Source organism: Bos mutus, chromosome 1, assembly GCF_027580195.1.
Source record: "Bos mutus isolate GX-2022 chromosome 1, NWIPB_WYAK_1.1, whole genome shotgun sequence".
NCBI classification, from domain to species: Eukaryota; Metazoa; Chordata; class Mammalia; order Artiodactyla; family Bovidae; genus Bos; species Bos mutus.
The window spans coordinates 6,076,376-6,148,464 of record NC_091617.1 but is presented as its reverse complement, the minus strand read 5'-3'; the positions used below and the strand labels follow the sequence as shown (position 1 = coordinate 6,148,464).

The following is a 72,089-nucleotide window of genomic DNA, read 5'->3' as shown; positions in this document are numbered from 1 at the left end:
GGGCTCATCTATTTTACGGGTATTTTAAATTTTTTTTCTTTTGGATTTGTTTATTCTTTTTTCTAATTTTTATTTGTTGTTCATTAATTTCAGATTTCATTTCTTATAACACATCTCTTGCTTTATTTTGGTTTTCTCTTTCTAATTACTTAAATGGTTTATTATTTCATCTATTTGGGTTTCTCCTTTAATAACGATGGCATTAAAAGCTAAAAATCTTCCCGAGTACAGATTTTGATAGCTTCCAAAAGTTTAGATATGAAGTGGTCTCCTTAACACTTTCTCAACATAGTTTGTAATTTCATTTCTAATATTTCACTTGAGCCAAAGATTATCTAGTATGCTTTTCAATTTCCAAAGAAGACATTTTAGGCCAATTTTTTCTTATGTTTCTCAATTTTGTTGAATTTGATGAGGAATTTTGAACTACCAAATTTCTACTTTAAAATTATTAAAGTTTAAGGACTTTCCTGGTGGTCCCGTGGGTAAGACTCTGTGCTGCCACTGCAGGAGGTGCTGGTTCAATCCCTGTTCAGGGAACTAAGATCCCAAATGCTTCGAGGTTTAGCCAAAAAAGAAATAAATAAAACTGTTGAAGTTTAAAAATTCTGACCACTCCCCACAGCAGATCCTACTGAAATAACAAAAGAAGTCACCCTGAGACCACTTAATGGGACACAGCAACATCTCCATGACCCCAACTAGGTAGGGTCTATAAGCTCCATGACAGCCTGAAACAGCTACAAAAAACAGACCTTCACCCTTCATCTTCCCAGTGAAGATTTCTTGGGGTCTCCACCTCTCAAAGGGGATTTGAGGCAGGAGATGGATGGACCCCAGGCTGAGCAGCTGGAGCCTGTCCCCTGTGGACAGATGCTCTGAGACAAAGACAATAGCAGGAGGGAGAAGACACTGAGCCCTGCCCAGATTAGAGATAACAAGACCACATAGTCCTCACTCTTGAGGGCAAAGAGACCATCCAGACTGCACAGACACAGAAAGGCTCCTCAGAGGTCAGAAGGGAGGGAGCACCACCCCACAGTAAGTGATGTCAACCTACCCATAATCCTCTTTGCTGGAATCCTTCTCGACCAGGAGATGCACACATGTGAGAGAGACTTGTGTGCTAGCTGCTCAGTCGTGTCCAACTCTAGGCAACCTTGAGATAAACCAAAGATGGACTCAGAACCAGGTAAAGCAAGGTGATTGGCCAGAGGAAACCTGGAAGAAATGCCCCACGAGTGCTCAGCTCTCTCTGGGTGTGTGACTCCGAGTTCACCAGCATGTGCTTATTCACATGTACTCTTTTTTCTCCTAATAAACACTTTACTTGTTTCACAACCAAAAATATATTTTTTTTTAATTAAAAGACTTTGAGTTAAAAAATAATAATAGTAATAAAATGATTGAAGTTTTCGGAGACCAAGTCCAGTATAGGAATAAGATCTATTTTGTAAATGTTCTATAAGCATGTGAAAAATATTTATTCTCCCTTAGAAGGATGTATGGTTTAATACACATCTATTAAATAAAGCTTACTGATTGCACCATTCTTTTTTGTATGTCCTTCTTTTGTTTTTAGCTAGAATTGTCCAATCATGGAGGAGAAATATTTTGTCTCCCACAAAAACGCTATTTTTACAAATTTTTCCTTTATTCATAAAATATTTTGCTTTGTATAGTTAGCTGTTTATTTGGTGCAAACAGATTTATAAATGTAATATACTCTTCATAGACTGTCCTTTTATTATTACATAATGTACTTCTTCAGTGCATTTAACATTAAATTTTACCTTATCTGTCATTAATATCGCCATTTGTTGCATAAAATAAATTGCACTTGTGTCAGAAAAATAGATGTTCTGGGTCTTGTAAAGAATCGCCAAAGAATGTACTCCTTTTGTCAAAAGGATTCTATGAGCCACCAACCAAGTAAGTCTTTATACTGTTTAACTAGCCAGCATTCATGTCAACAAGGGCTTCCCTGATAGTTCAGTTGGTAAAGAATCTGCCTGCAATGTAGGAGATCTTGGTTCAATCCCTGGTTTGGGAAGATCCCCTGGAGAAGAGAAAGGCTACCTACTCCAGTATTCTGGCCTGGAAAATTCCATGGACTGTATAGTCCATGGGGTCACACAGAGTCAGACACAACTGAGTGATTTTCACTTTGATTCATGTAACAAAGCTATAAAGGTTCTAGAACAGTGGTCTTGAGTGGTCAGATGCTCATCAAAAAGTGTCCAGATTGCGTCAGGTATTATAGTTTGTTTTGACTTTTAGATGGTAACAGACTCTTGTTTTGTGGGTCACCCTACCCAACTCAGCCTGTAATCACACTATTAAGAAGACCTTCTATCCTTGCTCTTATCTTGCTGTGACTAGACCACAAAACAGCTGCAAAGTTCCACCAGACACTCCTTTTTATTTGAATTTGTCTCGTATCTCTTTGTTCAGTCTTTAATTTCAGCCATTAACACTGCCTATTTTCTTGTAAATAGCTTGCAGCTACATGTTGCTTTGATCTCTGTCTACACTCCCTGTCAACTATGTTCCTTACTATTCTTTTCTTCCACCAAGATGTTCTATCTCATCTCTACTTCTTTCTCAACGTGGATAAGATGAAAGATGAGGCCCCTAGAATATCTTCATCACCGTCACTCCTCGCCTTCTCACCCTCTGCCTCCAGTGAGAACCTTGAGTGCTTCTACTTCCCACTACTCTCCACAATCACCAATTCTTAGGTCTTTCTGAGTTAGTGTAGTACATGGTAGAAATGTCAAATGAAAAACCTTCTACACAGTAAAGGAAATAATCCCCAAGGTGAAAAAGCAGTCTATGCTAAGTTGCTTCAGTCATGTCCGACTCTTTGCCACCCCATGGACTGTAGCCTGCCAGGCTCCTCTGTCCATGGGATTCTCCAGGCAAGAATACTGGAGTAGGTTGCCATGCCCTCCTCCAGGGGATCTTCCCAAACCATGGACTGAACTCTCCTCTCTTACATCTTCTGCACTGGCAGACAATTCTTTACCACTAGCGCCACCTGGGAAACCCTTAGGAAATAATCCACAAAGTGAAAAGGCAATCTATCAATAGAAGGAAATATTTGTAAACCATATAGATAAAGGTTAATATCCAAAATGTATAACATAAGGACCTCAAAGCACAAAATAGCAAAAAACAAAACCTTCAAAACATCCATTTTAAATATAAGCAAAGGACCTGAAAAGACATTTCCCCAAAGAAGATATACCAATGGTCATTGGGTATATTAAAATGTTCTCAACATCACTGATCATCAAAAAAATAAAAATCAAGCCACTATGAGATACCACCTTATACCTGTTGCTGCTGCTGCTACTAAGTCGCTTCAGTCGTATCTGACTCTGTGCGACCCCATAGACAGCAGGCCATCAGGCTCCCCCATCCCTGGGATTCTCCAGGCAAGAACAGTGGAGTGGGTGGCCATTTCCTTCTCCAATGCATGAAAGTGGAAAGTGAAAATGAAAGTGAAGTCGTTCAGTCGTCTCCGACTCTTAGTGACCCCATGGACTACAGCCTACCAGGCTCCTCCGTCCATGGGACTTTCCAGGCAAGAGTACTGGAGTGGGGTGCCATCGCTTTCTCTGTCATACCCGTTAGGATGGCTATTATAAATAAAGCAAATAATAACAATTATTGGTGAAGACATGGAGAAAGGGAAAATTTTATTATGCTGTTGGTGGAAATTTAAATCAATGTAGCCACTGTGGGAAAATATTATGGCAGTTCCTTGAAAAGTTAAAAATAGCACAGATTTACTCCAGCCATTGTATGTCTGGGCATATATCCAAAGGAACTGAAAGCAGGTATATCTGTAGTTCCATGTTCGCTGCAGCATTATGCACAAATGCCAAGACATGGAAACAACTTGCATGTCCAGCAACAGAGGAATAGATAAAGAAATGCATATACATCCACTGGAATGTTTTTTCACCTAGAAAAGGAAGGAAATCCTATTATATGCAACACTGTGATGAACCTGGAGGATGTTATGCGAGGTGAAATAAGCCAGACACGGAAGAACAAATATCACATGATCCCACTAATATGCGGAATTTCAAACAGTCTAACTCACAGGAGCTCAGTGCAGAGGGTAGTTACTGGGTGCTCGGTGAGGGGGCAGGGGAACAAAAGGGTATTGGTTAAAGAACACAAAGTTATGCAAGATGAATAAATCCTAAAAATCTTTTGTACACCGTTGCGTGCATAGTTAACAATACTAAATTCTCTACTTGAAACTTTACTCAGACGCTAACTGTCCTTTTCACAAAAAGACTGAACTTTATATATAACTTCACTTCAGAGCCACTGAACTGAACTTTAGGGGAAACAAGAAGGAAGAAAGGGAGGGAAGGAGAAAGAAAGACATTTATTTCTGCTCACCACTACTACCTTATTTTCTCCATCTTAAGATTTCTGTTGTGGTTCATTTGTTGTTCAGAGTATTTTCACAAGTACTGATGGTGAAGGACAGGGAAGGCTGGTGTGCTGCAGTCCATGACTGGGCAACTGAACAACAGCAACTTTTGATAAAGAGGTACATGGTTGATAAGCTCATGCTCACACATCTTTCACGCTGACAGGCCCTTGATCACTTACTTGAGAATACTTCGGGTTGCAGCTGTTTGATCATTGCTACTCCACTATCAGTGCTCAGTGAATTACTTTGAAAAATAAATACATGTCATTGTCCAAAGTTTCCTGGATATTTGCTTTGGTTGTCTGCCTCCTGCCTAGAGCTTTATAACATTCTCTTCATTATTAAAGTTTGAGGACTTGATGTGTCTCTCTATCAGTATTTGGGCCTTTTCTTATCAGTAAAACCTATAATCTGGGCAGCCCTTAAAACCTACAGTCTTAGGACTTTATTTACTTCAGATAAATGTTTTACTAGTATTTGTTTAATTATGCTTCTCTTCTGGTTTTTACTCTCCTTTAGAAATGCTGATTGTTTTCACAATCAGTTCAGTTCAGTTCAGTTCACTCATTCAGTCGTGTCTGACTCTTTGCGACCCCATGAACCACAGCACGCCAGGCCTCCCTGTCCATCACCAACTCCCGGGGTTTACCCAAACTCATATCCATCGAGTCGGTGATGCCATCCAGCCATCTCATCCTCTGTCATCCCCTTCTCCTCCTGCCCCCAATCCCTCCCAGCATCAGGGTCTTTTCCAATGAGTCAGCTCTTTGCATGAGGTGGTCAAAGTATTGGAGTTTCAGTTTCAGCATCAGTCCTTCCAATGAACACCCAGGATCAATCTCCTTTAGGATGGACTGGTTGGATCTCCTTGCAGTCCAAGGGACTCTCAAGAGTCTTCACCAACACCACAGTTCAAAAGCATCAGTTCTTCTACGCTCAGCTTTCTTCACAGTCCAACTCTCAGATCCATACATGACCACTGGAAAAACCGTAGCCTTGACTAGACGGACCTTTGTTGGCAAAGAAATGTCTCTGCTTTTTAATATGCTGTCTAGGTTGGTCATAACTTTCCTTCCAAGGAGTTTCCACAATAGTGGTCTTCAAATTATATATTCAAACTGCCTACATTTTCAATTAGGGTTTCCATTTGTGTTTTGAAATAGTCCTTTCAGCTGATCATCAGCTGACCAATTCAAACATCCACAACAACCATCCTTACCTTCAATTCATCTACTGAGCTGTTTATTTCAGAAATCATATTGTCAAAGAAGCATTTTATCTGCTGCTCTTAAGCACAGTTCTTTTCTTTTCTTTTCTTTTTAGCTCAATCATTCTTCTGCTCTTCTAACAATTCTTTACCACTGAATTAGTGCTGTAGGTTTTCTGCCTGATATTTTTTTTCCCTCTCACTCTTGAGGCCCTTATATTTGTTGTCCTTTATCTTTAGCAGCTCACTGGAACTCCAGTCACCATGTGGAGAATTCTGAACGGTTGGACTCTCATTAGTATTGGAATAAGAAGCATCCTCAGGTTCCCTAGACCTGAGCGTAGAAACCTCAGGCTCTCATCCTCCATAGGGTCTCTCTGTAGAAAGAAAAGGAACTAGATTCATATCGCCATGTCCCCCAAAGCCCTATTGCTATCTATCCTTCTGTTCAATGTTTGTTTTTAATGTATTAATAAATGAACTGTTTGAGCTTTATCTTTTGAAACAAGGCTTACTGACATTCCACTTTATTCTGTTGTGTTACCAGGTTCTAGGGAAATAATTGGTTCTTAACTTCTGGAGAATAACAGATACTGGTGAGAAACTTAACAAAGCTAGACACTCTATAGAAGAAAATGCCTCTGGCACATTCAGATGGCCACTGTATCTCAAGAAATCCATGAACTTCAGGTTAAATGATCTTTCATAAGGGACCTCATCTCCTCGTAAGAACTCTACCTTCATGAGTTAATTACCTTCCAAAGGCCCCACCTCCTGATACTTTCACCTTATGAGTCTGAATTTCAATATATAATTAAAACTTCAATTCTTATTCATAAGTCAGTTATTAATTGAACTTGTAATGCAGTTCGTGTGGTCAACTGACACCCCAGCATTCAGTACAAGGGAGAAAATTAAAAATGTTAAATGTGTGAACCTGTTATGTCACTTACAATTACAAGGAGCCAAATCATTTTAAGGTCTCACTACATTACTCTTTTAAACATGAAGACTAGGTAGGTGATCTCTAAGATGTCTTTCAGTTATAGAACTTGCTGTATTTGATTCAAGCTCTAAAGTTCTGTTATTTCTGTATCAAATAATGCTTTCAAATCAAATTGTGACATCTTTGGAAACAGTTCAGTTCAATTCAGTTGCTCAGTCTTGTCTGACTCTTTGTGACCCCATGGAATGCAGCATACCAGGCTTCCCTGTCCATCACCAACTCCTGGAGCTTGCTCAAACTCATGTCCATCAAGTTGGTGCTGCCATCCAACCATCTCATCCTCTGTCGTCCCCTTCTCTTCCTGCCTTCAATCTTTCCCAGCATCAGGGTCTTTTCCAATAAATCAGCTCTTCACAACAGGTGGCCAAACTATTGGAACTTCAGCGTTAGCATCAGTCCTTCCAATGAATATTCAGGACTGATTTCCTTTAGGATGGACCAATTGAATCTCTTTGCAGTCCAAGGGACTCTCAAGAATCTCCAACACCACAGTTCAAAAGCATCAATTCTTTAGTGCTCAGCTTTCTTTATAGTCCAACTCTCACATCCATATATAACTACTGGAAAAACCATAGCTTTGGCCAGATGCACCTTTGTCAGCAAAGTAATGTTTCCGCTTTTTAATATGCTGTCTATGTCAGTCACAGCTTTTCTTCCAAGGAGCAAAAGTCTTTTAATTTCATGGCTGCAATCACCATCTGCAATGATTTTGGAGCCCAAAAAGGTAAAGTCTCCTACTGTTTCCATTGTTTCCCCAACTATTTGCCAAGAAGTGATGGGACAGGATGTTTTGATTTTAGTTTTTTGAAAGTTGAGTTTTAAGCCAGCTTTTTCACTCTCCTCTTTCACTTTCATCAAGAGGCTTTTTAGTTCCTCTTCACTTTCTGCCATAAGGATGGTGTCATCTGCATATCTGAGGTTATTGATATTTCTCCCGGCAATCTTGATTCCAACTTGTTTTTATCTGCCACAGAATCTATGAAAATGTCACATAAAGAATAGACATTAAGACACTTATTGGTGATTCAATATTTTAATCTCTAGATTTTTCCATATTCCCTTAATTATTTCAATAATTGGCAATATCCTAAAACACCAAAGTGATTGTTTCCAGCAGATGAAAGTGTGAGTATACTATTTGTTATTCATTTATTCTTTTATGTATAAACCGTTCATTTATCCTGTTTATCTGTTGAACACTGGCAGCTCCATCTATTTCATATGACTTATTGGCATTACTATACTTATTCATGGGCTTCCCAGGTAGAGACAGTGGTAAAGAAGCTGCCTGCTAATGCAGGAGTCATAAGAGACACAGGATCCCCTGAAGAAGGGCATGGCAACCACTCCAGTGTTCTTGCCTTGAGGATCCCATGGACAGAGGAGCCTGGAGGGTTACAGTCCATAGGGTTGCACAGAATTGGACACACTGAAGTGACTTAGCACTGCACACACACATACCTATTCACAACTATTACTTTTTATTAAAGAATTACTTTGGCTAAGAATTGGCCTAGGGAAATCCTTGGGGAAGAATAGTTCAACTTCAAGGAATTGGTGACTTAAAATGAGTTGGTCTTTAACTCTGTTGAAATGTCAAAGCCTGTACCTGAAAATAGTGGGCAACATAAGCAAATAGGCAACTTTTAACAGGTAGTACACTTTTATGGCCGTTCACGTAGAGACTTTAACGAATTTTCACAATCCAGCTAAAATAGCTTATTAACATTCCATCCAATAAGGCAAAATAATTTTTCATAGTTTCTAAGCAGCTTTCATATCCAGAGACTATTTTAAAAGTTTATATTTAACTTAGGACTTATTAGTCTTTTTCATGTCATGTATTTCAATTGGTATAGTCATGGTATAGAATGGAAAGAGAGTTTGTAATAGATGATTCAGACTGTGCTCTTGGTCAAACTAGAGAGTAGCTATTGACCTTCAGGAAGCTACTTGTACTCTTGTAACCCCTTGTCCTCTTTGGCTAAATAGGAATAACAACTTCCCACTCCAGAATAATAGTATAAACTCTGATGGCGTGAAGAATTTTTACAGATTTTTCTTCCTTAGAAAACATCTCCTAAAGACATAATGTTGTTTCTAGAAAGCTGTGTTTCTAGTGACAGACAACATCTTGCATGTATTTTGTCAATTAAGTCTGTTAGAATAATTAAGTTTATCACAAATATGCCTGTAAAGACAAAGGTCACTGATATTCTAGTGAAGTCACAGATTCGAGTGAAAAATGGATAGCAAGCTAAGGGTTGGAGAAGGAAACGGCAACCCAGTCCAGTATTCTTGCCTGGAGAATCCCATGGACAGAGGAGCCTGGCAGGCTACAGTCCATAGGGTAGCAAGAGTTGGACACAACTTAGCAACTAAACCACCACCACCACCCATGCTAAAGTTTATCATGCTGGCATGTACATTACAAGTTTTGGTATTAATGTAATCCCTATAACAAACATATTCTAATGAATAAGATTTACTTTAACAAAACATATAATAAACCAATACAATTTCACATAAAAAACTATGATGATAAGGTTACATTTTACAGCCATATTTAAAGTCAGAAGTTCTCAAAGTTAGAAATCATTGGTCTTTAAAACAGTTAAAGGAAACTTCTTTCTATTACATTTCCCTAATCTTAGCAAACAGACTTGAAAAAGAAAATTCAATTTTATTATAAAAAGAAACTAGATACAGATAGATATAACTTAAATTTTACACAACTAGTTCCTCATTAAACTAATTGACACAAAGCTGCTAGTTTGAGTTATAATTTCTATTTAGGACTAAATAAAAAATATGAGGCTTCGAATTCTCTATTACCAACCTAAAAGATGCCAATAATAATCTTTATAATGATAATAATAATATTGAAAGTAGGTAACACTTACTGGGTACTTAAGACTTTCCAGAATTTTAGTATGAATGTTTTATTAATCCCCAGAACCACCATATTAGGTGGCTACTATTTGGGCTTCCCAGGTGGCGCTAGAGGTAAAGAATCCACCTGCCAATGCAGGAGATATGGGTTCTATCCCTGGGTTGGGAAGATCCCCTGGAGGAGGCCATGGCAATCTACTCCAGTGTTCTGTCTGGAGAATCCCATAAACAGAGGAGCCCACTGTGCTACAGTCCATAGGGTCACAAAGAGTTGGACACGACTGAAGTGACTTCATACATGCACTATTATGACATTCATTTCACAGATGAGGAAATGACAAAGAAGTATGAAATAAAATTCCTATCTATGTCAAGACAAGAAAAATTCAAATATAAAAATTCTTCTCTGCCCCTTGGCCTCCCCTCTGCCCCGCCACTGTGCCTTGTGTGTTTGCATTATCCATGGATCAAACCTTCCTCATCAGCAGGAATGGCTGCTCAACCATAAACAGCAACATTCTCCTAGCATCAACAAATGCATGCATGCATGCTAAGTCACTTCAGTCTTGTCCAACTCTTTGCAACTCTATAGACCATAGCCCACTAGGCTCCTCTGCCCATGGAATTCTCAAGGCAAGAATACTGGAGTGGGTTGCAGTGGGTTCCAGATGCCCTCCTCTGGGGCATCTTCCTGACCCAGGGATTGAACCTGTGTCTCTTACATCTCCCACATTGGCAGGCAGGTTCTTTACCAGTAGCACCAACTAGGAAGCCAAGCACCAACAAGACAATTTCTTAAACGCTAACATTTCTCTTGATCTTGTAAAGGGTCAGATGACCCACCATGATGGCACTTAAATCTGGATTATGTAAACTGTCAATAATAGGTCACTTAATGTACAGCCCTCTATATTAAAAAACAACCTATATAAACTGTGTCTTGACTTCTAACAGGTAGAATAGTTCTCAGAGCATTCTGAGATGATCTTCCATGTTATAATCTTCAAACTTGGTTCAAATAAAATATTCTGATTCTTTTTAGATTGACTAATTTTTCATTGACAGAAGTTAAGGTCACAGAGCTAGGAAGAGATGATTTCTTATCCAACCATATGCCCTTAAGAGTTAAAACCATTTGTACCTCTCATAATTCAACAGCCTGGAATGCCCTTTTTTTTCATAAAAGAGCTTAATATGACAATGCTATTTTTAGTGAAGTACTCTGCATCCTTGATATAGGGTCTTCACATGCTACTTTCTCGGCTTCCCTGGTAGCCCAGAGGAAGGAAATTGCCTGCAAGGCAGGAGACCTGGGTTTGATCCCTGGGTCAGGAAGATCCCTGGGAGGAGAGCAAGGCAACCCACTCTAGTATTCTTGTGCAGAGAATCCCATGGAGAGAGGAGCCTGGCAGGCTGCAGTCCATAGGGTCACACGGACACAACTAAGCAGCAGCTTGCAGATGCTACTTTCCACAAAATACTTTTCAATCTCTTTCACCTCACCATACTGCCTTCCTTTATTTCTCTTTCTTTTATCTCTTTTACTGATTATTCCTTCCTTTTCAGTTCAGTTCAGTTCAGTCACTCGGTCATGTCTGACTCTTTGTGACCCCATGGACTACAGCACGCCAGGCTTCCCTGTCCATCACCATCTCCCAGAGCTTGCTCAAACCCATGTCTATCGAGTTGATGATGCCATCCTACCATCTCATTCTCTGTCATCCCCTCCTTCTGCCTTCAATCTTCCCCAGCATCAGGGTCTTTTCAAGTGAGTCAGTTCTTCACATCAGGCAGCCAAAGTATTGGAGTTTCAGCTTCAGCATCAGTCCTTCCAATAAATATTCAGGACTGATTTCCTTCAGGATGGACTGGTTGGATCTCCTTGCAGTCCAAGGGACTCTCAAGAGTCTTCTCCAACACCACCGTTCAAAAGCATCAATTCTTCGGCACTCAGCTTTCTTTATAGTCCAATTCTCACACCCATACATGACTACTGGAAAAAACATAGCTTTGACGAGATGGACCTTTGTTGGCAAAGTAATGTCTCTGCTTTTTAATATGCTGTCTCGGTTGGTCATAGCTTTTCTTCCAAGGAGCAAGAGTCTTTTAATTTCATGGCTGCAGTTACCATCTGCAGTGATTTTGGAGCCCAGAAAAATAAAATGTGTCACTGTTTCCATTGTTTCCCCGTCTATTTCCCGTGAAGTGATGGGACCAGATGCCATGATCTTAGTTTTCTGAATGTTGAGCTTTAAGCCAACTTTTTAACTCTCCTCTTTCACTCTCATCAAGAGGCTCTTTAGCTCTTCTTCACTTTCTGCCATAAGGGTGGTGTCATCTGCATATCTGAGGTTACTGATACTTCTCCCGGCAATCTTGATTCCAGCTTGTGCTTCATCCAGTCAAGCATTTCTCACGATGTACTCTGCATGTAAGTTAAATAAGCAGGGTGATGATATACAGCCTTGACGTACTCCTTTTCCTATTTGGAACCAGTATATTGTTCCATGTCCAGTTCTAACTGTTGCTTCTTGACCTGCATACAGATTTCTCAGGAGGCAGGTCAGGTGGTCTGGTATTCCCAGCTCTTGAAGAATTTTCCACAGTTTGTTGTGATCCACAGAGTCAAAGGCTTTGGCATAGTCAATAAAGCAGAAGTAGATGTTTTTCTGGAACTCTTTCGCTTTTTCAGTGATCCAATGGAATGTGGCAATTTGATCTCTGGTTCTCTGCCTTTTCTAAATCCACCTTGAATATCTGGAAGTTCACAGTTCATATACTGTTGAAGCTTGGCTTGGAGAATTTTGAGCATTACTTTGATAGCGTGTGAGATAAGTACAGTTGTGCAATTGTTTGAACATTCATTGGCATTGCCTTTCTTTGGGATTGGAATGAAAACTGACATTTTCCAGTCCTGTGGCCACTGCTGCGTTTTCCAAGTTTGCTGGCATATTGAGTGCAGCACTTTCACAGCATCATCTTTTAGGATTTGAAATAGCTCAACTGGAATCCATCACCTCCACTAGCTTTGTTCTCAGTGATGCTTCCTAAGGCCCACTTGACTTTGCATCAGAAAGTCTTGGACCAGAAATTCCCTGGTGGTCCAGTGGTTAGGACTCTTCACTACCAGGGCCCAGGTTTGATCCCTGCTCAAGGAACTAAGTGGGGCTTCTCTGGTGGATCAGCAATAAAGAATCTGCCTGCAATGCAGGAGACATAGGAGACACGGGTTCAATCTATGTGTCAGGAAGATCCCCTGGAGGAGGACATATGACCACCCACCCCATATTTCTTGTCAGGAAAATCTCGTGGACAGAGGAGCCTGGCAGGCTATGGTCCATGGGGTCGCAAAGAGTCAGACACGACTTAAGTGACAGACTATGCATGCATGCAGTGAACTAGATCACACGAGTGGTGCAGCGTAGTGAAAAAAAAAAAAAAAAAGACTAGGATTAAAGCAAATAAGAAGATAATATATGCCTTTAGTAACCCAGAGTTATTCTAGAAAATATCAGCATAAGATTTGGGTAGTGATGGGGGAAAGAGAGCAAAGTGACCTGAGGGCATTACTTGTCTGATTCAGGGGAAATATGGACATTGAAAAGTTTTAGGACTCAATAGAAAAATAAATAAATATGACAGGGAGTTCCCTGGTGGCCCAGTAGTTAGGATTCCAGATTTTAACTGCCATGGCCTGGGTTCAACCCCTGGTGAGGAATATCCTGCAAGTCACGTGGTGTGTTCATAAAAGTAAAAATAAGTAGATATAACAATAAGATTAAATAAGGACCAACCACTGTAAGAATGAAAAGAGAATGTATAGTTTTAAGCACAGAGGAGAAAACTCAAATCTATTCAATGGAAAGTGGGAAATTGAAATTATAGTCACAAATTTCCCCTCTTATAAACACACCCAGATGGTGAGTTCTAATAAAGTTTAAATAAAAATGCATTTCCCAGTATAATGATGTATATAGTCTGGATTTTGTGATATTTGTGGCAATCTGATTTTTTTAATTTTATTTTTTATTTTATTCACATATAGTTGATGTACAATGTTATATGTTACAGGTGTAGTAGAAGGAAATGGCAACCCACTCCAGTATTCTTGCCTGGAGAATCCCATGGACAGAGGAGCCTGGCAGGCTATGGTCCATGGGGTCACAGAGAGTCAGGCACAACTGAAGTGACTAAGCAAGCATGCACAATATAGTGATTCATAGTTTTAAAGGTTATAATACATTTATAGTCTTAAAATACTGGCTATATTCACTGTGTTGTACAATATATCCTTGTAGTTTATGTTATACCAAATATTTTGTACTTCTTAATCCCCTACACTGCCTCTCCCCACCCTCTTCCCATTGGTTAACACTAGTATGTTCTTTGTATCTTTGAGTTAGCTTCTTTTTCATCATAGTCACTAGTTTGCTGTATTTTTAGATTCCACATGTAAGTGATATCATACAGTAAAAAAAAAAAAAAAAACACCATACTTTCCAGCTCCACCACTGGGACTCTGTGAGCTTTGGGGGAGGTTATATTGTCTCTCCAAGTTTTAATTTCTTCTTCTGTAAAAGGTTATTATTGTACATAAAGAACTTAGCACAATGTCAGAGTAAAAGGCACTCAGTAAACACTAAGACTGTTACCATTCTTACTAATGTTTATTGCTATTTTTACTCCTGTTTCTGCTCCCATTGCTCACGTCTCTTTATAGTCTCCTGAAAGTGTTAGTCTTTCAGTTGTGTCTGACTCTTTGCGACCCCATGGACTGTAGCCCACCAGGCTCCTCTGTGGAATTCTCCAGGCAAGAATACTGGAGTGGGTAGCAATTTCCTTCTCCAGGGGATCTTCCTGATCCAGGGATTGAACCTGGGTCTCCTGCCCTTCAGACAGATCCTTTACCAGATGAGCCACCAGGAAAGCCATAGTTTCCTGAACCCCTGACAGAATGAACAAACTCATGATAAACCTATCAATAATTTTTTTGTTTGACTTCAGTTCAGTTCAGTTCAGTTGCTCAGTTGTGTCCGACTCTTTGTGACCCCATGAATCGCAGCATGCCAGGCCTCCCTGTCCATCGCCAACTCCTGGAGTTCACTCAGACTCACGTCCATCAAGTCAGTGATGCCATCCAGCCATCTCATCCTCTGTCGTCCCCTTCTCCTCCTGCCCCCAATCCCTCCCAGCATCAGAGTCTTTTCCAATGAGTCAACTCTTTGCATGAGGTGGCCAAAGTACTGGAGTTTCAGCTTCAGCATCATTCCTTCCAAAGAAATCCCAGGGCTGATCTCCTTCAGAATGGACTGGCTGGATCTCCTTGCAGTCCAAGGGGCTCTCAGGTGTCTTCTCCAACACACAGTCAAAAGCATCAGTTCTTCAGTGCCCAGCCTTCTTCACACAATTAGCTCTTGCAGACATGAGGAGTATTTCTTTGTAAGATGAGATCCAGACAAAGAAAAGTTTGTGTGAACTCTGAAGTAAGCCAGAAGTAATATTATAGGGTGGCACCACTATGAAGTAGGGTGCACCAGAAAGTGTGAGTTAGAAAGACTGACTGATTTGGGTGTGGAAGTCAAATTCTTGCCCAGTTGGAGTAAGTTAGAAAAATAAGCTGAGAAGAGCTCATCCTTGCTTGAGACTTGCTGGCAGGGAGTCAGGAAGCACAGCATTACATAGGTCTGTACATCAAACCCCTGCATCCTCACCTCTGTTTAATGAATGTTGTTGTTGTTGCTGTTTTAGTTGCTAGGTCATGTCTGACTCTTTTGACTCCATGGACTGTCGCCCTCCAAGCTCCTTGTCCATGAGCTTTCCCAGGCAATAATACTGGATTGGGTTGCCATTTCCTCCTTCAGGGGATCTTCCCCAACCAGGGATCGAACCCGAGTCTCCTGCATTGACAGGCAGATTCTTTACCACTGAGCCACCAGGGAAGCCCTGTTTAATGAATAGCAAATCTCAATTTGAAGTTGGCTTTGCAGATAGTCAGTGCTCAAGAAATGTTTATCAATTTATCAACTTTGGTCATTTTGTCAGGTTAGCAATTTCAATCATTTTATCAGCCCATCAACTAGATCATACACAGTTTGCCACTCTTTAGATTCCAAGCACTTCCAAAACTGACTTGCTTATCAACATCAGATCTTCAGACTAAGGAGACCCTATTTACTGGAGTAAAATTCAAACCAAGAGTTTATTTTACTCATTAAGAATGAACAAAAGAAAATTTGCTTTTATTATCAACCTCTACATAGCTATGGTAACCTGTTCTACCTCTCAGGAAATATGACTTGAAAATTTAGTAGAATACTTATTGGGGACAAGAAAAATGAACACCTGAAGAGGCTGGAAAATATATTGAGGATAAATGCCTAAGCTCATAGCACAATGCTTGGCAAGAAAAAGAATGCCAATGTCAGTGTGAAATACACAGTGGGTTCAGTAATTATTTTTCCCATCAAAATTTCACTTCAAAAAACAAGCAGTGCAGACTAGGCTGTGTTTCATAATGGAAAAAGAAAAGCATACCTTAGGAACTAGTTCAGGGAGATATTTTAGTCGCCTTGCTTTGTTTTCCAGTTAATCATTTGACTATTTTGTGCACTTCCTTTCCTTGGGGAGATATTCTGAATCTGATCTGATTATTTTCTTAAACCTATTTTGTGTGTGCAAAATACTTTTGGTATTTGCAAATTTATAAAATGTTCTTAACCTCAAGAGAAAATAAATAAGTTAGAGAAAATTAAAACAAGTTCCAATTATTAAGCACATTTTTTGAAATCCCTCAAGTGTAGGAAAAATGTAGGTAGGAGAGAACAACAGTCAGGCTTGGTCCAGAACCTAGAGAAATCTCTGAAGACGTCAAAAATGATTTCATGTGAATATGGTGTTTGGTCTTTTTTTTCCTGAAGATTCTTTAAAAAAAAAAAAAAAGAAGAGTTGGATAAAAGCATGAAAGAGGTAAGTTTATCAGAAATCAGATTTGGCAAGGCTATTTTAGTGTAGTCAGACTTTCCCAGTCCACCAAACTTACCATCTAGTGATAATTCAGTTCCCTTCAAATCAGTGGGAAGGGGCCCATCCGAGCACTAAGGATGTATGAGAAGATGGACAAGACTGGATTCTCACCCGTGCAAAGTAGTTAAGATGATGAAATTGGTTAAAATTTTAAAATAATATTATAATATTTTGTAAGACTATGACATAATCATATTACAATGAAAATTTTCAAGGTCATCTCCCACAAATCAAGAGAGATGAACTCTACTTCTGGTCTGTTTAATCCTTCTTAACCCTTAAGCTTTGGTCCCATGTCTGTTTCATATTCCACAAAACTTTTCACCTTGCTTGTTGCTAATACTTCATACAGGATTCCATTATAAATACCCTTTGTTTTTTCTAATTTTATTGGAGTATAGTTGATTTGCAATGTTGTGTTAATTTCCGATGTACAGCAAAGTGATTCAGCTATACATATATATTCATTCTTTTTCAGATTCTTTTCTCATATAGGTTATCACAGAATACTGAGTAGAGTTCCCTGTGCCATACAGTAGATCCTTGTTGGTTATCTATCTTATATATTGTAGTGTGTGTATGCTAATCCCTAGTCCTGATTTATCCCTCTCCCCTCCTCAAAATCAACACTCCTTGATTTTGGTTCTAAAAAATCACAGAAGGAGAGTCTTTAGCCCTAAGGAAGCATAACATGCAGGGGCAACAGAGCATGGTGGCTAAGAACACAGACTTCAGAGGTGGATGATTTTGGTATAAATCTCAGGGTCACTAGTGGGCAACTTTGGTACAGTTAGTTAATCTCTCCAAGACTCAGTTTCCCCATCTTAAAAATGGGTATATTGGACTTCCTTCGTGGCTTAGTGGTTGAGAATCCACCTGCCAATGGAGGGTTCATGGGTTTGATCCTTGGTCCAGGAAGATTCCACATGCCGAGAGACAACTAAACCCATGCATCACGAATACTGCACCCGCGCTCCCTAGGGCCCATGCTCCACAACAGGAGAAGTCACCTGAAGGAGAAGCCCTCGCATCGGCTCCAGAGAGTAGCCCCCACTCGCCGCAACTAGAGAAAGACTTCGTGTAGCAACGAAAACACAGCGCAGCCAAAAAAAATGATAAAACAAAATGAGTATATTAATAGTTCCTATCTCAAAGAGTTGTGAAAATCATATGATGCAGCAATTGTAAGAAATACTTAGAAAGCTAGTGGAAGTAAATGTTAGCTACATAAGTGTTTGCTCTGATTAACTTTTGATATAGGTATATTCATTCATGCATTCCACAAACATTTCTGAATTGTCTATTCTGCACCAGATGCTGATCTAGGCACTGAACCTCGACAGCAAATAAGACAGACAAGGTCCCATAGAGTTTCTACTCTCACCTCAACAGAGTAATGGGCTCCTTTAGGAAAGAGAGTATCTAATACCATTTTGTATCTCCTATGGTGCTTTGCACAAGACAGATGATAGGTGTTTGGGAGGAAATTATAAGTGGAAGAAAAACAGACATAATTCAAAAATCTTGCACTCTTGGGCAAAGAAAATACCAATTATGTAGACACATCAATTCTATTCTTCTAAGAAAATCTGGAATCTAGTCACTTTACATTTCTTAAAAGGACTTCTTGGTAATTGAAAATGTAAAGGATTATATGAAGTTTCCACTGCACCATGCCATGTTTGCTCATGATACAGAGGGAAGCATGGCATTGAGCACACTTCAGCCAGGTGAGCCCAGATCACCTTGGGTTTTGTGGTTGTTCACTCTGGAGCACCTTCAATTAGCAGGCTTGGCTCCGCTCTCAGCCTTAGAGCCACAGGAGAAAATCACATGGCCAAAGTGACTGCAGAGGCCAGTGAGCCCCAGGAATGCTTAGCCAAGGAGTTTTGCTTCTCTAAGGCTGGAGTTACTAATAGAACACATGCCCATCCAAGACAGTAATTTATTTAATTTTTATTCACTCTACATAAGTTCAGCTCAGTTGAGTGGCTCAGTTGTGTCTAACTCTTTGCAACCCCATGGACGGCAGTGCCCCCATGGACTGCAGGGCACCAGGCCTCCCTGTCCATCACCAACTCCTGGAGTTTACTCCATTGAGTTGGTGATGCCATCCAACCATCTCATCCTCTGTCACCCTCTTCTCCTCTCGCCTTCAATCTTTCCCAGCATCAGGGTCTTTTCTAATGAGTCTTCATATCAGGTGACCAAACTATTGGAGCTTCAGCTTCAGCATCAGTCCTTCCAGTGAATATTCAGGACTGGTTTCCTTTAAGATGGACTGGTTGGATCTCCTTGCAGTCTAAGGGACTCTCAAGAGTCTTATCCAACACCACAGTTCAAAAGCATCAATTCTCCTAAGCTCAACTCTCTTTATGGTCCAACTCTCACATCCATACATGACTACTGGAAAAATCATATCTTTGACTAGACGGACCTTTGTCGGCAAAGTAATGTCTCTATTTTTAATATGCTGTCTAGGTTTGTCATAGCTTTTCTTCCAAGGGCAAGCATCTTTTAATTTCATGGCTGCAGTCACCATCTGCAGTGATTTTGGAGCCCAAGAAAATAAAGTGCGTCACTGTTTCCATTGTTTCCCCATCTATTAGCTATGAAGTGATGGGATTGGATGCCATGATCTTAGTTTTTTGAATGTTGAGTTTTAAGCCAGCTTTTTCACTCTCCTCTTTCACTTTCAAGAGGCTCTTGAGTTCCTCCTCCCTTTCTGCCAAAAGGGTGGTGTCATCTGCGTATCTGAGGTTATTAATATTTCTCCTGGCAATCATGATTCCATCACTCTACATACTAAATAAGAATCAGATATTTTCTTTTCTTTAAAAAAAAAGAACTTTGGGGGTTTTTACTCTAATTATAAAAATATGCTTTGTTCAATGAAAGAAATTGAAAACTACAATGTTGCACACCTACACAGAGTTTCTAAAGAGCAAGTTTAGGGACTTCCCTGATGATGCTGCTGCTGCTAAGTAGCTTCAGTCGTGTCCGACTCTGTGTGACCCCATAGACTGCAGCCCACCAGGCTCCGCCGTCCCTGGGATTTTCCAGGCAAGAACACTGGAGTGGGTTGCCATTTCCTTCTCCATGCATGCATGCTAAGCCACTTCAGTAGTGTCAGACTCTGTGCAGCCCCATGGACAGCAGCCCACCAGGCTCCTCTAAACACAGGATTCTCTAGGCAAGAATACAGGAGTGGGTTGCCATTTCCTTCTCCCTGGTGGGTCAATGGTTAAGGATCCACACTTCTAATGCAGGGGTGTGGGTTCAATCCCTGATTGGGGAACTAAGATCCCACATGCCAGATGGCACAGCAGAAAAAAAAAAAAAGAAAGAAACCCAATGGTAAAGAGCAAGTTTTGAGAATTTTGGAGAAACTTAGACGGGCTGGTAAATCGAGTGCCCTGGGTTCTAATTTTGGTTGCACATTAAGTATCTGGTTAAACTTAAGCATGGAAAACTGGACCACAGTTCCCACATCTATAAAATAAGAGCTCTTAGGTGCCCCTTCTACCTCTGATTTTTTTAATTACTTATTAAATAATCATCTACCATGTACCTATTTCTTTCACACAGTAGTAAAAACAACCTTGTATGATAGTTGCACTTTATGATGAGAAGGCTTACAGAAGCTTGTTTATTTACCCAAGGCAAAGGATTCAGGTCAAAGATGTGATTTACAGGTATCTTCTAAGTCACACCCTCTTCTTACCAACCTATAGCTGCCTTTAATTTACTAGCATGTAAAATGGCTCTGGGTTAGAGAAGAAAGAATGGCCCTGGAAATTCCCTGGCAGTCCAGTGGCTAGGACTCTGCACTTTCCCTGCCAAAAGAGAGACAGAGAGAGAGAGATGGACAGAGGGAGAAAGGGAGGAGAGGGAGGAAGGAAGAAAGGCCCTGATAACAAAACCTCTTGCCTGCTTGACCCTTTTGCCCAATATTAGTTCTGCTCTGTCACTTCCCAGTAGGAAATGCTCTAGGTTTTACATTTGTGAAATGAATAGGTTAAAATTTTAAGTCTGACCTAGAAACAATCTCTGAGTTTCATTAACTCAGACATTCAGGAGGTGTGCTCTGAAATAGTCTTTCCCTTCTTTCTGCTTGTGCCCAAGTGATGGTAGAGACATGTAATCAGGAAACAAGAGAACATGCAGATCAAATCCAACCAGAACAATCTCCCAGGAACCATTAGACATATCAGTCATTGCCAGTTATACCTACAGCCCCAGCAAAAGCAAGATATCCATCCATTTGACCTGTGAAAGGAATAGTCCCTTAATTACCACTAAAGTTTGGTTTAAGGGCAAAGATCTGTCTTATGGCCCGTCCTTGTCATTGGACTACCATATGGCCTGGCCATAATAAATGTTTACCCAAACAGACCAGAATGCCAGTTCTAGGAATCTGAATAATGAAATACAGAAAAAGCAGGTCATTTGGTAGCCAGAGAAGATACTGGATGTGTACAGTATCTTCATATGGACTTCATATGGTGTCTTCATATAAAAGAAGCTTCCCAGGTGACTCAGTGGTAAAGAATTCACCTTTCAATACAGGAGACATGCAGGAGGCACCAGTTGGATCCCTGGGATGGGAAGATCCCCTGGAGGAGAAAATGGCAACCTACTCCAGTCTTCTTGCCTGGAGAATCCCATGGTCAGAGGAGACTGGCCAGCTACAGTCCATGGGTTGCAAAGAGTCGGACACGACTGAGTGACTGAGAAACACACACACACACACACACTTCATATTAAAGTTGGGCACCCAAAGCAAAATTAACAGATCCCTGTTTTGAGGATCCCAGACTTGTGCTAGACTCCAAGTCATTTCCCAGTTCCTGTTCCATTTTCTAAAGCACTTCTACTATGACCCCGGTTCTTGAGTTTCTGAGACACTGTTTTTCCAAACAATATAGGTATTGTTTGAAACTTTACATTAAAACTTTTAAAATTATTGGAATAAATGATGCTCTAGTCTTTACAACCAAAAAAGAGCTGAATAAAACTACACAATTATTTTATTATATTCAGTTCAGTTCAGTTGCTCAGTCGTGTCTGACTCTTTGCGACCCCATGAATCGCAGCACGCCAGGCCTCCCTGTCCATCACCATCTCCTGGAGTTCACTCAAACTCACGTCCATCGAGTCAGTGATGCCATCCAGCCATCTTATCCTCTGTCATCCCCTTCTCCTCCTGCCCCCAATCCCTCCCAGCATCAGAGTCTTTTCCAGTGAGTCAACTCTTCACATGAGGTGGCCAAAGTACTGGCGTTTTCAGCTTTAGCATCATTCCTTCCAAAGAACACCCAGGGCTGATCTCCTTTAGGATGGACTGGTTGGATCTCCTTGCAGTCCAAGGGACTCTCAAGAGTCTTCTCCAACACCACAGTTCAAAAGCATACTACTAAATTCTATTTAGTACAATAAATAAAGTCTATTGGGTAGATGAGCAAGCTATTTCGTTATACTATATGCTACTAAATTCTGCTATGTCAAATAAGACTGAAATTAATATGGATTTGGCACCTGGTCTGCTACTCTCAAGGCCTGATTTATAATTGCTGCATTATACTGCCTGTCATTCTTTTGGCTAATCAGACTGGCTCAATGATAATCATTGAGATTCTTAAGAATTCAGTAGGACATACCAGGAAGAAACATCTAGTACCATGTTTTATCTATCAGCCTAAAGATCACCTTTTTCTAAAGCCAATTCCATATTCTCTGGGAGCAAATTTTGGGCATTTGGTTTCAATCTGTCTATACCTTCTATACTAATAAGAACCTGGATTTTTTTCAATTGCAGTGAAACTATATATAAAAATATGTCTACTGACTATTTATGAAAGTAATATTCTCACAGTAGCTCAAGCAAGCTTCTCTTTAGAGAAATTTTTTGGCCAATAAAGTTGAGTCTAAGGGTTTCCAACCTATGCAAGGCATTCAGCCCTGTAAATTTCATTTCCATCAACAACAATGAGTTCTGCATACCTTAGGAAAGAACAAAACACTAGGTTCTTTCCTTGTATTCTGACTCTCCACGCCCCTACTGCATCTAGCTTTTCTGACGCTCATCGGAACCTTCTTCACATGTTTTAATTTAATGTTAACATGTTGCTCATTGGCTCCTTAACTGCCATCCCCCAGTGCAGGTTAAACCCCGTAAGAGGTCTCCAGTTGCTTTACAAGGATGATGAGCAATTCTCACCCTGCACTACAGCCAACAAAAATGTTGGGCCTTTTTACAAGCAGCAGAAGTCCTAGAACGCCCCACGGTTCCATGGCATAGTATATGCAGAAAGGTAATAAAAAATTTTACGACTCTGCATAAGCCGGCCAATCTCAGTAACGCCCCCAGGCAGGTAAACCTGGTGTGTCCTCACTCAGCCTCATGGCTTGCCAATGTTAACCGATGGCACTTAGACTCAAGCGCTATTTCAGATAACCGCTTGCGCCAGGCCCTACATGAGTGCATTTATATCTAATTGTTATCTTATCTAAGAAAGCAGGAGAATTCTGTATTTGAAACATGAAAGCTAAGCTATTTTAATGAATGGGATGTTTTTAATACCCTTGGCAAACCCAGAAATATACATGCCACCTCCCACTGGGAAAGAAACAGGACTTTTTGCTTATAGATGTTCAACTGGATATTAGCTTCTGGTAGCTGTCTTCCATTCAGTCTAAGTGTTCCTTAAGAGACTTTCCCTATGGGCTTCTCTGGTGGCTCAGAGTGGTAAAGAATCTGGCTGCCAATGCAGAAGACATGGGTTTGGTCCCTGGGCCAGGAAGATCCCACATGTCACAGAGCAACTGAGCCCATGGCCACAACTACTGAGCCTGTGCTCTACAGCTGCAAGTACAGAGCCCACGTGCCACGACTACTAAAGCCCTTGCACCCTAGAGAGCATGCTCTGCAAGAAGATAAGCCATTGCAATGAGAAGCCCTCACACCCAAAGAGCAGCCCCCACTCACCACAACTAGAGAAAAGCCTGCACAGCAACAAAGACCCAGCACAGCCAAATATAAAAATTAATTTAAAAGCTTTCCCTACTCCCTGAACATGTGATCAGTATACACAGGACTATAATCAGAAAGTGGGGAAATCTTTTCAAAGGTTACCATTTCATTATATACCCCTTTAGATGGTCAATACTTACACCCAGCAGGAGATGCTGGCTATGGTAACTCCTCCAAAATAAAGTGGAGAACTGGAGGTGGGGAAACATGATCCAAATAATAGAAGGAGAAATTCACCCAGTAAGGATAATTTATAACAGTCACTCACTTTTACTGAAATTTTAATGCTTGTATAAATTTCCTTAATAGGCAGATTTGCTCAGGTTGAGGGTCAAACCATGAACATCCTGTCCTAGATGTTCATCCCTGAAATGTCATGAAATGCCCAGAAGGGAAAGTCTTGTCTTTTATCAAACATTCATCATTTTGCTTTTGCATTTGTATAACTCTATATGCATGTAATAGGAATATATTTGTGTGTATATATAATGTATATATATGCATAGTATATGTATATATTACAAATATATTTTTATGTTTTATATGTATGATATATACATAATATATGAATATATGACATTTGTTATATATGCATAATTATGTACACATACATATAATATTTATTACTGATATACTATATATACATATGTATTTTTTCCTAATACAGTTTTTTCTTCACTGAACTCTAAGGTAATCACCATCCAAAATATAATTGCTCACAGATTCTGTTTAGTTTCCTAAGATTTCTTGATCCTACAAACATGAATCTGGTCCAGGAAATTATACTGCTTAGATGCCTCTATGAAACATTGACGGAATTTCAAAAGAAATTCTGTTTCTTCAGAAAAAGAAGGATGTGATGTCCATGAGGTCTTTGTGAGAAGGTAAAAAGATCCAAGTGATTCACAACTATCCTTAACTGCCTGCAGGTAAAATGGCATATCTCTCCAAAATATTGAAGCTGTCATTTCCATGTTCCTAAACCACATAGAAATTCACTGAGGTCTAGGGAGCTCAGTCATTCATCTGATTACATGTTCTGTTGTCATCCAGATACATTTGTGTTAGTGAATCCAGAAGTTTTAGATTTTTTCTAATGGCTTCGATTGAATGATTTCATCCAGGCATGCTGCCTCTTCTTTTTATTTTATTTTTTTTTCCAGTTAATTTTTTTTAATTTAATTTTATTTTTAAACTTTACATAATTGTATTAGTTTTGCCAAATATCAAAATGAATCCATCACAGGTATACATGTGCTCCTCTTCTTTTTAATTCTAAGGCTTTACTGTGAGTATTCTGATACCAGGGGAAAAAAATATGTTTTTTTAATCTTACCCTAAAAATTACTTAAAGTTAAGATTTTCATAGTAACAGTGTCTTAGTAGTTATAGACCACCTTTCCTTTCTTGGAAATAAAGCAACAAAACACATGTAAAGAGCATGTTCACCCACTGCAGAAAGCACCACCTTTCTCCCTGCAAAAATGCCACCGTTAAGCTGCCAAGAGTATTCCCCACAATCCCTTTGGCTTTTCCTCCAGATCTTCTTTCAAACTCTTACCACAGTTGAACTTGACATTATGGAGATCAGGCTCTAGGAGGATGTGACTATAAAAAATGGAGATATTAATTTTAAAAAATATTAAATGTATATAGATAAAACTGCTAACTTTTCTTGACTGCATTTGCATATTCATTACTCACTAGTATATTAACTGGCATGTAAATAATCTATATTTTGTTAATTGCATCATTAATAGCATTATCTATTTAGAGCAGCACTATCCAATACGAACATAATGTGACCTACTGACATCTGTAAGTTAAATGTTTTCATTTCACATTCAAAAAGTGAAAATAAATAGAAATTTAATACTATTTTGTTTTACCCAGTATGTCCAAAACAGTAACATTTCAACATGTGATCAATATTTTAAAATTATTAATGAGATATTTTATGGTCTTCTTTACAATTCACAGTATATTTTACACTTGCGGCATATCTCATTTCATAGATACTGAATTTTCAGGCCTCAGGAGCCCCAGGTGGGTGGATGGTGCAGGTCTAAAGGATGCTGGATTTTAAAAGAGCTGCACAAGCCCTGTATGCCCACTACCAGCTCCCTCAGCTTTCCACTGGGGGCCAGTACAAGTTAGCACTTCAAATTAGCCCACCTTTTACATCCACCATGCTGTGCCTTTAAGAGATTTGAAATTAGCATCCAAAGTTTAAATCGCTTTTCATTGGTATTAGTTGTACCACGTTAAGAAAATAAACTCAGTGATGATTAATGTATTATTCCCCTATTGCTACTTTAACAAATTACCACAAACTTAGTGGCTTAAAACAACATAAATCTACTCTCTTACAATTCAGGAGATCAGAATTCTAAAATGGGTTGGCAGGGCTGCATTCCTTCTGGAATCTCCAGGGGAGAATCCATTTGCATTTCCAGCTTCTAGGGCTCACCTGTGTTCCTTGACTTGTTGACATCCTCCATTTAAATTTTATTTATTTATTTTTTTTTGCCCCACTGCTGGGCATGTAGAATCTTAGTTCCCCAACCAAGGATTGAACCTGCCCTTCCTGCATTGGAAGCATGGAGTCTTAACCACTGGGCTACCAGGGAAGTCCCTGTCCTCCATTTTCAAAACCAGCATCTTCAAATCTTTCTCTCAATCTACTGCATCCATCACGACATTTCCTTTGCCTACTCTGACTCTGACCCCTCCCTCTTATAAAGAACTTTTTGACTATTTTGAACGCACTTGGATAATGTAAGATAATCTCCTAGTAGGAAAAACACTAATTTAATCACCTATGTAAAGAATTGATGCTTTTGAACTGTGGTGTTGAAGAAGATTCCTGAGAGTCCCTTGGAATGCAAGGAGATCCAACCTGTCCATCCTAAAGGAAATCAGTCCTAAATATTCATTGGAAGGACTGATGCCGAAGCTGAATCTCCAATACTTTGGCCACCTGATGCAAAGAACTGACTCATTGGAAAAGACCCTGATGCTGGGAAAGATTGAAGGCAGGAAGAGATGGTTGGATGGCATCACAGACACAATGGACATGAGTTTGAGTAGGCTCCGGAAGTTGGTGAGGGACCAGGAAGCCTGGCATTTTGCAGTCCATGGGGTCACAAAGAGTCAGACATGACTGCATTGAACTGAAAGTCCCCTTTTGCCAGGTAAGTCCCCTTTTTCACAGATTCTGGAAAGTAGAATGTGAAAGGGCTTCCCTTGTAGCTCAGTTGGTAAAGAATCTGCCTGTAATGCAGGAATCTGCCTTCAATGCACAAGACCCGGGTTTGATTTGTGGGTTGGGAGGATCCCCTGGAGCAGGAAATGGCAACCCACTCCAGTATTCTTGCCTGGAAAATCCCATGGGCAGAGGAGCCTGGCGGGCTACAGTCCAAGAGGTTGTAAGAGTCAGACATGACTTAGAGACTAAATCACCAACCACAGAATGTGGACATCTTTGGGGAACCGTTATCCTGTCCACCATGATTAAATATGTGCAACTTAGGTCTACAGGTAAAATTCTATCACAACACATTTAGTTATGACATCCATCTACATGGGCTTCCTGGGTGGCTCAGCAGTAAAGAATCTTCATGGAATGCAAGAGATACAGGAAACAAGGGTTCAGTCCCTGGGTCAGGAAGATCCCCTGGAGGAGGAAAAAGCAACCCACTCGAGTATTCTTGCCTGGAGAATCCCATGGACTGAGGAGCCTTGTGGTGAGCCCACCACATATAGTCCGCAGAGTCTCAAAGATTTGGGCATGACAGAAGCGACTCATAGATCTATATGCGACAAAAACTAGGTCCTAGATGAATCCTTACTGTTTCAAGCAATATTTCAAAAGCATAAATACATAGTACAATAAATGTTAGACATGAGCTCAGCATTTGTTTTTAATAAGGATTTGGCAGTCTAGAAGTAATATAAGCTGGAAGCTTGTACTTTTTGATCACCTTCACCCAATTTAAAAGGTACAAAAGGTCAAAAAGGGCAAACTTCCACTTTAAATTACCTCTAAAACCTGCCAAATCCTACTTATTAAAAACATTATACAGAGTGAAGTAAGTCAGAAAGAGAAAGATACGTATGGTATATGAACACATATACATGGAATCTAGAAAGATGGTACCAATGCGTTTATTTGCAGGGCAGCAGTGGAGAAACAGACATAGAGAACAGACATGGACATGGGGAGAGGGGAGGAGAGGGTGAGATGCATGCAGAGAGTAACATGGAAACTTACATTACCGTATGTAAAATAGATAGCCAGGGGAATTTGCTGTGTGATTCAAGGAATAGGGGCTCTGTTACAACCTAGAGGAATTGGGTGGGGAGGGAGATGGGAGGGAGGTTCAAAAGGGAGGGGCTATCTGTATACTTATGGCTGACTCATGTTGAGGTTTGACAGAAAACAACAAAATTCTGTAAAGCAATTATCCTTCAATTAAAAAATAAATTAATAGCAACCCACGCCAGTATTCTTGCCTAAGCAATCCCATGGACAGAGGAGCCTGCTGCGCTACAGTCTATGGGATCGCAAAGAGTCTGACACGACCAAGCAACTAACACTTTGACTTTTGAATGATTTTCACAAAACAGCGGGGTCCCAGATCCTTCTAGTGACAACAAGGTAGTCACGTCCAAAAAACATTTTCTCTCTTTCTTTTTTTTTTTTTTTTTTTTTTTTGGCTGCACCATGCAGCTTTTGGAGTCTTAGTTTCCTGACCAGGTACTGAACCCAGACCCTAGGCAATGAAAGCACAGAATCCCAGCCACTGGACCGCCACAGAATTCCTCCAGTGAGCATTTTCATGGTGTGGATTCAATTATATGGACACTCAGCAAAAAAAAGAACGTTAACAATTTTAATAGTGCATACCATCTTGCTTTCTGTTTTTCAGTTGTTTAGGCATACGTTCTGTGTGTATTAGGTAAGTGGTACAGGAAAGTTTGTGTTTCTGCATCCTCTTTTCAGTTCCCGTGTGCCCATCATGGTGTGCGCATCTCATCTTCCTGCATGTGATTCTAGTGTCTGAAGATAAGTGTTATCCATACAAGTGGCCCTTTCAAAGCCAGTCACAGAATTCATCTGGTGTTTAACTGGAAAAAAACAAACCAACCCTCCAGTCTCTTTCACTGCTTCTGGAAAAACTGCCTCTGTTAGACTTACTGACAGATGATGTCTGGGTCTCGGTCACAACCCATGGCTGATGGAATCTGAAAGGTAATTTTAACATTGGGCTAGTCCATCAATTGGGAAAGCAAACCACTCTAGATATTTCAGAGGATTTAAAATGGGGATTTAGGTTATGAAATTGTTCATAGGATGAAGGGGCAAATGGGAGAGGCTGAACTGCCCAGCGATGGGGAACTGAGGGGAAGCATTACAGCCCCCCGCAGTGGCTCAGATGCACACGCCCTGGTGCTGACTTGGCAGACTCTGGGCTGTCTGCTCCTGCAGGAGCCTGTGCACATGTGTCTGCTTAGAACACAACAGCTTCCACCTCGCTCCTACTGCCTTGCCTCCCACAAGTGCCTCTCATGGGTGGCCCCTTAGCAGAACCCTGCTGGCAAGGAAAATCAAGTCCCCAGGCTTCTAGCCTCTTCTGTACAGGGGGGAGCATAGAAAAGGAGGTGTGGGTGAACAACATTCCATGCCGTGATGTCCCCCTCTGGGCCGAGATGCAACACCCCCTCTCCTGAGTATTCTCTGATGTTGTTCATGTACCACCATGATGTGCGATGTTGGTTAATTCATCCACAAAGCTAGACATCCTCCCAAACTTGCCATCATGGGAGAAGGAAGAATACAGAGAACGAGTTTTAGGAGTCCTTGGTCACCAGTATATCCCCAGACCTATCACAGTGTTGTGCACATAATAGACACTCAATAAATATTCAGGAGACAAATGAGGATTTTCTTTTCAACAAGTGTTTTGCCCTAGTCACCTCCTTCTGTCTATCAGACATACCAATCTTCATGCTGATGGGAATATGAATTACATGTTCCTTCTGGGAGACAAGGGCTTCCCTTGTGGCGCATCTGGTAAAGAATCCACCTGCAATGTGGGAAACCTGGGTTCAATCCCTGGGTTGGGAAGATCCCCTGGAGAAGGGAAAGGCTACCAACTCAAGTATTCTGGCCTAGAGAATTCCATGGATTGTATGGTCCATGGGGTTGCAGAGTCGGACACACTGAGAGACTTTCACTTCTGGAGGACAACCTGATAGAATACATCAGAGCCTTCAGAATGTATATATTCTGAGTGTCTAAATAGGTCCTCTGGGGGCAGGATGCCTTCAAGGAGACCAAGAAAAGCCAGGCCGGATGTCCACTGTGCAGCAGACAAAGAATGTGAACTAATTGGAGGGCCAAGGCAAGTTCTGCTGTGTCCTCCAGAAACTGCAACGCCAGGTCATGGTGGGGCTGGAACCTTATAGACCAAAGAAGGACAAGGAGGCACCTCTCTGACTCCTTCCTGGTGCAGGCGTCTGAAGCAACCCAGGAAGTCACAGAGGGTCAGAGGAAGAGAAAGGATGAAGGAAGCAGAGTCAGAATGGAGCAACACCAGAAGGTCAGGGGCTGCAGTTGTCTTTGAAGATGAAGAGGCCACCAGCCAAGAAATACAGGAGGCCTTTAGGAACCAGGAAAGGTGAGGAAGTGAATTCTTCCCCAGAATGCCAAGGAGGAACACAGCCTTGATGACACCTTGATTTTAGAGACCCATGTCAGACTGCCGACCTGCAGAACTGTAGCATAATAATTTGTGCCTTTTAAAGCCACTAAGCTCGCAGCAATCTGTGATGGCATCAACAGGAAACTCCTGCCCTGCCAGCTCTCTCCCCTGTCCCGGAAACCCCAGTGGACTCAGAGGCACAGGCTCTCCATGCCAGGCTTCAAGACCACCAGTGCTCCCTGTGCTGACCCTGCCCCTCTGTGGGTAATTGGGAAGAGGTTCCAGTCAGCCCATGGGGAGTTCAGAGTTCTACCCCGGGCCCCAGGGGGGAACAGGCCTGCCAGCTGCTGGGTGTGGAAAAGAGCACTTGTGCTTTGGAGTCTGAAGGGCCTGAATCCAAATCCTGAATTTTCCCTTTACTAAGTGCGTGACTGTGGACAAGACACATAACCTCTTGGTGCCTCAGTTTCCTTCTGTGTAAACTGGGGAGAGTGGTACACGCCTTAGAAGACTGTTCAATTAAACAAGTTCACACAGGTAAAGTGCTTAGAAGAGTGCCTGGCAAAATATGCCCAAAAATGTGAAAAAATAAAATAATTAAAAATAAAGAGATAAAAATAAATGCCAGGCATTTAGGTTCTGGATGTAATGTACAACACAATGACTATAGACAATCACACCATAGTGAATATTTGAAAGTCACTAAGAGAGTAGATCTTAAAATTTCTCAATACAAGAAAAAAAGTGTGTAGAGACTGTGAAGTGATCGACGTTAACTAGACTGTTGGTGGTGATCATTTCCCAATACACACATATATCAAATCATTAAGTCATTCATCTTAAACTTATACAATGTTATATGGCAATTATGTCTCAACAAAACTGGGAAAAAAGAAATAACTTGTATTTATGCTCCTGTAACACAAGGAGAAAGCAATGACACCCCACTCCAGTACTCTTGCCTGGAAAATCCCATGGACAGAGGAGCCTGGTAGGCTGCAGTCCATGGGTTCGCTAAAAGTCAGACATGACTGAGTGACTTCACTTTCACTTTTCACTTTCATGCATTGGAGAAAGAAATGGCAACCCACTCCAGTGTTATTGCCTGGAGAATCCCAGGGACGGGGGAGCCTGGTGGGCTGCCGTCTATGGGGTTGCACAGAGTCAGACACGACTGAAGCGATGCAGCACCAGCAGCAGCAGCAGCAACACAAGGAAAGTCAAGATAATAGGTACCTGAATCAAGGCTAGAGAGAAAAATCCTGCACATCTGTATTACCTATTTTTAAGCTGCTTTTCCAAATTTGCCAGGGCAAATCTTCACTCACACTCTCAATTAATTAGTGCCACTTCTAGCATAAGTGAGCCATAAAAGTATATTTGCTCACAAGAATGTAATAAAGTTTCTGATTGGCATCCTGTTCTTTGATAAATTTATGCCACAAAGGAGAAAAAACATTTAAAATCAAATCAACAAATAGTTGAGAATAATATGAGGAAGGCATAGAGTCCAGCTGAGAATACTTCATAACTTAAACTATAATTTCAACTTTCTTAAGAATAACAGCTACTTGAAGAATTTCATTAGCAATTATACAGGCAAATGATTTTACTTACAAACTGTTCATTGATCCTGCTGGAATGCAGTTCTTTGAAGGCTGCCTTTTCAGCTTAACCATCTTCTGAGATTCTATTAATACACTAAAAGAGGCAGTAATTGAAATTGTAAAACATGTGCTCCTGAATGGCCTGGAACACCATCTGAACAATCTAGTCCTTGGGGGATATATTGGTAAGCTAAGGCTACCGTAACAAAATACCAGTGACTGAATGGCTTAAACATTTATTTCTCATAGTTCCAGAGAATGAAAGCCTGAGATCAGGGTGCCAGCCTGGTTAAGTTCTGGTGAGAGCTTTCTTCCTGACTTATGGATGGCTGGCTTCTCAGGAGGCTTCCAGGTGGCACTAGTGATAAACAACCTTCCTGCCAATGCAGGAGATGGCAAGAGATGTGGCTCAGTCCCCAGATTGGGAAGATCCCCTGGAGGAGGGCATGGCAACCCACTCCAGTATTCTTGCCTGGAGGATCCCACGGACAGAGGAGCCTGGCAGGGCTACAGTCCATAGGGTTGCACAGAGTCGGACACGACTGAAGTGACTTAGCACGCATAACTAAAAACAAATCAAAATAGGGCTATTTCGAAACTATGACTTTACAGCTTGCTTATGCTCCCCTTTCTGGAGGAGGGCATGGCAATCCACTCCAGTGTTCTTGCCTGGAGAATTCCATGGACGTAAGAGCTTGGTGGGCTATGGTCCATAGGGTCGCAAAGAGTTGGACATGACAGAAGTGACTTGGCATGCACACACATCTTCTCAGGATATACTCACATGACAGGGGGAGAGTGGAAGACAGCAAACTCTCTGATGTCTCTTCTTGTTGTGTTTAGTTGCTAAGTTGTGTCTGACTCTTTTATGACCCCATGGACTTCAGCCCACCAGGCTCCTCTGTCCATGGGATTTTCCAGGCAAGAATACTGGAGTGGGTTGCCATTTCCTTTTCCAGGGAATCTTCCTTACCCAGGGATCGAACCCACGTCTCTTATGTCACCTGCATTGGCAGGCGGGTTCTTTACCACTGAACCACCTAGGAAGCTGATGTCTCTTCTTATAAGGACGTTAATCCTATCATGAAGGCCTGCCCTCTCTAGACCTCCTCTGAACCTGATTACCTCCCAAAGGCCTCACTTCCAAATACCATCACATCGAGGGTTATGGTTTCTTCGTGAGAACTGTGGGGAGGTGAGGACGCCACACTTTGGTCCACAGGCGGGCATACACAAGATGCAGGCAAAGAAGAGTATTGGAGTGGCAGTGTATGTTTCGGCAACACCAAAGTCAGCCCTTTAGTCGTCCTCGACGTCTTCCAGACCGGGATGAAGTAAAAGTGATTACTGCTGAAAGCTCATATGTCTAGATCTCTAAACATGGTTTCAATGTGCTACCTCCAAAGGGTGTTTTCTACCCAAAAGGGCAGCTTTGTAGTTAAACAATTACATCTTGAAATGATGTAACAGAGAAGAACAAACCTGACTCCATATTACGTCTATTCCTTTAGCTCCAATCTTTGTGCTCTGTTGCCCGTGCTTAGTCCTGCTGGTTCTGCACCTTTAGCAAAAAAAAAAAAAAAGGTTGCCTATAGCCTGAAATGTGCTGCCCAGCTGGTGCTAGTGGTTAAGAACCTGCCTGTCAATGCAGGACACTTAAGAGATGCAGGTTTGATCCCTGGGTCAGGAAAATCCCCTGCAGGAGGAAAAGGCAACCCACTCCAGTATTCTTGCCTGGAGAAGTCCATGGACAGAGGAGCCTGGTGGGGTACAGTCCATAGAGTTGCAAAAAGTCAGTCACAAATGAAGCAACTTAGCATACAGGCTCCCATATCCTGAATTATACAGAACAGTCCATTCTCAAGGCTCTGACCTTTAAAGGTGTAACACTTTCCCATTCATATAGAGATAAAATGCTGCAGAACAGAAAATAACATTTGTCTTGTTTATAGGAACATTGTGACCAGACCTTCCTGTGGACAGCTGCAAAAGCAAAGAATTCTAGCACCTAAGAGTTTGCAACTTTATAAAAGAGGCCTGAATTCTAATTCAGATAAGATGGTTCTTGGGTTCTAGTCCACCACCTTCTCAGATGGATGGCTTTCTGAGGAAAGTTGCTATTCCTTGAACTTGTCTTTAGATTTTTTTGGCTTGTTTTGCAGGAAGTGAAGGAGATGGGAATACCAGACCACCTGACATGCTTCTTGAGAAATCTGAATGCAGGTCAGGAAGCAACAGTTAGAACTAGACATGGAACAACAGACTAGTTCCAAATAGGAAAAGAAGTATGTCAAGACTGTATATTGTCACCCTGCTTATTTAACTTATATGCAGAGTACATCATGAGAAATGCTGGGCTGGAGGAAGCACAAGCTGGAAGCAAGATTGCCGGGAGAAATATAAACAACCTCAGATACACAGATGACACCAGAAGAAAGTGAAGAAGTGGCAGAAAGTGAAGAAGAACTAAAGAGCCTCTTGATGAAAGAGAAAGAGAAGGGTGAAAGAGTTGGCTTAAAGCTCAACATTCAGAAAACTAAGATCATGGCATCCGGTCCCATCACTTCATGGCAAATAGATGGGGAAACAGTGGAAACAGTGGCTGACTTTATTTTGGGGGGCTCTAAAATCACTGCAAATGGTGATTGCAGCCATGAAATTAAAAGACGCTTACTCCTTGGAAGGAACGTTATGACCAACCCAGACAGCATATTAAAAAGCAGAGACATTACTTTGCCAACAAAGGTCCATCTAGTCAAGCCTATGGTTTTTCCAGTAGTCATATATGAATGTGAAAGTTGGACTATAAAGAAAGCTGAATGCCAAAGAATTGATGCTTTTGAACTGTGGTGTTGGAGAAGACTCTTGAGAGTCCCTTGGACTGCAAGGAGATCCAACCAGTCCATCCTAAAGGAGATCAGTCCTGGGTGTTCATTGGAAGGACTGATGCTGAAGCTGAAACTCCAATACTTTGGCCACCTGATGCAAAGAGCTGACTCATTTGAAAAGACCCTGATGCTGGGAAAGATTGAGGGCAGGAGGAGAAGGGGATGAGAGAGGATGAGATGGTTGGATGGCATCACTGACTCAATAGACATGGATTTGGGTAAACTCTGGGAGTTGGTGATGGACAGGGAGGCTTGGTGTGCTGCGGTTCATGGGATCACAAAGAGTCGGACACGACTGAGAGACTGAATTGAACTGATACAAGCTTGCTGTGTGCTAAACTGTCCATAGGATTCTCCAGGCAAGAATACTGGAGTGTATTGCCATACCCTCTTCCAGGGGATCTTCCCGATCCAGGGATAGAACCCTTGTCTATTAGGTCTCCTGCACTGGCAGGTGGGTTCTTTACCACTAGAGCCACCTGGGAAGCCCTGTGTGAGCTTGGGACTTGGTTGAAAATGTCTGTAGAGATTGAGCTTTCTTGAATTGATATCTGTACAGAGAAGCCAAAAGCTAGGTAGGAATATGACTTTCTTACCAAACCTCACTTTTTAAAATATTCTTATTTTTCTTGAAATGGAAAAGGATAGGATAAAGTTTCATAAGCCAGGAAAAGGATGCAGTTTATGATACCTGAACTAAAATATCACTGTGCAGAAAAGAAAAAGTCAATGATGAATATCCACGATGATCATTTTTATGAAAACTTAGTTTCAAGAAGATACTGAATTTTATTCAGGATTAGTCTTAAAAAAAAAAAAAGGTAGTTATTAACCACAGAGATTAACTGGAAAGGTTTATTTCTGTGCTTTATTCTGCATAAACACAATGTGATTACGCTTTCTGTTGTGAATTTCAGTAAAACATGATTTAAGACTACAGCAAGGGTGCCATTAAAATGTGAATATTAACTTTCCAATAATTTCTAGAAATTGAAATGGAATCTGTTTGGCACTAACATGACATTTTGACACCAATGAAAATATTTTATGTAGTTATGTAAGCGATAAAAATAAATGTTTTATAAAAACTTATCCAGAAGGACTTACAACTAGGAAAAACAATCATAATTAACAAGATTTCATAAAGTACGCAGCAGCCAAAGATAACTTTTAGACCAGCTGAAGGTGATGAGGTCATTGCTTGTCCTAAGTTCATAAGATCTGAGCACCTGTAGAGATTCTTTTTAAAAGCACTTAAAAGAATTAATTTTCCAACCATGGACAGGCTGATGGTCTCCCTCTTTTATGTGACTCTGTATTGTGCCAAAGTAATGGAACTAAATGCATGCTTCAACTTTGCTAGCAGCCGTTCCTATGGTACAGAAGTAAACGTGTAAACCCTACCCGAAGCAGCTGGAAAAAAAGACATGAATCTACTATTTTTGAATTTATTATGGAGCCTAGATTTTGTTTCCAGGATAGAATGTGTCCAAAGCAACCAAATTTAAGAAGAGAGTTGTGAAATCATCCAGTAGATGAGTAACCATCTTGACAATTCAACTGGCTAACGCAAACAGAACTGTATTGGCAGGTAACCCACTGCTTACTGCGCTGGCTGTGCAGTATTGAATTTTTTTTTAAACATTTTTAACCAAGATTATTATAGCATGAGAATATTAACAACAGCAATGTCAGAAGGACAAAAACCAGTTTTGTCAAGCATACACATGCTCAGTCATGTCTGAGTCTTTGTGACCCCATGGACTGTAGCTCACCAGGCTCCTTTGTCCATGGGATTTTCCAGGCAAGAATACTGGAGTGGGTTGCCAATTCCTAAATTTACAAGGTATACTGAGGATTATTAAATCAATAATAATTATGATAATAGTAATATAACAGAAGGCATTTCATTAACATGCTTATCTTCTGATTCTACATTTAACTGTCATTTTCATAAAAATATTTAAAATTACACTTTTAAACCAAATACATACACACACACACACACTATATATATATATAGTTTCACATTTTGCTTTTTTTTTTAAAGCGGTTTTAGATTCAGAGAAAATTGAATAGAAAGTACACAGTTTAAATATATGTAATGTATGAAACTGAAACTGAAGCTCCAATACTTTGGCCACCTGATGCCAAGAACTGACTTGTTGGAAAAGACCCTGATGCTGGGAAAGACTGAAGGCAAGAGGAGAAGGGGATGACAGAGGATGAGATAGTTGGATGGCATCACCAACTCAACGGACATGAGTTTGAGCAAGCTCTGGGAGATGGTGAAGGACAGGGGAGCCTGGCATCCTGCAGTCAGTGGGGTCCCAAAGAGTTGGACACGACTGAGCTACTGAACAAAAACCAAATGTATGTGTATACATTACAACCCTGCTGATCCAGTCTGGGTTGAATCCCAGGAACTTTCTGTAAAAGATCAGAAAAAGCTATGTGTAAGAAAATTAATTACAGTGGTGTTCATAATAGTGAAAACCTGGAGAAAACTAAATGTTTACCAATTGATATTTATCCATTCCAAATAGAAATTGTTTTATATTTTCAAAGAATAAAAAAAAACTATATTGCAATTAAGAGGAATAAACTAAATTTATATATCTAAATTAAAATCTTAGTTAATGTTGAGTGAGAAAGAAATTTGAAGAAAAATATGTTCAACCTGTTACCAGTTATACAAATACAAAAAAACATAAACTAGATGTTGTCTATGAATGCATGAATAAAAGCTTAAAAAACGGGTTAGATGAATACTGAATCCATGAAAAGAAGTTACTTTGGGTTGAGGATTACAAAATGGAACTGAAGATACAGAAAGAACACCCAATTCACTTGTAATATTTTAATTGTCATATTTTAAAACTATTTTAAAGAAACATGCGCAAATACTATTATTTGTCAATTCTGGGTGGTGGATATTCAAGGTTTTTTAAAACATTATCCAGGTACTTCGTATTTTTATTTCTCAAATTTAAAACATTAGATGTCAATGTTTTATTGAGAAAGAAATTTCCAAAAGTTGACTCAAAAAGACTGCAAATACCTGAATAGTTTAAAATCTATAGAAGATTCCCCCAAAACACCAGAGAATACCCACTGAAAAAGGCACCAAGCCCAACTGGTCCTATGCTGCTGCTGCATCACTTCAGTCGTGTCCAACTCTGTGTGACCCCAGAGACAGCAGCCCACCAGGCTTCCCCGTCCCTGAGATTCTCCAGGCAAGAACACTGGAGTGGGTTGCCATTTCCTTCTCCAAACACATATGCTACTTCTACCCATTTTTGTTATTCCTTACAGAACCAGTCTAATTGTAGAACAGTATTATACTTAAGAGACCCTCCAACTGGCCACCGTTCGCTGTCTTCCAATGGATACCATGGCCATGCAGTATCACATAGGAAGACCAGGTGTGTCTTCTTTAAGCCGTGGGGATCAAATCTATCCCAGTTTTTCAGGATACAGTTCAAAGGAGTGAGGCTGGAATTGTTAGCTCCCATCTGTAAGAGAGAAAAAAAGCCACCAAGACCATTTTTCTACCAGAGGCGTCCCTCCCTGCTCTAGATGGGGGTGTAGACAGACGTTACACCAAAAGCTTTTCCTTCCTGGTCAGACTTAGTCTGTCCCTTACCAACACAGGTGCAGTCCACGTCCCTCCCAGTTCTACCACCGAGATGGGGTGAGGATGTACCAGGGGTAGACCTGATAGCATCCCTACTTGACGTTCAGCTCTTCACCTTTAACCTTGCTTGCCTCTGATGTCACCCGGGGTGAACAGAGTAACCTTCCGGAATGCCTCCCAAGCTAAGACTACTGGGGGAAACATTCGTCACCTGAGTGCCTGTGCACGACCCTGAGTATTTCCTGACTACAATAAGACTGACACGAACATAAAACTGAGGTGTTCTTTCCAAGCATCACCACACCAGTATAACAGCCTCCTCTGATCTACTAAGAGCTGGCGTTACCAAAGAAAAACATCCATTGCAGTCCCAATCTGAGTACCCTTTAACCTCAGTCCTATAGGTAAGTTTTATATACTTCAGAAATAATGTCCTATGGAAACCTAACCCTGATACAAAACAGAACTAGTTCATTAGCACTCCAATTCAGCTGTGCATTTTAAAAATACTTTTATTTATTTATTTGCTTCTGACTGCACTAGGTCTTCATTGCAGTGTCTTCGCTTTCTGTGTAGTTGCAAGCAGTGGCTAATTTCTAGCTGTGGTGCAAGGGGCTTCTCATTTCCCTGGCTTCTCTTGTTGCAGATCAACCACTCTAGAGCTCAGGCTCAGCAATTGTGGTGCTTGGTGGGGAGGGTGGGTTGTAGTCGTCACACACGTGGAATTGTCCCAGAGCAGGGATTCAATACAAGGAAGTCTCAGCAGTGTATTAAATGAAAGAAAAATGCAAGGGGCGGTCCTAAGATGGCGGAGGAATAGGACTCCAGCACAAATTCATCAAAAGAACATTTAAACGCTGAGTAAATTTCACAAAACAACCTCTGAATGCTGGCAGAGGACATCAGGCACCCAGAAAAGCAGCCCATTGTCTTCAAAAGGAGGGCACTTCATTGCACTCCAGAGAGAAGAAATCCAGCTCCACCCACCAGAACACCAACACAAGCTTCCCTAACCAAGAAACCTTGACAAGTCACCCATACAACCCCACCCACAGTGAGAAAAGTCCACAATAAAGAGAACTCCACAAACTGCCAGAATACAGAAAGGCCACCCCAAACTCAGCAACATAAACAAGATGAATAGACAGAGGAATATCCAGCAGATAAAGGAACAGGATGAATGCCCACCAAACCAAACAAAAGAGGAAGAGATAGGGAATCTACCTGATAAAGAATTCCAAATAATGACAATGAAAATTATCCAAAATCTTGAAATCAACATGGAATCACAGATAAATAACCTGGAGACAAGGACTGAGAAGATGCAAGAAAGGTTTAACAAGGACCTAGAAGAAATAGAAAAGAGTTAATATATAATGAATAATGCAATGAATGAGATAAAAAACAGTCTGAGGCAACAAATAGTAGACTAATGGAGGCAGAAGATAGGATTAGTGAAGTAGAAGGTAGAATGGTAGAAATAAATGAATAAGAGAGGAAAAAAGAAAAACGAATTAAAATAAACGAGGACAATCTCAGAGACCTCCAGGACAATATTAAATGCTCCAACATTCAAATCATAGGAGTCTCAGAAAAAGACAAAAAGAAAGACCATGAGAAAATACTTGAGGAGATAATAGTTGAAAACTTACCTAAAATGGGGAAGGAAATAATCACCCAAGTCCAAGAAACCCAGAGAGTCCCAAACAGGATAAACCCAAGGTGAAACATCCCAAGACACATATTAATCAAATTAACAAAGATCAAACACAAAGAATAAATATTAAAAGCAGCAAGGGAAAAAGAACAAATACACACAAGGGGATTCCCATAGAACCTTCTACCGAATAGATCACATCCTGGGCCATAAATCTAGCCTTGGTAAATGCAAAAAAATTTGAAATCATTCCAAGCATCTTTTCTGACCACAATGCAGCAAGATTAGATCTCAATTACAGGAGAAAAACTATTAAAAATTCCAACATATGGAGGCTGAACAACACGCTGCTGAATAACCAACAAATCACAGAAGAAATAAAAAAAGAAATCAAAATATGCATAGAAATGAATGAAAAAGAAAACACAACAACCTAAAACCTGTGGGACACTGTAAAAGCAGTGCTAAGGGGAAAGTTCATAGCAATACAGGCATACCTCAAGAAACAAGAAAAAAGTCAAATGAATAACCTAACTCTACACCTAAAGCAACTAGAAAAGGAAGAAATGAAGAACCCCAGGGTTAGTAGAAGGAAAGAAATCTTAAAAATTAGGGCAGAAATAAATGCAAAAGAAACAAAAGAGACCATAGCAAAAATCAACAAAGCCAAAAGCTGGTTCTTTGAAAGGATAAATAAAATTGACAAACCATTAGCCAGACTCATCAAGAAACAAAGAGAGAAAAATCAAATCAATAAAATTAGAAATGAAAATGGAGAGATCACAACAGACAACACAGAAATACAAAGGATCATAAGAGACTACTATCAACAATTATATGCCAATAAAATGGACAACGTGGAAGAAATGGACAAATTCTTAGAAAAGTACAACTTTCCAAAACTGGACCAGGAAGAAATAGAAAATCTTAACAGACCAATCACAAGCACGGAAATTGAAACTGTAATCAGAAATGTTCCAGCAAACAAAAGCCCAGGTCCAGACGACTTCGCAGCTGAATTCTACCACAAATTTAGAGAAGAGCTAACACCTATCCTACTCAAACTCTTCCAGAAAATTGCAGAGGAAGGTAAACTTCCAAACTCATTCTATGAGGTCACCATCACCCTAATACCAAAACCTGACAAAGATGCCACACACACAAAAAAAAGAAAACTACAGGCCAATATCACTGATGAACACAGATGCAAAAACTCTTAACAAAATTCTAGCAATCACAATCCAATAACACATTAAAAAGATCATACACTATGACCAAGTGGGCTTTATCCCAGGGCTGCAAGGATTCGTCAATATCTGCAAATCAATCAATTTGATACACCACATTAACAAATTGAAAAATAAAAGCCATATGATTATTTCAATAGATGCCGAGAAAGCCGTTGACAAAATTCAACATCCATTTATGATAAAAACTCTCCAGAAAGCAGGAATAGAAGGAACATATCTCAACATAATAAAGGCTATATATGACAAACCCACAGCAAACATTATCCTCAATGGTTAAAAATTGAAAGCATTTCCCCTAAAGTCAGGAACAAGACAAGGGTGCTCACTTTCACCACTACTATTCAACACAGTTTTGGAAGTTTTGGCCACAGCAATCAGAGCACAAAAAGAAATAAAATGAATCCAAACTGGAAAAGAAGAAGTAAAACTCTCACTGTTTGCAGATGACATGATCCTCTACATAGAAAACCCTAAAGACTCCACCAGAAAATTGCTAGAGCTAATCAATGAATATAGTAAAGTTGCAGGATATAAACTCAACAGACAGAAATCCCTTGCATTCCTATACACTAATAATGAGAAAATAGAAAGAGAAATTAAGGAAACAATTACATTCACCATTGCAACGAAAAGAATAAAATACTTAGGAATATATCTACCTAAAGAAACTAAAGATCTATATATAGAAAACTATAAAACACTGGTTAAAGAAATCAAAGAGGACACTAATAGATGGAGAAATATACCATGTTCATGGATTGGAAGAATCAATATAGTGAAAATGAGTATACTACCCAAAGCAATCTATAGATTCATTGCAATCCATATCAAGCTACCAACGGTATTTTTCACAACTTTCACAATGTATATGGAAATACAAAAAAACCTTGAATAGCCAAAGCAATCTTGAGAAAGAAGAATGGAACTGGAGGAATCAACCTGCCTGACTTCAGGCTCTACTACAACGCCACAGTCATCAAGACAGTATGGTACTGGCACAAAGACAGAAATATAGATCAATGGAACAAAATAGGAAACCCAGAGATATATCCACGCACCTATGGACACTTTATCTTTGACAAAGGAGGCAAGAATATACAATGGATTAAAGACAATCTCTTTAACAAGTGGTGCTGGGAAAACTGGTCAACCACCTGTAAAAGAATGAAACTAGAACACTTTCTAACACCACACACAAAAATAAACTCAAAATGGATTAAAGGTCTAAAGGTAAGACCAGAAACTATAAAACTGCTAGAGGAGAACATAGGCAAAACACTCTCCGACATACATCACAGCAGGATCCTCTATGACTCACCTCCCAGAATACTGGAAATAAAATCAAAAATAAACAAATGGGACCTAATTAAAATTAAAAGCTTCTGCACATCAAAGGAAACTATAAGCAAGGTGAAAAGACAGCCTTCAGAATGGGAGAAAATAATAGCAAATGCAGCAACTGAAAAACAACTAATCTCAAAAATATACAAGCAACTCTTGCAGCTCAATTCCAGAAAAATAAACGACCCAATCAAAAAATGGGCCAAAGAACTAAATAGATATTTCTCCAAAGAAGACATACAGATGGCTAACAAACACATTAAAAGATGCTCAACATCATTCATTATCAGATCAGATCAGATCAGTCGCTCAGTCGTGTCCGACTCTTTGCAACCCCAATGAACTGCAGCACGCCAGGCCTCCCTGTCCATCACCAACTCCCGGAGTTCACTCAGACTCACGTCCATCGAGTCAGTGATGCCATCCAGCCATCTCATCCTCTGTCATCCCCTTCTCCTCCTGCCCCCAATCCCTCCCAGCATCAGAGTCTTTTCCAATAAGTCAACTCTTCACATGAGCTGGCCAAAGTACTGGAGTTTCAGCTTTAGCATCATTCCTTCCAAAGAACTCCCAGGGCTGATCTCCTTGCAGTCCAAGGGACTCTCAAGAGTCTTCTCCATCACCACAGTTCAAAAGCATCAATTCTTTGGCTCTCAGCCTTCTTCACAGTCCAACTCTCACATCCATACATGACCACAGGAAAAACCATAGCCTTGACTAGACAGACCTTTGTTGGCAAAGTAATGTCTCTGCTTTTGAATATGCTATCTAGGTTGGTCATAACTTTCCTTCCAAGGAGTAAGCGTCTTTTAATTTCATGGCTGCAGTCACCATCTGCAGTGATTTTGGAGCCCAGAAAAATAAAGTCTGACACTGTTTCCACTGTTTCCCCATCTATTTCCCATGAAGTGGTGGGACTGGATGCCATGATCTTCGTTTTCTGAATATTGAGCTTTAAGCCAACTTTTTCACTCTCCACTTTCACTTTCATCAAGAGGCTTTTGAGTTCCTCTTCACTTTCTGCCATAAGGGTGGTGTCATCTGCATATCTGAGGTTATTGATATTTCTCCCGGCTATCTCGATTCCAGTTTGTGTTTCTTCCAGTCCAGCGTTTCTCATGATGTACTCTGCATATAAGTTAAATAAGCTGGGTGACAATATACAGCCTTGAAGAACTCCTTTTCCTATTTGGAACCAGTCTGTTGTTCCATGTCCAGTTCTAACTGTTACTTCCTGACCTGCATACAAATTTCTCAAGAGGCAGATCAGGTGGTCTGGTATTCCCATCCCTTTCAGAATTTTCCACAGTTTATTGTGATCCACACTGTCAAAGGCTTTGGCATAGTCAATAAAGCAGAAATAGATGTTTTTCTGGAACTCTCGTGCTTTTTCCATGATCCAGTGGATGTTGGCAATTTGATCTCTGGTTCCTCTGCCTTTTCTAAAACCACCTTGAACATCAGGAAGTTCACGGTTCACATATTGCTGAAGCCTGGCTTGGAGAATTTTGAGAATTGCTTTACTAGCGTGTGAGATGAGTGCAACTGTGCGGTAGTTTGAGCATTCTTTGGCATTGCCTTTCTTTGGATTGGAATGAAAACTGACCTTTTTCAGTTCTGTGGCCACTGCTGAGTTTTCCAAATTTGCTGGCATATTGAGTGCAACACTTTCACAGCATCATCTTTCAGGATTTGGAATAGCTCAACTGGAATTCCATCACCTCCACTAGCTTTGTTCGTAGTGATGCTTTCTAAGGCCCACTTGACTTCACATTCCAGGATGTCTGGCTCTAGGTCAGTGATCACACCATCGTGATTATCTGGGTCGTGAAGATCTTTTTTGTACAGTTCTTCTGTGTATTCTTGCCATCTCTTCTTAATATCTTCTGCTTCTGTTAGGTCCATACCATTTCTGTCCTTTATCGAGCTCATTTTTGCATGAAATGTTCCTTTGGTATCTCTGATTTTCTTGAAGAGATCTCTAGTCTTTCCCATTCTGTTGTTTTTCCTCTGTTTCTTTGCATTGATCGCTGAAGAAGGCTTTCTTATCTCTCCTTGCTATTCTTTGGAACTCTGCATTCAGATGTTTATGTTGTTCCTTTTCTCCTTTGCTTTTCACTTCTCTTCTTTTCACAGCTATTTGTAAGGCCTCCCCAGACAGCCATTTTGCTTTTTTGCATTTCTTTTCCATGGGGATGATCTTAATCCCTGTCTCCTGTACTATGTCACGGACCTCATTCCATAGTTCATCAGGCACTCTATCTATCAGATCTAGGCCCTTAAATCTATTTCTCACTTCCACTGTATAATCATAAGGGATTTGATTTAGGTCATACCTGAATGGTCTAGTGGTTTCCCTACTTTCTTCAATTTAAGTCTGAATTTGGCAATAAGGAGTTCATGGTCTGAGCCACAGTCAGCTCCTGGTCTTGTTTTTGCTGACTATATAGACCGTCTCCATCTTTGGCTGCAAAGAATATAATCAGTCTGATTTCAGTGTTGACCATCTGATGATGTCCATGTATAGAGTCTTCTCTTGTGTTGTTGGAAGAGGGTGTTTGTTATGACCAGTGCATTTTCTTGGCAAAACTCTATTAGTCTTTGCCCTGCTTCATTCCGTATTCCAAGGCCAAATATGCCTGTTACTCCAGGTGTTCTTTGACTTCCTACTTTTGCATTCCAGTCCCCTATAATGAAAAGGACATCTTCTTTGGGTGTTAGTTCTAAAAGGTCTTGTAGGTCTTCATAGAACCGTTCAACCTCAGCTTCTTCAATGTTACTGGTTGGGGCATAGACTTGGATTACTGCGATATTGAATGGTTTGCCTTGGAAACGAACAGAGATCATTCTGTCGTTTTTGAGATTGCATCCAAGTGCTGCATTTTGGACTCTTTTGTTGACCATGATGGCCACTCCATTTCTTCTGAGGGATTCCTGCCCACAGTAGTAGATATAATGGTCATCTGAGTTAAATTCACCCATTCCAGTCCATTTTAGTTCGCTGATTCCTAGAATGTTGACATTCACTCTTGCCATCTCTTGTTTGATCACTTCCAATTTGCCTTGATTCATGGACCTGACATTCTAGGTTCCTATGCAATATTGCTCTTTACAGCATCGGACCTTGCTTCTATCACCAGTCACATCCACAGCTGGGTATTGTTTTTGCTTTGGCTCCATCCCTTCATTCTTTCTGGAGTTATTATCAGAGAAATGCAAATCAAAACAACAAGGTACCATTTCACGCCAGTCAGAATGGCTGCGATCCAAAAGTCTACAATCAATAAATGCTGGAGAGGGTTTGGAGAAAAGGGAACCCTCTTACACTGTTGGTAGGAATGCAAACTAGTACAGCCACTATGGAGAACAGTGTGGAGATTCCTTTAAAAACTGGAAACAGAACTGCCTTATGATCCAGCAATCCCACTGCTGGGCATACACACCGAGGAAACCAGAATTGAAAGAGACATGTGTACCCCAATGTTCATCGCAGCACTGTTTATTATAATAGCCAGGACATGGAAGCAACCTAGATGTCCATCAGCAGATGAATGGATAAGAAAGCTGTGATACATATACACAATGGAGTATTACTCAGTCATTAAAAAGAATACATTTGAATCAGTTCTAATGAAGTGGATGAAACTGGAGCCTATTATACAGAGTGAAGTAAGCCAGAAGGAAAAACACCAATACAGTATACTAACGCATATATATGGAATTTAGAAAGACGGTAACAATAACCCTGTATGCGAGAGAGCAAAAGAGACACAGATGCATAGGACAGTCTTTTGGACTCTGTGGGAGAGGGAGAGGGTGGGATGATTTGGGAGAATGGCATTGAAACATGTATAATATCATATAAGAAAGTAATCACCAGCCCAGGTTCGATGCGTGATACAGGATGCTTGGGGCTGGTGCACTGGGATGACCCAGAGGGATGGTATGGGGAGGGAGGTGGGAAGGGGGGTTCAGGATGGGGAACACGTGTACACCGGGGCCAGATTCATGTTGATGTATGGCAAAACCAATACAATGCTGCTGCTGCTAAGTCGCTTGTCGTGTCTGACTCTGCGCGACCCCATAGACAGCAGCCCACCAGGCCCCACCGTCCCTGGGATTCTCCAGGCAAGAACACTGGAGTGGGTTGCCATTTCCTCCTCCAATGCATGAAAGTGAAAAGTGAAAGTGAAGTCGCTCAATCATGTCTGACTCTTAGCAATCCCATGGACTACAGCCTACCACGCTCCTCCGTCATGGGATTTTCCAGGCATGAGTACTGGAGTGGGTTGCCATTGCCTTCTCCGAAACCAATACAATATTGTAAAGTAATTAGCCTCCAATTAAAATAAATAAATTTAGATTAAAAAAATAATAATAGCAAAAAAAAAGAAAAATATGCATCCTCTTGCATGAGGTTTATAAAAAGAGAGCATTCATGATATAGCATCAAGAAGGCAATTTTTGTAATATTACTAAAAAACTAAATAAGGGGAAAAAATCTTAATCTAAAGCCTCAAGCCTGAACGTTCAACTGATGGAAAGAAAAAAAAATCATTAAATTTGGTAACCATTCTATTATGGATTTTTTCGAATCCTTGCAAACTAGAAATAGAAGAAAACTTCTAAATATAAAAAGAGAAAACATTCTCCTTAGTCAAAAACAACAAAGGCTGCCTCTACCCAGCGCTAGTCCATAAACTAAAATAAAATTTAATATTCGAAAGAAGGAAACAAACGTGAGTAGTTGCAGATTATACAGCTGTCCAATTAGCAATGGAAAGACACCCGCAGACCAGCCCTAGGCCCCACCCCGACGGCCAAGCCCGCGCCCTTGCACGTACGCATGCGCAACTTTGGCGCACGCGCGCCAGCCCGAGGAGGGAAAAGATGGCGGCGCCCAGCTTCCCAACGCCGCTGCATGGGCATGTGGGCCGCGGCGACTTCAGCGATGTGTACGAGCCCGCAGAGGACACTTTTCTGCTGCTGGACGCACTCGAAGCGGCGGCGGCCGAACTCACGGGGTGCGAGGAGGGCGAGGGTTCCCGCGGGAGAGGGTTCGGGAGTCCTGGAGAGGCGGCGGCGCAGGACCAAGGCAAGGACTGTCGCCGCCCTCCCCGCGAGGAGGCAGTGTCGGCCCGCTTGGGAACAGCTGACACCAGAACACTGTAACTGAAGGTTTTCCCGTGGATGCACACAATCCTTGCGGCAGGGAGCTGTCCGCTTTCTTCCCAAGGTGGTGTTTTGGTTTCAGGGGCTCCGTGCTTCCTCACCACTTCAGGATGTATCGTTTCCTATCAGCTGTTAATCTGAAGAGCCTAAAGAGTAGCGATATTATAACACGTTCAAAAAACAAAACGTCCTGAGAACGCTGCCTCTCAATATTACCGTTTTTAGTAAATATCAGTGCCCCATAGCATTATTGAATCTACGCAGTACATAAAAGCATCCTCCAGCAATGGAAGGGCACCAAAAAGAAATGAGGTTGTAAAATATTGGAGTAGGGCAGTGTGTTTAAACCCACTGGATAGCATACTCAGCTACCCAGCAAAAACCTGACCACGTGTGGTTACTGAGCACTTGAAATGTGACTAGCACTGAATTTTTAATTTATTGTAAAAAATTTAAAGTTACATGCAGCTAGCTGCCTACAGAATATACCCTAGCTTATAATAAGTTTTAAAATTGATCTGTTGAAGCGCTTGTATAGATTTTAATTCAATATTATAAAAAGCGAATACTTACAGTGTCATTTTTTAGATGAAAGCAATTTGGGTAGTTAGATTTAATTAATTTGGGCTTCCCGGGTAGCTCAGCTGGTAAAGAATCCGCCTGCAGTGCAAGATACCCCCTGCCTCAATTCCTGGGTTGGGAAGTTCCCCTGGAGAAGGGATTGGTTACCCACTGCAGTATTCTTGGGCTTCCCTGGTGGTTCAGATGGTAAAGAATCCCCCTGCAAAGCTTGCCTGGAGGATTGCCATGGGGCTACAGTCCATGGGGTCCCAAAAAGTCCACGCGACTAAGCACACAACACACACAGATTTAGTTAAAGATCAAAAGTTGAAATGGGGTTTTTCAGGGTGAAACAAACAGCTGTCAGGCTTAGAAGGTCCAAATTGTATTTGTTTCTCTCTCTTGGTCAGATTTTTCTGTGTATAAATTGCTCCAACTCTTAATAAACCAATTTTTCATTGTAAGTATTGAAACTTTTGGATCTACTGGAATACAGAATACAACGGTACTGTTTTATAACATATCTTTTATTATCAAGATATCCCAGAAAGATTTTAAAGCACAAATTGCCTTGCTGTAAAAGGAACTGTTTTTATTTTAAAGTCTTGGGTATTTCTGGTCATGGAATTCTAATTATTTATGAGGCCACGATAGTTATTTTCAAATAGAAGCCTCCTGTTAAGATTCAACAGACCTTCCTACAGCACAGTAAAAGCTTGTCAGATGTACAGAGTGGTTCCAGAAGTTAGAAACCCCTAGAGTCTGTTGTTTTTGAATAGTTCATTTGGGAAGTTAGGTGCTAGTGAAGTTGCTCAGTTGTGTCCAACTTTTTGCTACCCCGTGGAGTATAGCCCACCAGGCTCCTCTATCTGTGGGATTTTCCAGGCAAGAATACTGGAGTGGATTGCCATTTTCTTCTCTAGGGGATCTTCCCAACCCAGGGATCAAACCCTCATCTCCTTAGGTGCTAGAGTGCCCCTTAAATACCATCAAACCTGTTTCTGGAATGGGGATGATTTGCACTTTTACCGTATATACAAGATTATGTTGTTGTTGTTTAGTCACCAAGTCATGTCCAACTCTTTGCAATCCCCCTGAACTGTAGCCCGCCAGACTCCTCTGTCCATGGGATTTCCCAGGCAAGAATACTGGCGTGGATTGCCATTTTCTTCTCTAGGGGATCTTCCCAACCCAGGGATCAAACCCTTATCTCCTGCATTGGCAGGTGGATTCTTTACCACTGGGTCACCAGGGACGCCCATATACCAGATTATAGGGAAGGATAAGTATGGTAGAATCAAGAATTTGTGTATTTAATTGCATTCTTAAGAGTATTATTAATATTCTAAGGTCAGATTACTTGGCTGTTTTCCCAATTCAGTGTAGAGATGTATAAATACAGGATTTCTCTGCTGCTCTAAATCTATTATTAGTAGAAGTGGGGGTTGGTTCTTGTCTTCCCCTGGGATATGCTGATGAATTCATGAGTTACTTCAAAATGAGAGAAAACATCTTTTATTTTTTATTTTTTAATATAAATTTATCTATTTTAATTGGAGGCTAATTGCTTTACAATATTGTATTGGTTTTGCCATACATCAACATGAATCTGTCACGGTTGTACACGTGTTCCCCATCCTGAACCCCCCTCCCACCTCTCTCCCCATACCATCCCTCTACGTCATCCCAGTGCACCAGCCCCAAGCATCCTGTATCATGCATCAAACCTGAGCTGGCAATTTGTTTCATATATGATATTATACAAAAAACATCTTTTATAAATAAATGTTGTAATAATACCTTTTCATTTTTAGGAAACACCAAACTAGGAGCTCCTTCTGGGAAAAGCTGATGTCTTCCATATTAATATTTCTAACTCTAAATTAACATTCCATTGTTTATGTAATGTTCTGTGAAAATCAAAAACTATTATTTTGCAGACTTCAATCACACACCCAAAATTTCAACAGTTTTGAACAGTAAATGAGCACTAAGTGATTGTTGGGAATTAGCTTATTTATCGGAGAAGGCAATGGCACCCCACTCCAGTACTCTTGCCTGGAAAATCCCATGGATGGAGGAGCTTGGTAGGCTGCACTCCATGGGGTCTCAAAGAGTCTTGTCAGGACTGAGCAACTTCACTTTCACTTTTCACTTTCATGCATTGGAGAAGGAAATGGCAACCCACTCCAGTGTTCTTTCCTGGAGAATCCCAGGGACGGGGGAGCCTGGTGGGCTGCCGTCTATGGGGTCGCACAGAGTCGGACACGACTGAAGCAGCTTAGCAGCAGCAGCAACAGCAGCTTATTTATAAATTTCTTTTATATTTCCATGTATTTTCAGGTGAGGGATGATTCTGGGAAATAGACATTAGAGTAGCATGAGTTATATTCAATGATGTGTACTTTAATACCACTATGCTAATATTTATTTTATTTTGTTTTTTTAGAGTGGAAATATGCCTCGAGGTTGGCTCAGGGTCTGGAGTGGTATCTGCATTCCTAGCCTCTGTGATTGGTCCTCAGGCTTTGTATATGTAAGTATAAGTGTACACATTCATCCACACCTTGGTCTAAGAGATTCATGGTGACTATGACTGCTTGAATGAAACATTTTTGTTAGTGGATAATATGTATCTGATAGTGTCTATTTTAAGTGTGCTTAGGACTCTGATTACAAATTATGCCTCCTTAAAAGTGACAAATGCGTGTTCAAAATTGTCCCATTATACTACGTAATTATAGAAGCCACATAATAATTTTAAGTCATCTCTAAATTTGAATCATTTTTAGATAAATAATTTATCAGAAAAAATTGGAACATAATAAAATTTCTTTATAGAAGATTTGAGAATATATAAAATATAAACAAGAAAATAATATCACCCATAAATTTTACCACACGTGGCCCAATTGTTTTCCTCTATTTCTTTTTTCACTTCCTGTGTTTTTCATTTAATACTGTATCATGAGCATTTTCCTTTTATATTTCATTTTTGGTAGCTGCATAGTATTTCTCCATTGGATTCATAATTTAATAAATTCCTTCAGATATGTTTGCATGTAGCTATATTCTACTCTTGGTCTTTACATCAATATAACAATTTTTTTCATCAGTATGACAAATCTGAATTGCTTTTTTATTCACCATTATTAAAGTATTTCAATTTTTTTCTAAATCTACTTTATATAAAAGGAGTGGAACATTCTTTGCATTTTTATCCATAGACATAGGATATAGTTTTTTCTTTTCTGTTTATAGGTGCACCGATGTCAACCCTGAGGCAGCAGCGTGTACCCTGGAGACTGCACGCTGTAACAAAGTCCACATTCAACCAATAATTACAGATTTGGTAAGCTGTTACTCTCTGCTCAGTAGTGTAATAATTAATTTTCTTTTCAGTTAAGTTAAGGTCAAGATGATTTACATCAAAGAAACTTGAGTGATTAATTAAGTAACTTTTAACCCAGTACAGTACAGTGCAGTTCATTCAGTCGTGTCCGACTCTTTTAACCCACTAGACAAAGTAAATTCTTTTTTTTTTAATTTATTTATTTTAATTAGAGTCTAATTACTTTACAATATTGTATTGGTTTTGCCATTCTTCTTAACTGATCAGTTCAGTTCAGTTCTGTTGCTCAGTCATGTTTGACTCTGCGATCATGAACTGCAGCACAGCGGGCTTCCCTGTCCGTCACCAACTCCCGGAGTTTACTCAAACTCATGTCCATTGAGTCGGTGATGCCATCCAACCATCTCATTCTCTGTTGTCCCCTTCTCCTCCTGCCTTCAATCTTTCCCAGCATCAGTGTCTTTTCCAGTGAGTCAGCTCTTCGCATCAGGTGGCCAAAGTATTGGAGTTTCAGCTTCAACATCAGTCCTTCCAATGAATATTCAGGACTGATTCCCCTTAGGATGGACTGGTTGGATCTCCTTGCAGTCCAAGGGACTCTCAAGCATCTTCTCCAACAACACAGTTCAAAAGCATCAATTCTTCGGCACTCAGCTTTCTTTATAGTCCAACTCTCACATCCATACGTGACTACTGGAAAAACCATAGCCTTAACTAGACAGACTGGTCATAACTTTTCTTCCAAGGAGTAAGCGTCTTTTTATTTTATGGCTGCAGTCACCATCTGCAGTGATTTTGGGCTCTTAAGCTAATACAATCCACCTTTCCCACAATCCAAAGGAAACTTCTGTTGGCTTGTACAGATCAGGTATCTTTTGGTCAGAAGTGAAGAGAATCCATCAAACCGGCTTAAATAAAAAGAGTGGATGGCTTCAGGCACGGCTGGCTTCAGGAACTCAAATGATGTTACAGGCATCTTTTTCTTAGCTCTAAACTTCTTTCTAGTAGCTCTGTTCCTCTGCAGTCTTTGGCTGCGTGGTAGCAAGATGCTTGCATGTCCATATCTTATTTCTCAGCAACCCCACAGGGAAAGAAACACTTTCTATTTTCAGTTACTCTAGCAGAAACCCCAGACTGAGTACCATTTGTATCAACTTTGGTCATATGCCCATCTCTCAGTCTGTTACTGTGATCCAGGGGAATTGGATATGCACAGGATTGACTTGAGCCTGAGTGGTAGTCCCACTCCCGCAGCTGGGTTGAAATAAACCCTACCCATACCACTCCTATTGAGAAGGAGCGGAGGTAGAGTTTCTTCAATGAAAGTCAAGGACACATCATCAGAAGAAAGGCAGAACGGGTCCAAGGCAGGTAAAAAGAACAGATGACAACTCTAGAACCATTATTTTAAGTTACAATCATACATTTCTCAATTCCAGTTTTCAGAATATTTTCGATTATACGAGTAAGATTTGGATAATTTTGAACCTTTTTTTACTTATAAATGTTAATGACTTTTTATAAGCAAAAATCATGATAGTATGTACAAGGTGGGCCTAAGACATATAATATGCTTTCATGCTGTTTGGCCTATATTACTCTTATACTGATAAGGTTTTGAGGTTTTTCTTCTTTTTTAAACTCACAAATGATTTAAGGAATCAAGCCAAAGATCTAAGAAATTTTGTATCACTAGAAGTTGTTAGTGCTATTATTAAAAATTAGACTATCAAGAAAGGTACTCAGTTGATCTACATGAAATCAGTATGGTGATTTTGCTCTTGAAATTTTTTAATATGTCCATAATTAGTATTAAATATATGTTTTCTTGGTATAATAATAAAACTTTAGAGATAGAAGAAATTTGGAATATCTATTTTTGTTAACAGGTAAGGGATATTTTTGAAAGTCATTAAATTAATACAGTGATAAATCCAGAGTTTATGCCCAGATTTTCTGAATCAGAATCTAGAGGTCTCACAGCTTTTTAAAGGTGGAAGTCAGTTCTAAAGCTGTCAGAATCCATTTTGTCAATAGTGAAAGTTGACCATGATACTCAGTGCTGACTTGTGGCAAAGAAAATAGAAAGATGTAGGTATGAAGTGAAGTGAAAGTTGCTGTCATGTCCGACTCTTTGTGACCCCATGGACTATACAGTCCATGGAATTCTCTAGGCCAGAATACTGGAGTGGGCCAGAATACTGGAGTGGGTAGCCATTCTCTTCTCCAGGGGATCTTCCCAACCCAGGGATCGAACCCAGGTCTCCCGCTTTGTAGGCGGATTCTTTACCAGCTGAGTCACAAGGGAAGCCCACTTTGCAAAACTTTACGTTTGCTTGTATTCAGAACACTAGACATAGATTATCAGAACTATCAAAAACTATTGTTTTGGATAATTGAGTTTGTTTACAAAGTTTGTATTTCGTTTTTAGTTTTAGAAGGAAGTCTTCTTCAAATGTGTCTTGTGTACTTCCTTACATTCTTAAACTGAACATAATTTTACCTTTTAGTGATTCAAGGTCATTAATATGAATATCAGTCATCATTCTGTACTGTATGTGATGATGACAAGGCTTATTAGAGTCTAAGTTTTTATTTTCTGCAGTGATTCTGACGTTTTATTTTCTCTCCTCTTTGTCTTTCACTTGCTTTATGTTGTTATATTTTACTGCTCCCCATAGATAGCACTTCCTCTCTCTTTTCATATGCTTTGTGCTAGAAATGCATGGATGTGTGCTAAGTCAGTTCAGTCATGTCCAACCCTGCGACCCTGTGGACTGTAGCCTGCCAGGCTCTGCTCTCCATGGGATTCTCCAGACAAGAATACTGGATTGGGTTGCCATGCCCTCCTCCAGGGGATCTTCCTGACCCAAGGCTTGAACCCATGTCTCCTACGTTGCAGGTGGATTCTTTTACTGCTGAGCCACCAGGGAAGCCCTTGTGCTAGAATATCAAGCAATTAATTTAGTTCAAATTGTATTTAAACTAAGAGTTTAACAGTTCTGAATAATTCTATAGAAAGTTATATCAGTTCAAAGATTTATAAGATGCCAAACAACTTATGTTTTTAGTGTCTCTTCCCACTATTCTTAGTTCTTTTTTTCTTTGATATATAATTGTTTCAGCCAGTCCATTTACAAGTTACTAAAGAAGTACAAAGAAAAGTACAGCCCTATCATCTGGTATTTTTGTCATTAATATATGTTTTCTGTCATCTTATAAAACATTTCCCTTAGTTGTAGAAAATAAGTATTTAAGTTAGCAGCTATAAATTTAAAGTTGTGTATAAATCTATGTAGAATATATGAGAGCTTGCCTTCTTCTTATTTTATCTTCTAAAAGTGAGCCCAGAGTGTAGCTGTTGAAGCTATTGAAGAGCGGAGTGTTCATTCTGATAAATAGCTTATTTTCCTTGTTTATAGGTGGAAACATGTTTTTTTTTAATCTGAATCAAAATACAAAAATATTTATCTCCATTTCTGTCTTAAATATGGCCTCTAACACACTTTTGTCTAAAAACGTGGGAGAATATATTTAAAAATTGATTGATTGATCCATCTATTCAACCATCTACTTATTTATTTATTTCTGGGTCCAGCTTAAAATTCTGACTCTCTTGAACATTTTTTAGGTCAAAGGCTTGCTACCAAGATTGAAGGAAAGTGTTGATCTTCTTGTGTTTAATCCTCCTTATGTTGTGACTCCACCTGAAGAGGTAAGACGTACAGCAAAATTTAATTACTAATATTTTCAGCTGTTTTCTGTCTCAGATCAAATGTACTTCATCATATGACATCAGTCAGCTGCTAATAACAGACTGCTATGATTTTACTCGTGTGGAAGTGAAAGTCGCTCAGTTGTGTCTGACTCTTTGTGACTACATAGACTATACAGTCTGTGGAATTCTCTAGGCCAGAATACTGGAGTGGGTAGCCTTTCCCTTCTCCAGGGGATCTTCCCAACCCAGGGATCAAACCCAGGTCTCCCACACTGCAGGCAGATTCTTTACCAGCTGAGCCACAAGGGAAGCCTAAGAATACTGGAGTGGGTAGCCTGTCCCTTCTCCAGCAGATCTTCCCAACCCAGGAACTGAACCAGGATCTCCTGCATTGCATGCAGATTCTTTACCAACTGAGCTATCAGGGAAGCCTGATTTTACTCATAATTGTCAATTATTGAATACTATTGGTAGACATAGGAAAGGAGCCTGAAATTAATGGAAATTCAAACTGTGATCCATATCTAGTCTTTAAAATCCCATCCATATCAGGCCATGGTATTTAAATCGTATGTGTGTGTGTACCTTTGTCATGAATAACAAATCTGCAAAACAAAATATTTTAATCAGCCTTAAATTCACATAGGAATTATCTCTGAAAGGCTCAGGTTTCCTCCTTTCACAAGTATTTGGAAGTGGGGGAGGAGGAGAACCAATTCTCACTTCAGATAGGAAAAGGTATAACCTTGAAATACATAATTATAAAGTTTTCAGTCATGAAGAGGTAAACCATATTAGAAGTGTTAGAAAGAAAAAGAAAAAAAAAAAGAAGTGTTAGGCACTCAGTCATGTCTGACTCTTTGTGACCCCACGGACTGTAGCCTGCCAGGCTCCTCTGTCCATGGAATTTCCCAGGCAAGAATACTGGAGTGGGTTGCCATTTTCTTCTCCAGGGGATCTTCCTGATCCAGGGATCAAACCCCCGTCTCCTGTGCTTCCTGGATTCTTTACCCTCTGTGCCACCAAGGAAACCAACCATGTTAACCACTTCCCAATTTAAAGAAGTAATGGACAAAGCAGACAGAAGTGTAATAGTGGACTAAGGCTTGCTTTCCTTTGAATTATTATACCTATTTTAGTCTTTGATTATCAGCAAGGCTGATAAATATTGCATTCATCTCCACCAAGAAGGGAGAGGTCTGCATTGCTGCTGCCGCTCCTGCTGAGAAGTTGTTGCTCCCCTGACATATGAAATCATTTGAGAAGGAAAGTCATTGTTATAAGGTGAGCAGCAGTTGAGGGAAATGCAGCTAAATAAAATACATGCAGCTCAGGAAAGCACTATGGAAATAAATATCAAGAGTAACAAAAATGGTTTAGTCCAGTAATCTCAGTCTTTTGGATGTAATTTAGGAAAATCATTAACAACAGAATAAAAGTTGTAATTTACAAAAATATGTTTATTGCAGCTTTATATATGATGGCAAATAATATGAACCTAAGTATGTAACAGAAAGAAACAAGTAAATCATGGTTTATCAGGCCCACAAACTACTGGCAAGCCTAGTGAATGAAGAGGAGATTCTGGGAACATGCTAATACAATTGGGCTTCCTTTCTGCCACATTCCTACTGCTAAGCTATGCGTGTAATTGTACAGATAATTGAGTGTGGGCAATGTCTTGGGCTTTGTCACTGTTCCAACAGAGAAAGCTAGTGTCTTCCGTTAGCAGAGCAGTTAGCAGGGTTAAAAGGCAGCATAACAAAGATTTCCTGGAGCTTAAAAACATGTTTTACAATGTAAAACATTAGGAAACAAATTGAAAGACTGTAGTCTCTGTCATGACCTGAATCAGTGGTCTGGAAACCAAATAAAATATTTTGGCTTATGAAGATAAAAAGAATGAAATCATGAAGGTAAAAGTAAGGAAACTTAGAGGTTAGATCCAGGAGATGTAACATACAAATACCAGGAGTTTGCGCATATAAAAAGTTGTGTCTATACTTACTATTCCATCTAAAAACGTGAGGTTAGATATTGTGGTTTGAACCTGTGACCTGTCAAGGATTAGGAGCAGGCAGTCAGCAGGCCACCAAAGGTGACCCTCCTTCCGAAGATGACCCCTCTGTGGCCTGTGAGATTGTGGTTGGTGCCAGGCCATCCTCCTGAAGGGCCGTCTCCAGTGCAAGCAGACAGAGCTGGCCGAGCATCCCCAGAAGGCAAGTAGAGAGGGTTCAGCACCGAGGGCTCCTAGTCCATGCTAAACAGGGCCATCACCATGCACGCTTTCCACAGAGCACTGTACCCTGTGAAACATTCAGAGAGTGGGCTCCTCCGAAACAAGGGAGGAAGCCAAGGAGGAGGAAGACATGAGCCCCAGAAAAAGGGAGTGCTGGGAATGCTAGGAAAGGAAGTCTCCAGGAGGAAAGTCTTGATTAAAACAGAGGAACTGATAAAGGCCCTTCTGTGATTAACTTTGTGGGAAAGTATATGGAGAAGCTTATGACACATATGAGAATAATTTAAATACAAAAAAATTAAGCAAATGGACATGCTGAATGTCCAGCAACAGCTAAATAAGAGATGATACTTTTATACCATAAAATATTATGTAGCCATTAAAAAGGAAATTGAACTATACCTGATCACACAAAGAGATTTCTATAAGGTATTGTTGAGTGAGAAAAGTAAGATACAAGTAAGAATGTAGATACAATCTTATCTTTGTAGAACATGGACAAAAGAAAAACGTGTGTGTGTGTGTGTGTGTGTGTGTGTATAGAAGATGGGAGGGGAGCAGATGAACAAAAGAGTAAAAGGGGAAAAGTACAGTTTTTTTTTTTTTTTTTAAGGTTTATGAACATACTTCTTTTAATTATACATGAACATGGTTATAAGTATAAAGAAACTACTTTTATGCCTTGACAAATGAATAAAAGTAGAGTGTACAGCTGTACATAGATAATTTAAACTGAAATATGAACAAAAACCATTAAAGGGATTAGAAAGAAAATAATTATATTAGAGTTTAAGTAGTTTTTGAGTGATTTCTTCAATATATTCCTTAGTTTTAGAAACAATATACAGTGGTAAGGCTCTAAAGATTTTTAATGCTATATAAACTCTCAAGGTTTTGTTTCTATAATAAGATTGTTATAGGAAAAAGTGCTTCCTTGTACCTTTATGTAATAAATGGGTTCCTAAGAAAGGGCTGTGATACTCTGAGTATCTAAGAGAGCCGGCTGCTGTGGGATGTTGTCAAGCTTTGTTGCCGTGAAGTAGATCTCTCATAATACCAGTTCTCCCGTCTAGTTTCTTTCTGATTGTTCTGTTTTAAATAGAGGAATTTAAACATGTTGATGGTAACAGCTATTACTAAGCCACATTATTAAGTGCAGGGCATTGTTCTCAAACTTTAAATATACTTCCTCATTTGTTCCTAATAGATAAAAAGATTGTTTTTTGATCATTTTCCTAACTGTACAGATAAAAGTGTTACTTTCCTAATGTTACAGATGAGAAAGGAAACTAGTTCATCAAGATTAGAGACTTATATATAAGGTTACACATGCTAGGAAATAGTGGGTCACAGATTCAACTTTACCGCCACCTCCTCATCAGCCGTAAAATACAAAATACATACCTGTTTGGTCATCGTAGCTTGTCAAAAAGATTGTGTTTTTGTGTGTGTAACTTAGAACAGTCTTTCTAACAGGTCGGGAGTCGCGGGATACAGGCAGCTTGGGCTGGTGGCAGAAACGGTCGTGAAGTCATAGACAGATTCTTACCACTGGCTCCAGATCTTCTTTCACCAAGAGGATTGTTCTATTTAGTCACCATTAAAGAAAACAATCCAGGTAATACAGACCATTTTATCTTTTAACCATTTCCTTAGCTGAAATCAAGGTTAATTGTGTCAAAGACTGTAATTAAGTAACCCAGAATGTTAATGAATGTAGTTGCTGACAACTGCTAATACAGACATAGCATTCATGTTGAAAGAGGAGAGAGATTTTTAAGAGGTAGATTTTTCTGATTTTAAAGAGTATTGTGTTTTTGAGGGGTTTTCCCCTAATTTATAAACCAGTACCCAAATACAGAGTCTGTAATTTCTTCTTCTAACACCTGACCTTCAATACTGTGAATTTTCTAGTCTTTATGTCATTGGCAGTTCTGCTGTATATTCTTTAGTTCATCTGAAGTTTTATCATGAAAGCTATCTCCTGATACTGATTTTTATATCCTGGCTTTCAGATTAGTTGGTAACTAAATTGACTGTAATCTTTCTTCTCTTTTCTGTACATCTCAGGTTTGGTTTTTATGTGGTATGTTATATTCTCAGTCCCTCAGATCACATCATAATTACTAGTGTTGTAGGTTTGAGGGGGAGGTGAGTTGTGTGTGTGTGTTTTTTTTTTTTTTGTTTTTGGTAACTCCAGTTTCCCGGTTTTGTCTTTGTAGTGTTAAATATTAACAAAGGGAAGGTTTTACTTTTTCAGTACTCCTGAAAAAAATAAGCTACTTCGTTTACTGCCACTTTTCGACTTCACCGTATGATTTGCCCATACCCTTGTTGGCGTTTTTCATCCAGAAGGAGGAACGTAGGGCAGAGATTAGAGCCAGGCAACTCAAAAATGAATCATTTATTGTAATAGCAAGTATAACTCCTGTTTCTGTTGAGTCCAGAGCAGGCTACCACCGCACAGTAGTCATTCAGTCTTGACTAGAAGTTCTCAGCAACACCCTGAAAATACAGAGTGCGCTCATCTATCTGAAGTCCAAGTTCACTTTAATAGAAATTGCATGGTGTTCACTGTTCTCTCAGATGAGTGGAGCTTGTAAATAATCTGTTACTAAATAAACTGTGTAGTGATTGTACCCACTTCACCAAATGATTTAATTGGATTTTATCTTTTAATTTTCATTTTAGAAGAAATTTTGAAAATAATGAAGACAAAAGGTCTACAAGGGACAACTGTCCTTTCCAGGCAAGCAGGCCAAGAAATGCTTTCAGTCCTCAAGTTCACCAAGTCCTGATCCACAGTGTGTGCTACTTAAAGCTGAATGCTTTTGGCATATTTTGAAACTGAAAGTTTTTTCTCTGTTAACAAGTAAAATTGTCTGAAATTTGTTATCTAGAAAAAGGCAGGCAGGTAGGGCATTTCCTTTTACCCAGCAGTCACCTACAGGAATATTTGCACAAATGCAAGTAAATATATATATATTGAATTTCACATATTTATATGTATTATATGTGGAGAATATATAATGAAAAAGTTACACTTAATTATACATGAAGAGGATGTTCATTTCAGCATTACTTGTAACGGCAGAACAATGAAGTTAACTGTCCATCAGCAAAGGGATTGGTAAGATAAAGTACAGTATATTCATGTTACTAAACATCTCCAGCCATTAAACATGAGTCACGTCTGTATATACTGAACCAGAAGGGGTTCGTTATGTACTACTGATCAGTGAAAAAAAGCAAGTTGTAAAATAATGTTAGCCTATATGTATATTTTTTAAAAACTAACCAAGAAGGTTTGTGTGTATGTGTATATAAGAAATTCTCAAAAGGTACATGCTGCTGCTGTTGCTAAGTCGCTTCAGTCATGTCCGATTCTGTGCGACCTCATAGACGGCAGCCCACCAGGCTCCCCCATCCCTGGGACTCTCCAGGCAAGAACACTGGAGTGGGTTGCCGTTTCCTTCTCCAATGCGTGACAGGTGGGAATAGAGGAACCTTCATCCTTTTGTGTTGGCATTTGTACAGTGATAATCTATTCTATAATGGAAGTTTTTTATATAAAAATTTTCAAGTTTACACGCTTATTGTCTCCATTCTCTTCTATTATTTAGAGTGGCTTCTGCTTCCATTCTTCTCTCTAGTCACATTTCTCCCACTTTTTATCCTCTATCATATATTTCTATTTTCTTCTCATATATTGCAAACTGATCTAATTTTTTTCTTAGATTAGGGAGAGTTGTATGTAAATAAACTCAACACTCAGATCATTCACATATTTAAGAGCCTAGGGACTTCCTTAGTGGACCAGTGGTTCAGAATCTGCCTTCCAGCGCAGGGGACACAGGTTCGATCTCTGGTCAGGGAGTTGAGGTCCCACATGTCATGGGGCAACCAAGCCTGCGCACTGCAGCAAAAGAAGCCTGCAGGCCACAACTCGAGAAGCCCGTGCGCCGCTAGAAGCTGCCAGTGTGCCTGCCGCAGCAGGAGAAGCCCACGAACTGCGCCAGAGACCCAGTGCCGCCAACATGTAAATAATTAATAGATAAAAAGGTTTTTTTCTTTTAAAGAGTCCTCATGTATCTTTCAAGAAATGTCAAATTACCTTAACTAAGTTTAGGAACCTCTTCTGTAGTTGCCCCCCAAACCCCCATTTAAAATATGCAGTTGACCCTTGAACAACATGTGTTTGAGCTGTACAGGTCCACTTGCTTGTGCACAGATTTGTTTCAGTAAAGACACTGCAGCACTTCACAATCTGTGGTTGGTTGAATCCGTGGAGGCCATGGAGGGTCTGGCTATAAAGTTACATGTGAATTATTGGTGTGCAGAAGGGATCAGTGCCCTAACCCCTGTGTTGTTCAAGGGTCAACTGTATTTATGAAAGTCAATTAGAAGGACTGTAGGACCAGAGTGAGAGGAATCTAGAATTTATTTTTAGTTTGGTTACGTTCAGAATCACCCGAGGACGTTTCAGTTTAGTTCAGTTGCTCAGTCGTGTCGAACTCTTTGCAACCCCATGAACCGCAGCACGCCAGGCTTCCCTGTCCATCACCAACTCCCGGAGTTTACCCAAACTCATGTCCATTGAGTTGGTGATGCCATCCAACTATCTCATCCTGTCGTCCTCTTCTCCTCCTGCCCTCAATCTTTGCCAGCATCAGGGTCTTTTCAAATGAGTCAGCTGTTTGCATCAGGTGGCCAAAGTACTGGAGTTTCAGCTTCAACATCAGTCCTTCCAATGAGCACCCAGGACTGATCTGCTTTAGGATGGACTGGTTGGATCTCCTTGCAGTCCAAGGGACTCTCAAGAGTCTTCTCTAACACCACAGTTCAAAAGCATCAAGTCTTCGGCACTCAGCTTTCTTTATAGTCCGACTCTCAACATCCATACATGGCTACTGGAAAAACCATAGCCTTGACTAGATGGACCTTTGTTGGCAAAGTAACATCTCTGCTTTTTAATATGCTGTCTAGGTTGGTCATAACTTTCTTTCCAAAGAGTAAGCGTCTTTTAATTTCATGGCTGCGATCACCATCTTCAGTGATCTTTAGCCCAGAAAAATAAAGTCAGCCACTGTTTCCACTGTTTCCCCATCTATTTGCCATGAAGTGATGGGACCGGATGCCATGATCTTAGTTTTCTGAATGTTGAGCTTTAAGCCAGCTTTTTCACTTTCAACAAGAGGCTCTTTAGTTCTTCTTCACTTTCTGCCATAAGGGTGGTGTCATCTGCATATCTGAGGTTATTGGTAAAGACAGTACTTAATACGTCTGTGTGGTAAGCTGAATAATAGCCCCCAAAGATATCCATGTTCTAATCCCTGCTGCTGCTGCTGCGTCACTTTAGTCGTGTCCGACTCTGTGTGACCCCAGAGACGGCAGCCCACCAGGCTCCTCTGTCCCTGGGGTTCTCCAGGCAAGAACAGTGGAGTGGGTTGCCATTTCCTTCTCCAATGCATGAAAGTGAAAAGTGAAAGTGAAGTCGCTCAGTTGTGTCCGACTCTTAGCGACCCCATGGACTGCAGCCCACCAGGCTCCTCCGCCCATGGGATTTTCCAGGCAAGAGTACTGGAGTGGGGTGCCGCTGCCTTCTCCGTCTAATCCCTAGAACTCTGTAAATATTACTTTATATGGCAAAAGGGACTTGGCAGAAGCTACTAAGAATTTTGAGATGGGAAGATGATCCTGGATTTTCCAGGTTGCCTCTCAGTGTAATCACAAGTGTATTATGAGACAGAGGCAGAGGGAGATTTTACTACAAAAGAGATGGTATTATGATGACACTGCTGTCTTTGAAGATGGAACAAGGGACTGTCAGCCAAGGAGTGCAAGCGACGAGCCCTGGAATCTAGAAAAGGAAAGCAAATGATTCTTTCCTAGAGCCTTTGAAGGGCTTGAAGCCCTGCTGTCAGCTTGATTTTGGTCCAGAAAACTGCATTTCAGACTTGTGGCCACCACAGCTGCAACAGAATAAATTCCTGCTGTTCTAAGCCACTAAGGTTGTGGTAATTTGTTCCAGCAGCCATGGGAGACTAAAACATTATGGGCAAAGTTCAAGGGTAACTACCCAAATAGTAGAAACAGGAGAGGAAAACAGCAAATTATAAAGCAAAAGCCTCAATTAATGCTCTAAGACATCACCTTTTGGTCTTTCTGAGCTCTTAGTGAAGGTTTACCTTTAGTAATACTTTTAACTTCATCTGTAGGCCCTGAATTTGATTTTTGCTTAAGACAGCAAAATGAAAACAATTGAGGCTGAGTCTCACTGTCATTCTCACAGATCTTTAAACTCCAAGTACATTGGCTTAACTCATCGGCATAGGCAATAGAATTGGCAGGAAGGACCTCACGATTTAAGGGAAGAGTGGGAAAGCAGTGTGAAGTGTGGGTCACCAGGGAGACTTGCTTCATCCTGTAGCCCCTGGCGGTGGGTCCTACAGAAACACTTTTGCACATGGGCCCTACAGCGTTTGGGGTGTGGACTATCGCTGAAGACCCATTGGCTCCAGTAAGCCAGCACTAATGGAGGTTCTGCAGGGAATATTGCAGGACTCAGCACTGCCCAGAAGTGTAGAAGGATTGGAACGTTTACCCTACTTGAAACCTAACAGGTTAACCTGACACAGTTTCACTGTTGGCAGATGAAGGCAGGCTTCCTGGATGAGAGACAACGAACTTCATTACTCACCACAGCAATTAATATGAACGTCAGCATATTTTCATCAGCTTCCTCGTGCCCCTGAGCCCCATGGGAGCACCATGGAGGGGCCCAGATGCGTACCTACATACACAGTGGGTTGCATTATAGGAGAGAAAGCCTGGACTTGGGAAAGCTCAATTCTTCTCTGCGGGCATCAAGCATGCCTTCCTTTTGCTGTGGAGACACACTGTTTATCAGACTGGAGGATAAGAGTACCTGTTCTTTAGTTGGAAAATGTCTTCTCTCTGCTTTGAGAGACACTATCCCTCTTTGTATAGTGACCACAGGACAGTCACTATACAAGTATTCTTGAAGAGGTAATCCAGAGCAGAGGAAAGTTAGTGCCTTGATTTCAAGACATGAAGAAAGCCAAGAGACCCTTGAAGAATTATCTTCCAACACAAATCTTCAATCAAGTAGGGGAGACAAGGGACTAGGAACAGTGACTGCGTGTCCACAGGGCCTTCTGGAGACACTGCAGTGACTGTAACAGCTCATGTGATAAGAGTCTCAGAGCCTGGGTCATCTGAGAGGTGGTTTCCCTGCATGACTGCCTCAGTAGGGTGATGGTAGAGATTCTGGTGAAAGGTTTGGTCCTCCAGGCCCAATCCTATTCAAGTTGCCACAACTTGGGCTATGCTAACCAACTGATTTCAAATAGGTGACAACTAGGGAAATGTAACCATTTATCATTGCCAGAATTCGGAATACATGAGTGAGATACCCAAAGTTTGGTGGCACCACCAGAGGCTTCCGCTACAGCTTTGGAGTGCTATTCATGTTGTGTTGATCTAGTTCAAGGGCTGGCAAAGCATAGCCCACAGGCCGCATCTGGCCCACTACATGTTTTGGTGAATAAAGTTTTATTGGACCACAGCTCTTCATTCATTTGATTCTGTGATACACCGGCAGAGTTGAATAGCTGCCTATAAAACATAAAATATTTACTACCTGGCCCTTGGGCTTCCCTGGTGGCTCAGATGGTAAGGAATCCACCTGCAATGTGGGAGACCTGGGTTCAATCCCTGGATCAGGAAGATCCTCTGGAGGATCTTACTGTCTTGGATCACTCACTCTGGGGGAATCCAGATGCTATGTTTGCTGGAAAACTCAACCCCTTGAAGACATCCAAGTGGTGAGGGGCCACAGTCTCCTGCCCACAGCCATGTGAGTGAATCATTTGGAAGAATATTCTCCAACTTCAATCAAGTCGTCAGATGATGACAACAGCCACAACCAACATCTCAACCTCAACTTCATGACAGACCCAAAATAGAACCACCCAGTTAGACCAGCCTCAAATTCCTGACCCATAAAGAAAATGTACCAGAAAATAAATGTTTTTTAAAATGGAAGGCTTGGGATGATTTGCCACATAGTAATAATTAATAAAACCATCAAATAGCTTTCTACTCAAGAGCTTCTTAATTTGTAACATGCACTTTGTTGTCAGATGTTGGTTGTATCTTCAATGGAATGAATATTCAAGAGGTTCATTCACTGTCATGAATTGAATTTTAAAGATTTTTAATCAATTTTGGCACTGATTTAACTGATTCGTTTTGATGTGTCTAATGACACGGGTATAAGAACTGACATTTAACTACAAAGTTCTGCCAATGGGCTTCCCACGTGGCCCTAGTGGTAAGAACCTGCCTGCCAAAATGAAAGACGCAGTTTCGATCCCTGGGTTGGGAAGATCCCCTGGAGAAGGAAATGGCAACCCACTCCAGTGTTCTTGTCTGGAAAATCCCATGGACAGAGGAACCTGGCGGGCTATAGTCCATAGGGTCACAAAGAGTTGGACACAACTGAAGCAACTTAACACATATTCTGCTAATGAAACACATCAATTATGATAGTTTTGCTTTTCATGTGTGCAGTTAAAATTGGAATAGAAAATAATGAAATTGAGAAAAATCACTTGATTTAAAATGAAGTCATGCTTCACAGAGTGATACGTAAATGCACTTTTTGCAGTAGCTTATAATAAAGCCTTTATTTTTGAGCAATCACCATGAAATAATTAAATTCAAATTCACTTCTGCTTCAGAGCTTTCTTAAATTAGAACACTTTTTTCTAACACAATACTGTACTCCACCCAAATCTCCACTGTGCAGATTTTAAAGTACGTCCACAAATTCTTTGAAACTCCTCCCTTCAAAACATGGAGCCTACTTTTCAACCTCTTGGGTGTAATTTGGACTTAGTGATTCACTTCTGAGGATCAGAGTATGCAAAGAGAAAAACAGTAACCACAACAAAGTAGAAATAATAACCACAATGAAGAAATTTATTTTATTTTCACTATAAAATAAAAAGGCCAAAATGCTTCCTGTATTTTTTAAACAAAATCAAATTATCAGTCATATTTAAAACTATGAAATGAAAAAGTACCACATATCAGTACTTGTGGAAAATGGTTCAACTAATAGAACTACACCTCTCAAATACATCTACTAGAAAACAAAAAAATATAGGAAGTCAATGAAAAATGTACATTACAAAAAAATAAACCATTACAAGTATAAAGAAATAATAGAAAAAAAGTAATGAAACAAAGTAAATCTGAATGGTTAAGCAAAATAAAACCTGCAAAGATTAATTAGACAAATCTTTAGTTAGGTTGATTGAGAAAAAGGAGAAATAAATATTAGGGATGAAAAGATCATACTTACAAATAGTGTACAGATACTAAAATTCTTAAGAAAATATCACAACTTTACACCAAGCCATTTGAAAACCGATGAATAATTTCTTAAGAAAATAAAACTAACTTGTGAAAAAAAAAATCTTAAAGAGTCTATGACCATTAAAGAAAGTGAGTTAGTATAGTCTGTCCATTCTATTTTACATAATAAAAGCAGGCTTCCCAGATGGCTCAGATGGTAAGGAAGCTCCCCGAAATGCAGGATACCTGCATTTGATCCCTGGGTCGAGAAGATTCCCTGGAGAAGGGAATGGCTACTCACTCCAGTAATCTTGCCTGGAGAATCCCCACGGGCAGAGGAGCCTGGTGGGCTATATAGTCCACAGGGTCACAAAGAGTCGGACACGACTGAACTGACAAATACACATGTGATTCTACAAATGAGTTTTACCAAACATTCAAGAATACTAACATTTTTTATATGAATTAGTATATCATTGATATGCTAGTATATCAGTGATACCAAAACCAAACAGAAACAATATAAGAAAATTTTAGGTTAATCTCACTTGTGACTATACAGTACAAGAAAGATTATCATAGGGTGGTTTGTGAACAAAGATTCAAACTTCGAAAAAATATCTTTAAAATCCACAAATCTATTATTAATAACAGTATTGATCATGACCAAGTAGGATTAATACCAAGCATGCCAGGATAGTTCAACATTAGAAAATCTATTTAGGAAATCACCACAAGGATAATGGGAAGGAAAAAAGAAAACCTTGCCATTTAATTAGATGTAGAAAAAGCATTTGTTTAAACTCACCATCCATTCAGGCCTTAAGAAAACAAGATGTGAGATTCTATAGAACTTTTCCCAGAACTACTGTCAAGCAGATTATGATAAAACTTGAGTTACGTAGCCATGTAAGGGTTTTAAATTAAGAGAAATGCTATCCAAAAAAAAAAAAAAATCTAACTACTTAATTGTAATCTTGTGACAACTGAAAACTCATTTCTAGTAACACATGTCAAAATGTATATTCTTTTGTTGACAGAAAATGTAACCTCTACATACCTGTGCGAGCCTAGTTTTTAAAAAATATACTTCAGTCAACAGATGGCAGGCAACTGAAAGCAGAAGCAGACGTGAGAATCCAGCTGTCTTCCATCAAGTCAGACATTAAAGAAATCTACGAAATTATCAACTATGTTGCTTTCCCCCTAAACATTTTGGAAAATATAAATGTTTGTCATAAAAAATAAGCCAGTTCTGTATGAACAGGTGATGGATTTCTTACTGTCATTTAAAATAAATTAATGTTTTAAGGAAAATACAATCTTTTCACTTTGTCAGAGCTGTCAATTCTAATAGGGAAGAATTAGGGCTTCCTTGGTGGCTCCGCACTAAAGAATTCACCTGAAATGTAGGAACCACAGGAGATGGGATTCGATCCCTAGGTTGGGAAGATTCCCTGGAGGAGGGCATGGCAACCCACTCCAGTAATTCTTGCCTGGAGAATCCCATGGACAGAGGAGCCTGGCGGGCTACAGTCCATGGGGTCGCAAAGATTCAGACACAACTGAAGTGACTTAGCCCAGCACACACAGGCTTTGACTACAAACAGTTCTGTTTAACTTCTCTCTTTTCTGGCAATGACTAGGATCCTAGCAACAGGGCCTTTGGAAGACCTGGCCCAAGCAATACAGCAGTTTCTTCAACATTCCTAGCACCATGACTTGACTGGCTCACCTGGAAGATAAAGTGACCTGCTATTTGTAACAGATGCTCGAACACCAAATCTAAAGTTAAGAAACACCTTTAACTCTCTAAAACTTTCAACAAAAAGCTGTTTGTGTGGTTCTGTCAAACTTGTATGGTAACTTGCTGCCAACCTTTCACTTACCATTTGTCAGAAAACAATTTCCCACATTTTAGCTAAGTGTGTACTGCTTCACGCATATTTGAATAAAATCAAGTTTAAACAAGTGTAAATAAGATAATTTTCAGGGACATACTGTGAATACATTTTTATAAACAGAAATTGCTACATCATTCTTTTAAACATATCTAATAGAACCTAAATACTATAGCAATTTGATTCCCACCATTATCAATAAAATACAAGAAAGTTCAATAGTCAGACACTTAACATCATTCACTGGATCTGTATTTTTACTCCATTTCCCTTACAGAATTATAGTATATTTGGGGTGCTGAAAATAACTTATTTTATTCCCCCTACAATGTATGTGTGTGCGTGTGTGTGTGTGTGTGTGTACACACCAAGTCACTCAGTTGTATCCAACTCTTTGTGACCCCATGGACTACAGCCTACCAGGCTCCTGTGTCTCCGGAATTTTCCTCATCCAGGGGATCTTCCTGACCAATGATCAAACCTGTGTCTCTTGCATCTCTTGCATTGCAGGCAGATTCTTTACCACTGAACCACCAGGGAAGCCCTATAATACTGCTGTGTAATAAAAATATGAATATAAGTTTTAAAAATTTTTAATTAATTTCCTGTGAATAAGCTGTAGGTATTAAAAATACTTTTCTAGATTGTTACTAAATAAAAATTAGAACAAGAATGTTAAAGATAGAAACATTAAAAATATAGGTAATTAAGAATAAAATATTTTAAATCATACTGAAAATTCATCTGTTAGAGTGTTGAGAGTAGTATGTAGTTTTTTTTTAGTTCATAGTTTCATAAATATATATTACTTATAACTATATATATATTACTATTTCTATAACATATTTATATATAACTAAAATAAGACAGCAGTTGACATAAATTCTACTACTTTTCCTGTTTATAGATGAAATCACTGAAAAAACTTTTCATGTAAATATGTAGATAATGGAGTTTTATAGTAACTCAATCTTATTACTTGATGTCACTACATTCACTAAATTTTTCTGAGTAATATGCTAAACATAAAATAGTTTCTAATGATTTATTGCCTGAGAGCTCTATTAGGACTTTCCTTTTTTTGGCCATGTGGCATGTGAGATCTTAGTTCCCTGGCCAGGGATTGAACCCGTGCCCCCTGCAGTGGAAGTGTGGAGTCTTAACCACTGGACTGCCAGGGAAGTCCCTCTGCTAAGCTTTTAAGCAACTGAAAACCACTGAGTTGCAAACAAGTATTTGTTAGCCATTACAACCGTCTTTCTCAATATATTTCAAATTACCTCTCTAGATTCCCAGGGTTTCTTTTTTGTTTTCCTCACCATGGCCACTGTAAAATTAGAGCTACATGAGCCAGAATCGTGTCTTAATTCTGTACACAAAGGGACAAATGTGCAAGAGACGGTAGGAAAGAGAACCAATCTGAGGCGAGTATATTAACAGGAAGATTGATTTTTGGAGAGTACATGGGAGTTGAGAAAATAACAGATTCACTTAAAATTCTCCATGCACAACAAGCATCGCTTGAAAAGTCTTGTGTTCTATTTGCTAAACTCTGATTTAGGTAAAATAAGGGTATTGGATCATGGAAAAAGCAAGAGAGTTCCAGAAAAACACCTATTTCTGCTCTATTGACTATGCCAAAGCCTTTGATTGTGTGGATCACAATAAACTGTGGAAAATTCTGAAAGAGATGGGAATACCAGACCACCTGACCTGCCTCTTGAGAAATCTATGCAGGTCAGGAAGCAACAGTTAGAACTGGACATGGAACAACAGACTGGTTCCAAATAGGAAAAGGAGTACGTCAAGGCTGTATATTGTCACCCTGATTATTTAACTTATATGCAGAGTACATCATGAGAAATGCTGGACTGGAAGAAACACAAGCTGGAATCAAGATTGCCGGGAGAAATATCAATAACCTCAGATATGCAGATGACACCACCCTTATGGCAGAAAGTGAAGAGGAACTCAAAAGCCTCTTGATGAAAGTGAAAGAGGAGAGTGAAAAAGTTGGCTTAAAGCTCAACATTCAGAAAACAAAGATCATGGCATCCGGTCCCATCACTTCATGGGAAATAGATGGGGAAACAGTGGAAACAGTGTCAGACTTCATTTTTCTGGGCTCCAAAATCACTGCAGATGGTGACTGCAGCCATGAAATTAAAAGACGCTTACTCCTTGGAAGAAAAGTTATGACCAACCTAGATAGCATATTCAAAAGTAGAGACATTACTTGGCCAACAAATGTCCATCTAGTCAAGGCTATGGTTTTTCCTGTGGTCATGTATGGATGTGAGAGTTGGACTGTGAAGAAGGCTGAGTGCTGAAGAATTGATGCTTTTGAACTGTGGTGTTGGAGAAGATTCCTGAGAGTCCCTTGGACTGCAAGGAGATCCAATCAGTCCATTCTGAAGGAGATCAGCCCTGGGATTTCTTTGGAGGGAATGATGCTGAAGCTGAAACTCCAGTACTTTGGCCACCTTATGCGAAGAGTTGACTCATTGGAAAAGACTCTGATGGGGGGAGGGATTGGGGGCAGGAGGAGAAGGGGACAACAGAGGATGAGATGGCTGGATAGCATCACTGACTCGATGGACGTGAGTCTGAGTGAACTCCAGGAGTTGGTGATGGACAGGGAGGCCTGGCGTGCTGCAATTCATGGGGTCGCACAGAGTCGGACACGACTGAGTGACTGAACTGAACTGAAGGGTATTTACTGTCTCACATTTAGGAGTAAATATAGTATCAGTGAGGGGCTCTGCTTATGAATTAAAATGCAGCCACTTCTGCATACTGTCCAAAGTTATATTGATGAATTTACGTGAAAGAGAGTTGGAGAGTGTGGACAGTGAAAGTCACCTATCATTCAGAAAGCCTTCACACTGGTGAGCATTTGTGAGAAGAAAAGAAATAAACAAGGTTTAACTCAAGGATTGACTTGGTATATGTGTGTGTTCTTACCCTGCAAAAGTCTGAATATTATATAGTCTCTTAATGTGAGTCACTTTGTAGACACAGAATCTACAAAGTATCCAGATGAAAAGACGAACTT

The 72,089-nt window shown here is 40.1% G+C and overlaps 1 protein-coding gene across 3 annotated transcripts; it reads left to right on the top strand.

The window, feature by feature from the left end:
* The first annotated feature begins 47,582 nt into the window (after positions 1-47,582).
* N6AMT1 (N-6 adenine-specific DNA methyltransferase 1) lies at positions 47,583-68,446 on the top strand. Of its 3 annotated transcripts, XM_070367370.1 has the most exons (7): positions 47,583-47,731; positions 50,890-50,976; positions 51,702-51,792; positions 55,424-55,507; positions 59,226-59,367; positions 59,820-59,900; positions 60,441-68,164. In XM_070367370.1, the coding sequence occupies exons 1-6, from the start codon at positions 47,598-47,600 to the stop codon at positions 59,870-59,872; spliced, it is 591 nt and encodes a 196-aa protein (XP_070223471.1). In that variant the 5' UTR covers positions 47,583-47,597; the 3' UTR covers positions 59,873-59,900; positions 60,441-68,164. The 3 variants fall into 3 exon arrangements, with proteins under 3 accessions (XP_070223471.1, XP_070223480.1, XP_005907880.1); XM_070367379.1 differs by lacking the exons at positions 59,820-59,900; positions 60,441-68,164 and adding an exon at positions 68,174-68,446; XM_005907818.2 differs by lacking the exon at positions 59,820-59,900.
* Positions 68,447-72,089: the final 3,643 nt, after the last annotated feature.

What these genes read in the sequence shown, in the direction of transcription:
- N6AMT1 (XM_005907818.2), top strand. Translation starts at nt 47,598, where the DNA reads ATGGCGGCGCCCAGCTTCCCAACGCCGCTGCATGGGCATGTGGGCCGC. An exon ending in GCGGCGGCCGAACTCACGGG is followed by an intron (nt 47,732 to 50,889) that starts GTGCGAGGAGGG and finishes TTGTTTTTTTAG; the next exon opens with AGTGGAAATATGCCTCGAGG. An exon ending in AACCAATAATTACAGATTTG is followed by an intron (nt 51,793 to 55,423) that starts GTAAGCTGTTAC and finishes AACATTTTTTAG; the next exon opens with GTCAAAGGCTTGCTACCAAG.